The following is a 72,089-nucleotide window of genomic DNA, read 5'->3' as shown; positions in this document are numbered from 1 at the left end:
TTCTTCAGGTAAAGATCTTTAATAATTTAAATCCCTATAATGTAATGCTGATTATTTCTAATGATTTAGCAATAAGTCAACTAAATGATGTGCTATGAAAGACCTTTCTGAAGGAAAGATCCACTTAACCTGTATGGAATTTAGATATTTATCAATAATATCATAATTAGCATAATTCTGTTTGGATATTTAATATTGCTTTGATATTTTCACTTATCAATTTCTTTGAATAAACATGTTTTATATAAATATAGGACTTACGAGAAATATAGGACATAGAGAAAAAAGTTATAGGACTTATGGCCACATTAATTAATTAATTCCCAGGCAATTGTTTGCTTTATCTGTCAGATACCTTTTCTCTTTTGAAATGATATTACATTCCAAACAAATAATTGATCTGGATAGTGGTTAGGCTCTCATGTCATACCTATAATACAGCTTTGTATCACTACTGCAGATGAGATTCGCTCAGACTCCAAGTCAGGAAGTAATACATTGTAGAGTCTTGAAAAACAGGTAGATTCTGGGGAGAGAAGAATCAGTAATGATACTTTAGGCAAGATAATGAACAAAAGGAAAAGAAATAAGAAAAAATAATGTGTCTATATATATAAATATTTGCCCACTAGAGTGACAAACATATATATATACACACACATATGTATATACTAACATAGAAGATTATCGGTACTACTGATTTTATCACTCCTTGAAGATGAACTCGCTATGTAGATCTGAAGATAACCACAATTTTTTGCATTCTAATATATAATATTTCTCCAAGACTGTGAGAATTCCTATTTCTATTGGGAGAAACTTCACATTAGACTCTCGGTGTGTGGTTTGACCCTGTGGTCCTCTTAAGATGGTCATACACAAGTCCTGGTCAGCCTATCTTAAAGAACACCATGTTTGTTAACCACAGCCCAGACTAGGTGGTGATTGCCAAGACCATTTCAATTCTTTTTCACTGTCTTCTCATTAAGAGATGAAAATGTCTTAGAATTATAGTAAATAGTTTTGGCATATATTCTATGATGGGTAATGAATTTAGGTGTCTTAGAGGCTTGGCAAGTAATATAATGCAGAAGTAGTATAAAGCAGTGTTTGTCAAAATGTAATCCTGGGACCAGTATCAGTATCAACCAGGGAACTCTTAAGTAATACAAATTCTTGTACCCCACTTAGGACCTTGCAGATCAAAAACTTCAGATAGGCGAGCAGTATGTTTGTTTAACAAGCCCTACAGGTGATTCTGATTTATGCTCAAGTTCGAGAACAACTGCTGTAGAATAATGGGGAGTTATGGACTACAGTAAACTAGAAAGTCCTAAAGTTTTCAAAGCCAAGGTCAACCTACTGAGCTATCCAAACAAAACACAAACACTGCATACAAGGGAAAAATTTAACCCATGTCTGCAGATTTAAGGGGATTTTGACACCTTTCATTTTGGTTTGACAACACTTATAGAAAACACTTCTGTGGTTATCCATTTGCTGTCCGCAATTATGCCCTCTTAACAGCACAGTCTTGGAGTCAGTGGGACTTACTCATAAAATGAGAATGGTAGATGACGTGTGCATATTTCATAGAATGGAGTGATCTGTCTCCGTTGGTTTTCATATTGAATTGAAAAATCTATAAAGCTCATGAAAAGGCTTTCTGAACATCTAATCCAACCTGTTCATTTTATAGGTAAGAAAATAAAGTTGAGAGGCTGAGCAACATGCTGAAGATCAGAGAGTAAATAGATGTAGTAGTGGTTATATTGTAGTAGTGGTTATGAGGAAGAGGCAAATGCATGTACACTACATATTGAAAAAAACTATATTCTTTTTAAAATAAATCTGTATATTTATAAATTGTGAGTATATAACATGTAGAAACAAACATTTTCAGTAAGAATGCATCTATAAAATTATAACCAAGGCCACTGTGAAAATGATTCAGTATTCACTTCATGAAGGCATGGTATAAGAATTCTTTAAGTATTCCTGTTATAATTAATACATATAAATATTTGCAGCATGCAGCACAACAGTAACTTAATTTTATTTACTCTGATTCTTTTATCCATGATATAGGTTAGAGTGCCACATATACTAGGAGCTCCCTTCACTGAAAAATTTATAAGAGAAAGGTTTTTGTTTGCTAAATTCCTTCTGTTTCTTGCTTTCTAGAATTCTTGGTACACTGTCAGTACTCAATAAATATTTGTTGAATAGATGAAAGTGGAGATACGTTATTTAATTTTCCTCCCTACTCACATTGTATTTTTTTCTGAAATTATCCTCCCATAGCCCTGTATATACAGTGGAGCCTGTATTGCTACCCTTTTACCATGGCTGATGGGATGTATAACTGATAGGACCAGGATAAATTTGGCCGATTACTTCTTTGCCCTGGAAATATGGAATTGTGACATGGAGACTTGAATGTGTGTTAACATTTGAAGTGGTGGCATTAGGTTGTCTGTTTTCTGTGAATTTTTCAACAGGCAAGTAATGATTGTCCACCTTCTATCTCTTAGGTGACAAGAATACATATGTCAGTCAATAAAGCATGTTCTTATGCTTACATTTATTGGATGTATGGATTTTTTAAGTTATTACATAAATAATGTTAAGAAAAAAATTAGTGTCATGAAGAAAAAGCAAGGTGAGATGACAGCAGCATTATTTTAAGTAGGGTATTCAGGGACTGCTGCTCTGAGCGGGTACCATTTGATCAGAGATTTGGATGAAGTGATGAGCAAATCATGTGAATAGTTGTAGAGTAATAACAGTCCAGGCAGGGAAAACTGCAAGCACAAAAGCTCAAAACCTGAAGACCAGCTTGGCTGGAGTACAGAGAACAAGGGAGATGATGGTAAGAGATATGACAAAATATAGTCAGAAGTTAAATCCTTTGGGATTGGAGGGTCAACATAAGGACTACAGAATTTTTTCTAATGATACTGTTAAACCTTTGTAAGGGTTTTAAGAAAGGGAGTGATTTATATTGTCAAAGGGTCATTCTCAGACAAAAAATGGCAACAGGGAAACCAACCAAGGTGTCACATTGGTTGAGAAGAAGGTAGTAGTGTTGAATGTGCTGATGGTTAGATTTTATATTGTGAAAGTAAAGCTGAAAAGACTTGCTATTGGTTTGGAGATGAGATACTAGATAAAGAGCAGATTAACTGGGTGAATTCACTAGGCGAATGTGCTGCCATTTAAGTAAATGGAAACACGTGGGAAGAAGCAAGTTGGTTGGTGGTTAAAGTGGCAACGAAATCAAGAGTTTGGCTTTGGTCATGTTAAATTTAGGATGCCTATTAGACATGGGAGTGAATACTTCGAGTAAATGCCAGGAAGTCTGTCTAGAGTTGAGCAGAGTGATTGACAAAGCAGTTTTATTAGATTAATGAGGACAAGAAGATGTGTGAGGTGAACTCTAGAGTGAATAAGAAGCAAGGAAGCAACGACACAGGATATGGACAGCTGCCACAGTGAAGTTTTGAAAAAAGAATGGAGAAATAGGGTTCAAATTATAAAAGGATTATAGATCAAGAGAGTTTTTTTTTAACTGGGTATTTTAATATACTATTACTTGACTGTTGTGTATGACTATAAAATTGTCTAGTAGAGAATGGAAAAAAGATAAAAGAAGGAAGTTATAGTTATAGAACAGATGTCTTTGAGCAGTGTGTGGGGGAAGTGATCTAGTCCACTAATAAAGGAGTTGGCCACAGACTGGGAACAATTTATCCATTGTAATGAGAATGAAGTCAGAGTGTACGGGGACAGACAGAGATCATTGGTAGCTATGATGGGAAGGGGAATATGTAAGTGCTTTTCGGATTACTTCTGCTTTTCAGTGAATACAAGGTAAGTTGAGAGTGATATGTGGGAAAGGGTATTAGAGATCTGAGGAGAGAAGAGGTACAAAATTGACTTTTCAAAATATGAAATTGATTAAGAAAATACCTTGTGCATAAGAGAAGAGTGAGGGAGGAAGGCATCTGAAATCTAGAAAGAAGACCTAGTGACACAAGAGAGTGGAGGGGGTAACCTTGGTTCTAGTCCCACAAAAGGCTCAGTTATTTTTCTTGTCCTTGGATGTGTCTCTATTCCATAAATCATCCTTGTTCCCAGCCATCTGTTTGTTTTGTTTTGCTGATGGCAGTTTGAAAATACTTCAGTTAATTTTTAATTGCCATTGATTCTTGAGGAAGACACTGCATAAAGATAAGATATTGTGATACACTAATCAACCTGTATATGGTTCTGGTAGTTTCTTGAAAGCTTTTTGTCATTCAGTCAGCAACAATCATGGCATCATAAAAGCAGATGACTAGATTTAATTTTTAGCTTTACAATGACTATTTAAAGCCCCAAAGGACACAGAGAATGACGTTTATGCCAATAGAAAATAATTTTGAAGAACATGAGATCAGTCAGAGTCTGTTTTCACTGGCTCAGGAAGATGGAGACAGCTAGGTATACAGCACTTCCAGTCAGTGCTTTTATGAGTCAAGGCATTCATAAAAATTTATATTTATAGAGGCAGCTAACTGTGGGCATCCTCCACCATGCCACAGCTAGTTGACCCAAGGAATGAGAAGATCAAAATCTTATCACAGCTGTAACCCATTAACAGTACCAGTTTGCTCTGGCACACCCATCAGTGAGTTTTCTGGTAGAGGAAAGAGGAGGGCCCCTGCATCTGTATGGGTACCTGTGTGCTTGTACGGGTACCTGTGCACCTGTATGGTTACCTGTGCGCCGTACGGGTATCTGTGGGCCTGTACGGGTACCTGTCCATAAGGGAGTTCTAAAGAAATTGAATTACAGTTCTTCCACACTTATGTTCTGGCTTGAATATTTTCTTTTTAAGGTGAGAGAACATTTTATGAATTTATGGAGAGATGAGAGAATTTGGCTTCTTGCTCTTATTTCCCTCCTCTCCAACTGCTTCTGTTTTGGGATTGGACAACAGTTTTAACTTCCTCTCGGGATATTGTGTATTGACATGCACTATACTCTGCCACTGAAAGGAGAGAATTGAGGGTTGTAGATAATGTATGAAAGCAACCAGCCCACAGGCTTGGTATAATAGCTGCTTTATATATCTGTTGAATGAATTGAATGACTAAAACTTTAATGAGTGGTATAGCTTAAAATTCTTGAATCAGAGTTTTCTGAATCTTTGACTTGAACTCAATGGTTAAATTAAATCATAGAACTGTTAAGTATCCAAAAGCATGTTATTACCCTTAAAGTGGAAATTTCTGTTTCTTTCCTGCAATATTTTCTTTGGGCTGTAAAATAATTTCGGGTAAACATTATGAACACTGAAATGGTTAAGTGCACACTGGTGTGACTAGCACTGGAAATAAACCTCTTTTAAGGTCTGTGATCGATAACAAAAGAGTTAGATGGGATTCCCTAAATGACTCACAATGGGTGGCCAGAAGTAAATCATATCACTTGACTATATGGAATTCAAATAATAAATAAACATAATTGGGTCAATGCACTATTGGTTCCAACTTGGGGATGATAACTTGAAAGGATTATAATCTATTTAGTATACAAATTCCTCAGAGGAAGTAGGAGAAAAACATGATTAGCCAGTAAATAGGCAAAAAAACCTATGCTTATAATTTTGTATTGATTTCTCATGGTATGTAAATTAGAAAACCTAGCTGATTCTGTATGTGAGAAAGTTAAAAAACAAAATGAACTGGTGGAGTTTTGGAGGAATGAAATTATGATTCCCAGAAGTGTGAGACATGCAGCCAGGGTTCAGACACATACACTGGTGTATAGTTAGATGATTTCAGAGAGAAGAAACATGAGCATTTAGTTTTGTGGGTTTGAGCAGAAACTGAAATGGGATTAGAGAGGAATATTCAAGATTTTTGTATCTTGTTCTTAAAAATATATTCAATTTCTTGGGAATTTTGAATATGCTTTTTTGTCATATTTTTCCATTAATAAAATAAGATGAAGTTTACAGATATTTTTATATGCCATCCATCCAGGGAAACTGCAATAACTTAATTGTCTGTTTTGCTAAACTGAATAATCTATTGTAGCTTGTCTTGTGTTCTGTTAATTTGGTGTGAAGATGCAGGCAGCCTTCTGTTCTTTTGTTTACAGGGTCTCTTAGTTCTGTGGCTCCCCTGGCAGTAATTCTTTTCTTTTCTGAAAGGTAACAGAGGTACAAGTGTTAAACATTTATTTAATTTGTTTAGATTTATAAAACCATGCCCATTCTCTAGGTCTTTGGAGGCATGAACTAGATAAGAACATATGGTGTAATCTATTATTTTCTCAGCTCTAGTTATGTAGTAAGGCATTGTAAAATGTCAATAAGGAAATCTCAGATTGCTCTCCTTGGTGTAGTGATTTCTTGGATGTTCAGTTAAATTTAATAAAGGGACATTTATTTCTCTAAATAATCCACTAAGGCCATGGTTTTCAATCTTTAAAGACTAGTAGGAAACATTCAGAATTCCTTTCTACTACCAGAAGTCCAGCTAAGCTATTGGCCACTGTTAATAGGGCATATTATTGTTAAAATGTCTTAATTGTGGACTATAAGGACATTTACAATATATTCAGATTGCCAATAGTTATGCCATTTTTTCCAGCATAGTCTTAATTCCTAAATGAAGTTAAAAAAAATGTAGCAAATCAGAAAATGTACTTTTAAAGAGTATTGTTTTATCCATAGTAAGTTTATATTTCCATGTTTAATGTTGCCAGAACAGTTACAATTGTTTTAAATAGTGTAAAAATTACTGTATGAAGAGGATTATGCCAGGCCAAAGTTCCTGCGAACCAGAAGTGTTTTATGTTTTGTTTTGTTTATTGCCAGAAGTTAAATCCAAAAAACACAGCTGTAAGGTCTACCTAAATGGCTAACACAAGAGACAAAAGGCTGTTCCACTTATTTGGAGGATTCTATTTTGATCCTGTCAGTAAGTTGTTGAGAACAATTCTGAAACATTGGCTAAATTCTCTGTTTCTTTCTATATTACTTTTCTCCCAAGTTCTACTGGTGTTTGTATTTACATACATGCCCACATGCATGTACTTAAAGGTTATTCTCTGATGATAGGTTGGTTGAATAACTGCCTTTTCTCCCAGTTTACATCTTGGCTTTTATTAACATTTTTATCAGAAAGGCTTTGCTGAAGCCTTGTAGTGCTCATATGTTAGGAATTTGTACTTATTTTGGCTAGAAAAATTTAATACCATCAAGAATCTTGAATCAGCTAGGATTATATTATCCTTCCTCTGCTTCTTGGACAGGTCCAAGAAAATCTTTAAAGAGTTCTTCACATTTGGCAAAAACTCTACATAACATACACTGTTAACAGAGAGCTTGTCAAGAAATGTAATGTAATTTGGACAATTAGAGCATCAGCCCCTTGAAAATTGGCTTGCAGACATTTTTCTCATTTAACAACCAGCGATATTAACATTCAGGAAAGAACATATCAAAGAAAATATAAGGTAATTTATTTCAAAGAAACTGGAATGAGTATTTATTGTTTCTAGTGGTTCATCTGTTTTACATTTCTCATTAATGATTTTTAATCTATTATTTGGATAGAGACTTAATGAAATATTGAGATACACATGACATTTAATAATTAATTTTATGTAGGCTCAAAATAGTTTATATCTAAAGAGTTATTTGGCCAGTATGTCACAGCAAAGGGATAACTCTAGGCACGGATGCCTTCCTAAGGACTATCTCTATCTCAGAGAGAGGTAGTGTTTATCTCTCTAGATTCTTGTTTATCATCTCAAGCTGGCCATTGCATGGAGAACTAAAGCTGAGTAAATCAGTAGCAGAGCTAATCATCTTGAATCTGTTCTTACTCTTATTCCCCATCTTACAGAAATGCACTTTCCTTACCCCTCTGCCTTACCACCACCCTGAATCAGTGGCACATCTTTCTGTTCTACAGCTTTAGTATCACTCAGATATAGTGAGACATATCATATCTTTTAGATATGTATTTCAGATATAGTCACTATCCATATTTTCTCTACTTTAGTCTAAGTCTTTTTTCTCACTCCTAGATTTTGGCAACACATTCTAAGCTCCTTTTTTGGCCAATAATTTGCAGTCCTCCAATCCGTCAAAGTAACTTTATGAACTGTTACTGCGAACTTGATAAAATCTTAAAACCCTTCAGTGACTCCCTATTTCCTTCATTATGAAATCTAAACATCTCAGCAAGTCACTAGTGCTTTACCTTTGGCTAACTTCGCTACTATCATTAGTTAGTCTCAAGGCTCAGCAGAAGTCATAAGAACAGTAGTTTAAAGAATTATTATGACATTCTTTCACCTAATATGGAAGACAACCTTCACTGAACATCTAGAGTATCCATTTTGCTACTAGATAATAAACGGTATGATTCATGAATATCTTAGTCAAAATTTGAGGGTGAGATACTTTGCCTCATGGAATACCCCTGAGTAATTAAACAATACTTTGCTTAAAAGGGAATTTATTTATTTTAATTCTATAAAACAGAGCTTGCTAATAATTCTAGGAACTTTAACATTTTGGTGTTTCTTCATTTTATGGAATAGTTGCAAGAATAGGAAGGAATTTTGTATACCTGTTATGCGGTTTCCAACTGTTCACATTTTTCTCCATTTGCCTGATTGTTTGTCAGTTTCTCTTTTATGCTCTAGCACCACCTTCCCCCACACATACCATTTTTCTTAAACTTTTGAGAGTATACTGGAATATAGTCCTTCAATATTTCTAAATATTTCAGTGTGTATTTCCTTAAAAAAGGGTGTTTTCTTCCAAATCACATTATACTTTCAAAGTTAGTATTGAAACAAAACTGTCTAATCCATACACTATATTCAAATTTTCTTACTTGTCTCAGTAATGATGAAATCATAAAGTATGTACACTAATTTACAAGGCAGAAGTGGCCCCTTCAGCTTATTTGGCAGAGAAAAATGTTTGTGAGATTCATCTATCTTATTGTATAGTGTAAGTGGTTTTTCCCTCTTTGTTGCTGAGTAGTATTTCACTAATATATCCCAGTTGGTTCATTTTTATTTCATTGGTTCATGGTAGTGACTATTATTTCATTTTTAGCAATTATGAAAAAACCTGCTCTAAACATTCTTGTTTGTTTTTCTGAAGGCTGATGTTTTTATTTCTCTTGGGAAGTACTGGGGAGTAGAAATACAGACTTATGTTTAACTTTTTAAGAAACATCTAGCCTTTTGCAAGATTTTTGTACCATTTTATACACCTTTCAAGAGTTTACATGAGCTCCAGTGTCACTACCTCTTTGCCAGTATTTGTTGTGATCAGTTTCTTTACTACTCAGCATATTGGATGCTATGGATTAATAACACGCTGTGTTTTCCATGTGTATTTCCCTGGAGACCAATGAGCACCTTGTCGTGTGTTTACTGGTCATCCTATTTCTTCTGTGTTAAGTATCCAAGTTTTTTTTCACCACTTTTTATTGAGGTGATGTTGTGTTTTTTTTATTGCTGAGTTATAGGAGTTACTTATATATCATGAACATAAGCCTTTGCAGTTTTATTTCTTTTCTCCTGGTGAAAATTCTCCCAGTGAAAAATGTCTCTCAGCTGTGATTTGCCTGTCCATTTTTTTTCATGGTGTCTTTTGATGAGCATGAATTTTTAACCTTAATGAAGTGTGAGTTGGCATTTAAAACTTTTTTGACTCTGCTTTCTGGTCCAGTCTAAGAAATCAGTGTTTCACCCTAAACTATGAAGCTATTCTCTATTTTCCTCAAGGAGATTTACAGCTTTAGCTTTTACATTTAGGTTTATAATCTATCTCAAATGAGTTTTCTATATCATGTGACATAGTGGCTGAGGCTTACTTTTTTCCATATGAATATTCAGTTATCCCAGAACCATTTGCTGAAGAGACTTTGCTTTCCCAATTTAATTACTTTGGCACCTTTGTGGAAAATCAAGTGAAAGAGATTTCTGCTTCTGCCTAGTATATATAAAACTGGAAAGGGTGCCTTGTTCATTCTAACAACTATATATGGCTGGATAAACTATACAATCATAATTTCTTGAAACTACCAAAGAGCTGAAGAAGCAGGGCAGCTCAGTGACATAGCATACAAGGCAGAAGTGGCCCCTTCATGAAGTGATAGCACAGACAGAGGGGCTTGTGTGTTGTGTGGTGGGAAGAAGTAGTATTACCAGACAAGCTGAGAACAGCCAGCTAAAAATTTAACATATTGTTGGAGCCAAGCATGGGCTGGTAGGTCAGTCTGGGAAGTGTCCCCAGGAAGAGAGGCAGGGTGATGGTTCAGCATACCGAGTATTCCCCTGCCTGTTGTCTTCTGAAAATCATTGCTGTATGTCTTTTATAAAGTTTTATAGTTATTTTTGACCAGAGGACTAGTCTGACACCAGTCACACTCTGGTGTACAGGATATTGTTTTTAAGACATGTGCTCTTTATATGAAAGGCCATAGATATACAAACCAACAAACATACAATACAAACACAGAGGAACATTTTTTTTAAAAGGTATTGATAGAATAATTTCAATCATAATAAACCACATAAAATATAGACTCTGAATTTGTAAGGTTTGTCTTAAAAATTATTTCCTTTTTATACATTTAGCTTTGTTCTGTCTCTTTCTACTCTTTCCAGCCTTATGATCTTATTTTTTCTTTTTTCTTGATAAAGCATTTTAAATTAGATAGTAATAGCTCTCAAATTCCAATAGGGCTGGCCAGTCCAGGGCATTCCCTAGTTGTGTTGGCAATATCTGTATGAACAATATCAGTGAAAAAGTGTGTTGCAAAATTTATAGGCCCTTGTGTGGTACAGTGACTTACTGATGATGGTTTAGGATTATAGGTAGAGAATTACTTACACATTTGTTTATTATCCAATCAGTATACAAGAAATTTCTTCATAGTGTCCAAGAACCATCTTTTTGTTTGCTTGTTTTTTTATTTTCAATTGAGTGTCTCCTACCATACCATGATGAAAAAACTTAACAATGCTATTTCATCTCACCACACTATGACTCTTTGCAAACTATTTGTATTGGAACAATGTAGGTCTTTTTGCCTCTGTTGTTAGTTCCCTAATACCATTCATGTAATCCTGATTATATCAGTATTTATGATACATCACCATCTATTGTGCTGCCCATGAACCTGGCTTCCAGAAACTCTCTCAGACATGGTTCTTGTGTTCCATTGATGATGATGATACATGTCAATCTTTCAACCATGTGTTCTTCTGGATATTATAATTGCATTAACTACATTTCTGGAAGGTAATCATTTAGTGTTAGCTATACCTTTGCCTTCCATGTACTGCCTCCTGTGGTCAAGATAGGCAAGAGACCCATGGACAGAGCAAGAGTAGTGCCATTAGTTCAAGGAATATCCATCCCTGTTTGGCATAGCTTAAGATTGACCCAGGAGACTATAACGTTACCATATTGATAAGAAAAGAGAGGACCATTTAGAAAGATTGCTGTTGTGAACAAGAATCTCTATAAAGTTTTCTTGGAATATAGTACCTGACATATAGTACAAAGGCTGCTAAAAGTGTGGAGTAATCTCCCTGGTGTCAGCACCAAGGGCATATATGGTAAAAGTCAATGCCACTAACCCTCACTGTGTGCTGTAGAACAGGAGTGGCACTACAGTTGGAGCATGGGAAGAGCTGATACATAAGTCTACATGTGTGACTCAATCACAGGATTAGCAGTGGTCCATCAGCAGCCCAGAACCCTGTACTCACCTTATGTCTACTGTGAGAGAAAGTCACCCAAGTCCATGTGTCTTCACCATTATGGTAGCTCAGTTTTATGAGATCCTGCAGAAGAAATACCCTGCTGAGCAGCTGGAGCAAGTCTCTTGCTAGGCTGTCTTCCAGACCTAGACTTAACCATAGAGATCTGTGAAGTCTACTTAGGTTATGTGAATCCCAGAGCTCCTTGGGTTATCTGGTTGAGCTGTGCATTGGAAAGAGATTCAGAGAATGCTCCAAGCAGAGAAATGAGCAGTAGGCTTATGTGGGCCACAGTCTGGTTTAGGATGGTTTAGATGGCACTGCTTGTGCTGGACTGACCCGGGCAAAGGACAGCTTAGAAGTTTTGAGGAAGGCTTTTAGAGGCATGCATCCTCTGAAGTGCAGGGCCAAGAGCAGAAGCCATAACTTGTTCATGTCTAAAGGCAATACTGGGTCTGTCCCTGAGTTAAAATATCCAGGATATCCAAACTTTCTGAGTGGTTGAATGGAATAATTTTGTTAAATGGAGATAAACTAAGCTGAATTAATTAAGTAGGAATGGTAATTTTTGAGTATTCAATGTCACTATATTTAAGTACTCCAGTATATGGAATACACTAACTTAAGAATTAATTAAGGTATATATATACACATACAAATTTTCCCTTTTACTTGAAGCTTTGTTAGTTACTGACATCTTTTCCTAAAGGAAAGGGTAGAAAGAACACCATGGGATATTATGTGTGAAGAAATGTTTTTCTTACATAATAATCCCATGAAAGGTGTACAGAGTAAAGCACACATTTGTTTGTTTATCCTAAATAAATTCCCTTGAGACGGAAGGAATAACAAAAAGTGCTAGTATTTCTGAATTTGTGAAACAAATATGTGATTATACTATCTGTAAGCTCTATACTTTCAGAAGTGTTAGGGTTTGCAATCATTTGGAACTATTCATAACTCTTTACAATGTGCCCATATGTCTATATACACTAGCATAATTATTTTTAATGTTAATAGAGTAATTTTACAAAACTTCTTAACCCTTTATGTGGTGAGATTGCATAATGCAAAGAGCAAGAGGATTTCTCATAATTTTAAAATATGACTAAAATATAACATTTTTTCTCTTATAATTTATTTTTCAATTTTAGAAAGGTGAAGGAGTCTGAAATCTTTAGTTAACTTTTTTTTATTTTTTAAAAACAATTATATTTATATTACATATTTTTGTTACAAAGAATTATGATTAGTTCACCAATGAAAGTCTTTTCAAGCACAAAAAAATTCTATAGGATACATTTATTTAGGGCAAACGTTGGAATAGTAGTATGTGTCCATGCAGCAAAAAACTCTGAAATTTCTTAATGAAAAACTTTGTCATGTATTATTATTATTATTATTATTATTTTTTTTTTGAGAGGGCATCTCTCATATTTATTGATCAAATGGTTGTTAACAACAATAAAATTCAGTAGAAGGGGGTCAATGCTCAATGCACAATCATTAATCCATCTCAAGCCTAATTCTCGTCAGTCTCCAATCTTCTGAAGCATAACGAACAAGTTCTTACATGGTGAACGAATTCTTACATAGTGAATAAATTCTTACATGGTGAACAGTACAAGGGCATTTATCACAGAAACTTTCGGTTTTGATGACGCATTATGAACTATAAACAATCAGGTCAAATATGAATATTCGTTTGATTTTTATACTTGATTTATATGTTGATCCCACATTTCTCCCTTTATTATTATTATTATTTTTATTTTTAATAAAATGCTGAAGTGGTAGGTAGATGCAAGATAAAGGTAGAAAACATAGTTTAGTGTTGTAAGAGAGCAATTGTAGATGATCAGGTGTGTGCCTGTAGACTATGTGTTAATCCAAGCTAGACAAGGGCAATAAAACATCCACGGATGCAGAAGATTTCTCTCAAAGCAGGGTGGATGAGGTTCTGAGCCAAACCGCTGTTGATCCCCAATTTCTCACCTGATGGCCCCCCTGCGACTGTGCCTGTCTTAGGTTGTTCCTCCCTTGAGGAATCTTACCCGTCTCTGGCTAACCAGTCATCTTCTGGGGCCATACAGGGAAATGTAAAGTTGGTAAGTGAGAGAGAAGCCATATTGTTTGAAAAGGTTAGCTTTTTACTTCTTTGCAGATTTATGCCCTGTGGCTTCTATGCCCAGCACTTGTCTCGAGGTATCTTTACCACCTGGAGGAATTATGATACTCGGTAACTTCGATATGAGGCACAAATTCTATTTAAGGGTTGTAATTAGGAAGGAAGAAGAAAAGTTTTGAGGTAACATATGGAAGAAAACATGGGAGGATTGATTATTTCTTTGACATATCTTCTTGTAGAGTACCTTAAGTATGTATAGGTTTTAAACTACTAACTAATTTGTACACACATATTAACATAATAGGAATACGGTAACATAAACAAAGCAAATCTATAATTACCATCCATCTCCAGTGAAGCCAAGAAAACAATTTAGGCACCCTAGGCATTTGTGAAAATTTGTCTATGATATGATGGATATTGTCCAACTGTACTTGAACAGTCTGAGAAAAATCAGACAAATTAAAGCAGCCCATTTCTGGGATCTGTTCACATCCCATATGTTCTTTTAACTGTAGATAGTCTATAGTCATAAGATTTTGGAGTGCTACAACTTGCACCCCTCCCAACTCCTGGTTGAGTTCCAACAGCACAGATCCGGTCAAATTCGTTGTCTCACTGTATGCACATGCCAGCCTAGACATCTCCCTCCTCATTCCAATGGCAAGTCCAGGAAATGGTGGGGTGGACGCAGCCACAACCGCAGCATCGCCCGGATCCCTGTGGAGGCTTTTTGATGATCATCCCCTGGCACGAGTCCTCCAGAGAGTGCTGATGCCGGAAGCTCCTCCTCATATCGTATCTTAGTTCATTTTCTGGGTATCCAAGCTAGGCCTTGATCTTCTGCATAGAAACAAACAGACCCTTTGCCCACACTTTGACATGCCCTCTATACCACTGTGCAGAACTCATTGGAGGTCAGCACACAGGGACTGTTTTTTTTTTTTTTTTATTAAGAGAAAGGAATATTATCAGAAAAGAGTACCTCCATAGCTGATCATCTGACACCCTTTAAGTGATCAACATTAAGGATATTTAAAGCATGCGTTGATCTTTGATTTACCAATAGTTTTATCCTATCAAGGAGTAATCCCCCTTCTCTTTCCTTCTTTCTTTCTTTTTATTTTTTTAATCTTTAATCTACACTTACCTGAAGAATACTATGTTTACTATGCTCTCCCCTATATCAGGTCCCCCCTAACAACCACATTACGGTTATGGTCTATCAGCTTAGCAAAATGTTGTAGAATCCCTACTTGTCCTCTCTGTGTTGTGCAGCCCACCCTCCCCTTTCTCCCTCTCCCCCCATGCATGCTAATCTTAATACCCCATTCTTATCCCCCGCCCTTATCCCTCCCTGCCCACCCATCCTCCCCAGTTCCTTTCCCTATGGTACCTGTTAGTCCATTTTTGGGTTCTGTAATTCCGCTGCTGTTTTGTTCCTTCAGTTTTTCCTTTGTTCTTATACTCCTCAGATGAGTGAAATCATTTGATATTTCTCTTTCTCCGCTTGGCTTATTTCACTGAGCATAATACTCTCCAGCTCCATCCATGTTGCTGCAAATGGTAGGATTTTTCCACTTCTTATGGCTGAGTAGTATTCCATTGTGTATATGTACCACATCTTCTTTATCCATTCATCTACCGATGGACATTTAGGTTGCTTCCAATTCTTGGCTATTGTAAATAGTGCTGCGATAAACATAGGGGTGCATCTGTCTTTCTCAAACTTGATTGCTGTGTTCTTAGGGTAAATTCCTAGGAGTGGAATTCCTGGGTCAAATGGTAGGTCTATTTTGAGCATTTTGATGAACCTCCAAACTGCTTTCCACATGGTTGAACTAATTTACATTCCCACCAGCAGTGTAGGAGGGTTCCCCTTTCTCCACAGCCTCACCAACATTTGTTGTTGTTTGTCTTTTGGATGGCAGCTATCCTTACTGGTGTGAGGTGATACCTCATTGTAGTTTTAATTTGCATTTCTCTGATAATTAGCGATGTGGAGCATCTTTTCATGTGTCTCTTCGCCATCTGTATTTCTTTTTTAGAGAACTGTCTGTTCAGTTCCTCTGCCCATTTTTTAATTGGGTAATTTGTTTTTTGTTTGTTGAGGTGTGTGAGCTCTTTATATATTCTAGATGTCAAGCCTTTATCAGATCTGTCATTTTCAAATATATTCTCCCATACTGTAGGGTTCCTTTTTGTTCTATTGATGGTGTCTTTTGCTGTACAGAAGCTTTTCAGCTTAATGTAGTCACACTTGCTCATTTTTGCTGTTGTTTTCCTTGCCCGGGAGATATGTTCAAGAAGAGGTCACTCATGTTTATGTCTAAGAGGTTTTTGCCTATGTTTTTTTCCAAGAGTTTAATGGTTTCATGACTTACATTCTGGTCTTTGATCCATTTTGAGTTTACCGTTGTGTATGGGGTTAGACAAACGTCCAGTTTCATTCTCCTACATGAAGCTGTCCAGTTTTGCCAACACCATCTGTTGAAGAGACTGTCATTTTGCCATTGTATGTCCTTGGTTCCTTTATCAAATATTAATTGACCATATTTTTTTGGGTTAATGTCTGGAGTCTCTAATCTGTTCTACTGGTCTGTGGCTCTGTTCTTGTGCCAGTACCAAATTGTCTTGATTACTATGGCTTTGTAGTAGAGCTTGAAGTTGGGGAGTGAGATCCCCCCTACTTTCTTGTTCTTTTTCAGGATTGCTTTGGCTATTCAGGGTCTTTGGTGGTTCCATATGAATTTTTGAATTATTTGTTCCAATTCATTGAAGAATGTTGCTGGTAATTTGATAGGGATTGCATCAAATCTGTATATTGCTTTGGGCAGGATGGCCATTTTGACGATATTAATTCTTCCTAGCCATGAGCATGGGATGAGTTTCCATTTATTAATGTCCCCTTTAATTTCTCTTAAGAGTGACTTGTAGTTTTCAGAGTATAAGTCTTTCACTTCTTTGGTTAGGTTTATTCCTAGGTATTTTATTCTTTTTGATGCAATGGTGAATGGAATTGTTTTCCTGATTTCTCTTTCTATTGATTCATTTTTATTGTATAGGAAAGCTACAGATTTCTGTGTGTTAATTTTGTATCCTGCAACTTTGCTGTATTCCAATATCAGTTCTAGTAGTTTTGGAGTGGAGTCTTTAGGGTTTTTTATGTACAGTATCATATCATCTGCAAATAGTGACAGTTTAACTTCTTCTTTACCAATCTGGATTCCTTGTATTTCTTTGTTTTGACTGATTGCCATGGCTAGGACCTCCAGTACTATGTTAAATAACAGTGGGGAGAATGGGCATCCCTGTCTGGTCCCGATCTCAGAGGAAATGCTTTCCGCTTCTCGCTGTTCAGTATAATGCTGTCTGTGGGTTTATCATATATGGCCTTTATTATGTTGAGGTACTTGCCCTGTATTCCCATTTTGCTGAGAGTTTTTATCATGAATGGATGTTGAATTTTGTCAAATGCTTTTTCAGCATCTTTGGAGATGATCATGTGGTTTTTGTCTTTCTTTTTGTTGATGTGGTGGATGATGTTGATGGATTTTCGAATGTTGTACCATCCTTGCATCCCTGGGATGAATCCCACTTGGTCATGGTGTATGATCCTTTTGATATACTGTTGAAATCTGTTTGCTGATATTTTATTGAGTATTTGTGTATCTGAATTCATCAGGGATATTAGTCTGTAATTTTCTTTTTTGGTGGGGTCTTTGCCTGGTTTTGGTATTAGGGTTATGTTGGCTTCATAGAATGAGTTTGGTAGTATTCACTCTTCTTCTATTTTTTGGAACACTTTAAGGAGAATGGGTATTATGTCTTCTCTGTGTGTCTGATAAAATTCCAAGGTAAATCCGTCTGGCCCCAGGGTTTTGTTCTTGGATAGTTTTTTGATTACCGTTTCAATTTCTTTGCTCGTGATTGGTTTGTTTAACTTTTGTGTTTCTTCCTTGGTCAGTCTTGGGAGGTTGTATTTTTCTAGGAAGTTGTCCATTTCTTCTAGGTTTTCCAGCTTGTTGGCATATAGGTTTTCATAGTAGTCTTTAATAATTCTTTGTATTTCTGTGGAGTCTGTCATGATTTTTCCTTTCTCATTTCTGATTATGTTGATTTGTGTTGATTCTCTTTTTTTCTTAATAAGTTTGGCTAGAGGCTTATCTATTTTGTTTATTTTCTCAAAGAACCAGCTCTTGGTTTTGTTGATTTTTGCTATTGTTTTATTCTTCTCAATTTTGTTTATTTCTTCTATGATCTTTATTAGGTCCCTCCTTCTGCTGACTTTAGGCCTCATTTGTTCTTCTTTTTCCAGTTTCGATAATTGTGATGTTAGACTATTCATTTGGGATTGTTCTTCCTTGTTCAAGTGTGCCTGGATTGCTATATACTTTCCTCTTAAGACTGCTTTCGCTGTGTCCCACAGAAGTTGGGACTTAGTGTTGTTGTTGTCATTTGTTTCTATATATTCCTTGATCTCTATTTTGATTTGTTCATTGATCCATTGATTATTTAGTAGCATGTTGTTAAGCCTCCATGTGTTTGTGAGCCTTTTTGTTTTCTTTGTAGAATTTATTTGTACTTTTATACCTTTGTGGTCTGAAAAATTGGTTGGTAGAATTTCAGTATTTTGGAATTTACTGAGGCTCTTTTTGTGAGCTAGTTTGTGGTCTATTCTGGAGAATGTTCCATGTGCACTTGAGAAGAATGTATATCCTGTTGCTTTTGGATGTAGAGTTCTATAGATGTCTATTAGGTCCATCTGTTCTAGTGTGTTGTTCAGTGCCTGTGTGTCCTTACTTATTTTCTGCCCGGTGGATCTATCCTTTGGGGTGAGTGGTGTGTTGAAGTCTCCTACAATGAATGCATTGCAGTCTATTTCCCTCTTTAGTTCTGTTAGTATTTGCCTCACATATGCTGGTGCTCCTGTATTGGGTGCATATATATTTAGAATGGTTATATCCTCTTGTTGGACTGAGCCCTTTATCGTTATGTAGTATCCTTCTTTATCTCTTGTTACTTCCTTTGTTTTGAAGTCTATTTTGTCTGATATTAGTACTGCAACCCCTGCTTTCTTCTCACTGTTGTTTGCCTGAAATATATTTTCCCATCCCTTGGCTTTTAGTCTGTGCATGTCTTTGGGTTTAAGGTGAGTTTCTTGTAAGCAGCATATAGATGGGTCTTGCTTTTTTATCCATTCTATTACTCTGTGTCTTTTGATTGGTGCATTAAGTCCATTTACATTTAGTGTGACTATTGAGAGATATGTACTTATTGCCATTGCAGGCTTTAGAGTTGTGGTTACCAAAGGTTCAAGCTTAGCTCCTTTAGTATTTTACTGCCTAACTTAGCTCGCTTACTGAGCTGTTATATACACTATCTGGAAATTCTTTTCTTCTCTCCCTTCTTATTCCTCCTCCTCCATTCTTCATATGCTGTGTGTTTTGTTCTGTGCTCTTTTTAGGAGTGCTCCCATCTAGAGCAGTCCCTGTAGGATGCCCTGTAGAGGTGGTTTGTGGGAAGCAAAATCCCTCAGCTTTCGCTTGTCTGGGAATTGTTTAATCCCACCATCATATTTAAATGATAGTCGTGCTGGATACAGTATCCTTGGTTCAAGGCCCTTCTGTTTCATTGCATTAAGTATATCATGCCATTCTCTTCTGGCCTGTAGGGTTTCTGTCGAGAAGTCTGATGTTAGCCTGATGGGTTTTCCTTTATAGGTGATCTTTTTCTCTCTATCTGCCTTTAAAACTCTTTCCTTGTCCTTGATCCTTGCCATTTTAATTACTATGTACTTTGGTGTTGTCCTCCTTGGATCCTTTCTGTTGGGAGTTCTGTGTAATTCCATGGTCTTTTCGATTATTTCCTCCCCCAGTTTGGGGAAGTTTTCAGCAATTATTTCTTCAAAGAGACTTTCTATCCCTTTTCTTCTTTCTTCTTCTTCTGGTACCCCTATAATACGAATATTATTCCTTTTGGTTTGATCACATAGTTCTGTTAGTGTTGTTTCATTCCTGGAGATCCTTTTATCTCTCTCTATGTCAGCTTCTATATGTTCCTGTTCTCTGGCTTCTATTCCTTCAGTGGCCTCTTGCATCTTATCCATTCTGCTTATAAATCCTTCCAGGGATTGTTTCACTTCTGTGATCTCCTCCTAACATCTGTGATCTCCCTCCGGACTTCATCCCATTGCTCTTGCATTTTTCTCTGCATCTCATCCCATTGCTCTTGCATTTTTCTCTCCATCTCTGTCAGCATGTTCATGATTTTTATTTTGAATTCTTTTTCAGGAGGACTGGTTAGGTCTGTCTCCTTCTCAGGTGTTGTCTCTGTGATCTTTGTCTGCCTGTAGTTTTGCCTTTTCATGGTGATAGAGATAGTTTGCAGACCTGGTACGAGTGACCGCTGGAAGAGCTTCCCTTCTTGTTGGTTTGTGGCCTTCCTCTCCTGGGAGAATAGGGACCTCTAGTGGCTTATGCTTGACAGCTGTGCACAGAGAGGGCTTCTGCTACCTGCCCATTTGCAATGGAGTTTATGTCCGCTGTTGCTGTGGGCGTGGCCTGGCTGGGGCTGCTCCTCCAAAGTGGTGGAGCCCCGTTGGAGGGGGAGTGGCCGGGAGGCTATTTATCTCCATAAGGGGCCTCTGTGCTCCCTGTTGCCCAGGGGGTTAGAGTGCCCAGAGATCCCCAGAATCCCTGCCTCTGGTCTAAGTGTCCTCTCCTGCCCCTTTAAGACTTCCAAAAAGCACTCTCCAAACCAAAACAACAACAGCAACAATGAGAGAGGTAACAGAAAAAAAAAAGGAAAAAACACGCGATTTTTTTTTTTTCCTCAGGCGCCAGTCCCAGGCACCCACTCACTGTTCCTGCTGCCCTGCCTCCCTAGCACCAGGGTCCCTGTCCCTTCAAGGCTTCCAAAAAGCACCTGCCCACCCATCCCGCAGGGAAAAACACGTGATGTTCTTTGTCTTCAGGCGCCGGTCCCAGGCACCTGCTCACTGGTCCTGCTGCCCTGCGTCCCTAGCACCGGGGTCCCTGTCCCTTTAAGGCTTCCAAAAAGCACTCGCCAAAAAGACAAAAAAAAAGGGGAAAAACGCACGATTTCCTCCTGCCTCAGGTGCCAGTCTCAGGCACCCGCCCACCGGTCCCGCAGGGAAAAACATGTGATATTCTTTGTCTTCAGGTGCTGGTCCCAGGCACCCACTAACCAGTCCTGCTGCTCTGCCTCCCTACCACCAGGGTCCCTGTCCCTTTAAGGCTTCCAAAAAGCACTCGCCAAAAAGAGAAAAAAAGAGGGGAAAAGCACGTGATTTCCTCCGTCCTCAGGCACCGGTCTCAGGCACCCACCCACCGGTCCCATAGGGAAAAACGCGTGATAATCTTTGTCCTCAGGCGCCGGTCCCAGGCACCCCCTCACTGGTCCCGCCGACCTGCCTCCCTAACAACGGGGTCCCTGTCCCTTTAAGGCTTCCAAAAAGCACTCGCCAAAAAGAGAAAAAAAAAAAAAAAGTGGAAAAATGCGCAATTTCCTCCGTCCTCAGGCACTGGTCTCAGGCACACGCCCACCGGTCCTCTAGGGATAAACGCGTGATCTTTGTCCTCAGGCGCCGGTCCCAGGCACCCACTCACCGGTCCCACCGCCTTGCCTCCCTAGCAACGGGGTCCCTGTCCCTTTAAGGCTTCCAAAAAGCACTCGCCAAAAAAAAACACAAAAAACCGCTCCGGTTTCTTTCCACCTGCCGGGATCCGGGGGGAGGGGCGCTCGTGTCCTGCCGGGCCGGGGCTTGTATCTTACCCCCTTCGGAAGGCGCTGGGTTCTTGCATGTGTGAATGTGGTCTGGATGTTGACCTGTGTCCTCTGGTCTGTATTTTAGGAAGAGTTTTCTTTGTTATATTTTCATAGCTGCTTTTTTTGGGAGGAGATTTCCACTGCTCTACTCATGCCGCCATCCTGGCTCCACCTTTAGTTAACTTTTAAAATACAGTTTTTTTTGTGTTTGTCTTTAACATTGAAATAATCTGAAATCGTCTATAAGATGCCTAAACAAACTGGCAGAAGTGAAAAATTCAGCAAATCGTACTAAATACTCTTAACAGACCCAAACCAACAAAGTCAAACAAAAATACATCTAGGTACCAGTAGATATTTTAAGTAAGATAAACGGCTCCAAACCTTCTTTTAAGAGAATACATTGAGCAAAATTGGTGGTATAGTTGGCCATAGATTAAGATGAAATGAAATTTTCAAGGTGACTAACTCCTTAGTCTAAATGAATTTGATGCTTGTCAAAAGTTGTTAAGAAAATCTGACTCACTGTGGTGGTCTCTTGAAGCCTTAAAAACTGTTACAACAACTATGCCCAGTGCCGCTGAAATAGACAGTATAAATTTCTGCAGATAATGTAAGCAAATAATTTATGGTGATTATGAATTAGAAAGTACAAGAAAGTTTTCAAGCAAGGGAGCTGACCCACTAAATGATTACTGAGCTCAAGAAAGGAGCCACTCTCCTGGGTCTGTACACATTGGTTATGCATCTGTTTAACTGTTCATTAGGAAATTCATTTTTAAACATATTTTTATTTAAACTTTTTAAAACTTAAGTTCCCTAATAATGATATGGTAACCCAGAATAAGATGGTGTGTGTGTGTATATATATATATATATTAGGAAAAACTAAGAATTTGGGGGTGTTTAAGCCAGAGTTTCTCATCCTCAGTACTACTGACATTTAGGGCTGAATGTGGGGCCATTCTGTGCACTGTATCAAGATCAACAGCACCCCCAGCTTCTACTCACTAGATGCCAGTAGCACATGCATTTTCCCACAGAGATAATCAAAAATATCCTGAGGCATTCCCACATCTCCCTAAGAGGGCACAATGGTTCCCAGTTGAGAACTGATTCTATGAAGTAAAATTATACAGTATTTAAAATTTCCTTGTTGACAAGAAAAACCTGCAGATTTTTTCTGCTTCTCCAGAAAAACAACATTTTAATAGGTGGGAAGAGACACCGAATGATATAATTGTATCCATTTCATTGTTGATGTCTGTCTAGCACAGAAGCAAGAAACTTTAGACTGAATACATGCACAAATATATATTGTGTAATCCAACAAGTATGATCCTGCATACTGTAGTTGTTTGCTTCTTAATTGAATTTGAATTTGGTTGCTAGCATTTAAAGTTGCAATGATTTCACTGAAATAACTTGATTATGACTTCTGAAAAAAATCAACTTCTAGCAAAACTATGCCTCAGTTTCTAAAAGAATAATTTACTGGATGTTGCCCTTTTTAGATAGGATATATGCTCTTTATTTTATCACAACTGACTTATTCTTAAAAATAGATACTATGTTACCTATGTAGTCACTATAATCATATGAATTTGAAAGTCTAATAAGTAAATATATCGAACACTTAATCAAAAGCTCAATTAACTTTAAGGAATGAATTCTAAGTTCTAAAAATTAGGAAGGAAAACAGAAGCATTAGTGGAGTAGAGTACTTGGTGGGGTGAAAGAGGGAGGATGATTTATTATTTTCTTCAATGCAGTGGATCTGGGTATTAGCATATTAGCTTATTAGGAATTGTTTTGAGCTTTTCAGTAACTCTTTATTTTTTAACTTGTAGTAAGATAACCGAGATAATATGCAAGGATTATTGTCTGGGATGCAATCATAATATTGAAAAGATCTGGTGAATCAAGCTGTGGGCAAGCGTCACATTTTAGAGGGTGTTTATCTTTATCAATAAATAGAAATGGGGTCAATTCTTCCATGTTACTCAACAAATATGCATTTCTCTTAGAAACTTTAATAGTGGAAAGTTTATGGGATGAATGTATATTTTGTAATTAGTAATAAACAGTATTAACTGCTGCCAACAATAGGTTATCTACTTTTATTTATTTTGTTTTATATGCCAATTGTGGAAAAGTGTGCTTAAATAATATACTTTGTTTGTAGAAATGTTTTGAATGACCGTGGGTGTTTGTATGTATAGAGTAGTACAGAAAAGTTTAGAGTAGTAGCCTGGGTTATGAACTACAGTTTGGTTTAATTAGTTCAATTTTTTTATTAGTACTGTCTGGGAAAACTGCCTTCCACATCATAATAAATAGTAATAATTCATTGACTCAAATGGAGGCAAGGTAGTCCCAAATCAGCAGGAAAATAGTATTTAGAGGAATTTTGAAAAATTTGACTTTTTTATGGATCCAAGAATTAGAAAATAATTCTATATCTAGAAGTGGTTCTGGTGTAATTTTTTAAATAAATAGAAGTTCTTATCTATAAACTACATATTAATCCTCAGATATATTTCACTTTTTTATTTAGTGCATGCTATTCAGCTCCAATAAAGAAAGTCAAATCAGGTGCTTTTGGTAATAACTATAACACTGTTATTTGCATCTAGTTATGAAATTTAAGCAAATAAAAGATATATTGAAATTTTTCAAAATGTTACCTTCAAATGATTTGAAGGCAAAGGTAGTCATTCGTAGTTGGAAAATTGTTAACTCAATCACTGTAAGTGCATTCATTTTTAAAATAGAATACTGTGTGCTAGCCATTAGGATTTTTGCTTTACTTGTTTAAAAAATCAAACACAGACATTGGGAGTGATCCATGAAACTTCGAATGAGAAGAAGGAAATATTACAGTTCTTTTTTAGAGGTTAAGAGAGACATTATTTTACATGAAGAATTAATGATTTAAAAAAAATTAATGCATGCAGATTTTATTCATAACCAAGAAAAATAATATTATTGTTCAGATGACTTCTTTAATATTTATAATTTATAGTAGACTGAAATTTCCCTAATTAATTTTTGATTAGCATTTTTAGTTACCACAGACTTTGTACAAGGAAAGAAGACACACTATTCTAATCTGGTGTTCTTTCCTTTTTTGAAAAATATCTTAATATTACTTAGCAATGGGTTCTCCTTTGAAAAACAGAAACCTTCGTTTAGAGTAACTTAAATAAATGAGGTTTTTTTCCTATGTAAAATAGCTGGAAACTAGGCAGCAATTGGCCTTAGTTCAGTTGGTGGTTTCTTTAGATAGCGATAGATCACTGCTGTATTAAGGCATGAGAAAGAGGAAAATGTAGTGCCAGCCACATTTCTTCCTTTTTATTAAGAATATAAAGGCCTCTTTTGTCTTCCTCTTGTGTCTCATAAGCCAGAACTATGTCACATGGCATTCCCAGCTATAAAAGACACTTGGCAATTGAATATTTATATTTCCAGACTTTTATAGTTAGAATGAAACAAAGGTTGGGACGAAGTATTGGACACACTCTATGCCTAAATAATAATTTAATTTGATCATGGGATGATATATCATATCAGTGAATTGAAGAATCAACATTTTAAAGAAGCAGACTTTCCCCAATAGAGTCCAATAAAAATTCGAGTAGGTTTTTCTGGTGGAAATTGACAAGCTATTCCTAATGATTTGATGGAAAATCAGTCCATGAATAACCAAGGCATTCTTGGACAGGAACAAAGCTGGAGATTTATGTACCAAACTTCTTTATTTAACAATTGTAGTGTAGACTAAGGTATTAACAGGATAGACAAATGATACAGAATAGTTTTCAGAAAGCAACCATCCATATACGATCTCCTAAATTATTGTCAGGATAACCTGATAGTGCAGAAGGAGAAGGGTGGTCATTTTAACCCTTGGTGTTGATTTAGTTAAAAATCTGGATGGAAATAAAAATAAAGTGTTGTTTCTACTTTATACCACACATAGAAAATCAGTTCAAGATAGATTGTTGATTTAATATGAAAGCTAAAGCAATAAAGCTTTTGGAAACTTCTGGAACCTCTTTCTTGTGCATGTGTGCACTCTCTCTTTTGCTTTCTCGCTTTCTCTGTGTCTTTGGCCATTCTTTAAGTAGTACCTGAAAATTCAAGTCCCTAGCCAATTTGTTAGGAGGAACTAGATTTAGTTTCTTGGAAGTTGTGTAAATAATTGCTCATGAAACAAAAGTGAGTAGGTCTGAGAGAAACGAGTATAGAGGGTCTCTAAAGTCAATGTATTGATTTCATGTACAGAAGTTGCCTCCCACCTCCATGCTTTTTCTCCAATTTCATGTCCAGGGAATTATACAGAAAGAGATTTTGTAGTACTTGTGTATGTGGCTTCAAGTGGTGGAAAATGTCTGAAACTGGTCAGGTTGTTAAAGTCATCTAAGGTTTTATGATTGACTGCTTAATTCAAAATTTATGTTGAAAGAAACCTTTCTTATTTATTTTTGGTCACTGATTTTCATGGTCAGGATACAAATGTATAGGTTTTTCAGGCTCATGTTTTCCTAGGGATTTTCTTATGTCTAATGCCATTAATTTGTCCATGAAATAAACACTTTTTGTTTAAATGTACAAATAACTAAAGCTCTTTTGAAGAGGGATTCTGAAACAGGCAATTGACTTTAGTGCAGGATGGAAGGTGATGAGTGAGTGCTGTTATTGGCATGATAAAGGTACAATGCTGTGGGAATATAGGGACAGGGGAAATTCCTTCTAGCTGAGGGATCAGAGGTAATTTTGTGGAGAAACTGACATTTTACTAGAGATAGGTAAATAGAATTTGGAACCACAGAGATGTAGTATGAGCCACTCCTGGCAGTGGAAAAACCAGGAACAGAGTGATAGAAGCATGAAATAGATATATTCCTATCACCATGTAAATTTAAAATAATTTAGTGAACTCATTAGAACTGTTATGTCAGAAGCCCATAGATAATACTAACAAAATTGCAAAAGCAAAGGAGAGAGTTACTTTTTAATAAAGGGAAAGGATTTAAACTATCTACAACCAAACAGGATCTTAGAAGTTCTATGATTAAATTGTTCAAGAAAAATAAAGGTTCATACCACTCACAAAGTGTTAAAACATGAAAAATTATTTAGAAATCATTCTTTCACATCTTGCCTGTTAAGTATAATCTTCAATACAAAAATTCAGTATCTAATATATCACAATAAAAATTTCCTATATTCTTACACAGCACATGTACTTAAATTAATGTGACTATGTACTCTAGGTTCTCTAATAAGAAATCATCCAGTACAGCTCACAGCAAAAGTAGGTTGCATAGGATGAAAAGGCATTTCATATCGCCCAACACATCTCTTGCAATAACTGAATTTATTTTATATGAAGTAGGTCATTTTGTAGATATAAACTTTCTGTTGTGCACTATTCTCCCTTGACATTCATCTCATATTAGCTGCTTGTTGTAATATTTTTTCTCTAGTTCTCAGCAGTTTGTCTTCCATCTCAATTTGTAAAATCAAGGAGTTTTATCTCTATTGTATATTATAGATTGGTTACCTACTTAACCTATAATTGTCTCTCTTCAATATTCAAAGACATCAAAAGGAATTTTCGTTCCTACGTGTCATCCAGAACATACAAAATTACATTTATTTATAGCATTATATCAATTTCATTTTATGTGAAGCTTTATGAAATAGGTCAAATAGGAATGAAAAACAGCTTAGAAGTTGTATGAAGATAATATTAGGTTAGCAAAGGATAAATTGTACAGAATTGTCTGGACCTTATCTATCTCATTGCCAACTTTTTTTTTTATTTTAGGTTTTCCCATCATTGTAGATAAATAAAACAAGGATAGACGGATTCTGATATTGATATCTTATGCCCAGGCCAGAGAGATGCTGTTTATTAACATTATGTTATGTTGAAAAAGAGAGAGTTGGTGAGAGTTTATCTTAAAAGGGAGTGTCTACAATAGAATGAGATGCCATTTGGAATTTAAGATTTTGCACAGTCTTTTTAGTCCCTGACTTTTTTGAAGAAGTCATAAACAGGCCACAAATACAGTGTAATTAGGACATTGGAATTGGATGAGGCAGCAAGAAAGTAGAATTTGCCTATAGAAGAGTAAGGCTTATCAGAGCTCCTGAAATTGTTGCATTCTTGAAGAACTTTTTGTTTGCCTGTTTATTGATTGTCTTTGTTTTTTTGTGTAAGGTTCAATATACATACTGCTTAATCCTCTCTAAACTCTTGCCCAGAGCTGTAAGTATGCTCTCACTCTCAGGTTATGTCCTTGGATCCTCCCTTTCTCATCATCCTGAGATTTTTGTTTTCTTCTCTTTTGGGGCATCTTTGTAGCATCTCTACCACATTTGTGGTAGCTTTGATGTTCTGAACCTTCTCTTTACTTCCTCATTTCATTGACGTATATCCTTTAAGAGTTTCCTAAGAAAGGGCACAAGGGAATCTTGCAGTCTTTGAAAACATGAGAACTGCATTTTTGAGAATGTATATATTCTACCTTCACACTAGATTGAGAACATAATTCAGCCTCAAATTCTAAGCTGAAAGAGATTTTCTTTCAGTGATTAAGAGCATACGCCATTCTCTTGCTTCTAGCATGGCTGTTGAAGAATTCAGTGGCATTTCTTTCTTAAACTTAGCTGACAACATGCTTTGCTATGAATCTTTGTTTATCTTTTTTGCTCACCAAGTGATGAATTTTATAATCAGAAGATTCATATCCTTCAGATAGCCTCTAGAATCTTTTTGGAACTATTGTCTTGATAATATACTCCTTTTATTTTTTCTGTTTCCTCTTCTGAAACTAGTTATGCAGATACTGCATGTCCCGAACTGACTCATTTAACATTCTATTTGCCGTCTTTCTTTTTTCCCTAATTTCTCAAAGACTTCCCCAATGGCATCTCAGCTATATCTCTTAAATGTCATTTTTCTTCAATTACTACTTTTAAAATTAGTCATAGATAATGTATAAAATCTTGTCTTAATTTTTTCTTTTGGATATTTTCTTTTGACCATTCTTAAACCAAAAATAGGACAAAGTGTTAAAATTGTGATGTGTTCATACAGAGGAATACTATACAATAATGAAATAAGTAAACAAAGCCAAGACAGCTATCATCTAAAGATTTTGTGATTTAATAACCTGGACTTATCCCATAAATTTATTGTAGAAGATGTATTCATAGAAGAATCTATATTGTATCATTTCATGTGCATAAAGTTCAAGAAGGAACAAAAATTTAAACCATAGATTAGTTTGATAATTATTCATAAGTGTATAATATAAAAAAAAGAAAAGAAATCACAGGCACATGAGTGGTGGTAGGTGCTCTGAGGGAATATGATAGGAATGGGTACACAAAGAGCTTTAAGTTACTCTTTTTAGAAAAATTTTTATTAAGGTATTATTGATATACACTCTTATGAAGGTTTCACATGAAAAAACAATGTGGTTACTACATTTACCCGTATTATCAAGTCTCCACCCACACCCCAATGCAGTCACTGTCCATCAGTGCAGCAAGATGCCACAGATCCACTGTGTGCCTTCTCTGTGCTACACTGTTCTCCCTGTGATCCCCCACACCATGTGTACTAAACATAATACCCCTCAATCCCCTTCTCTCTTCCTCCCTACCCGCATTCCCACACCCCTCCCCTTTGGTCACCACTATTTCATTCTTGGACTCTCTGAGTCAGCTTTAAGTTACTCTTAACCTGGAGGTTAGTACTTGGAATTTCATCGTATTCTTACAAAATGAACAAAAATAGTTTAAACATTACTTTGTTTACATGTTTTTCTTCAAAATTAAATAAAACAGAGAAACTGAGGGGCTGATATTGTTGAATGTTTCATGTGTGAGAAGTAGATATAAAGGAGTGAGTCCAGGCTGTATAAAGGATCAAAAGGAAGGTGGATGAGAAGTAAACTTCCAGAAGGAATAAGCCACAAGTAGCGGAGGCTTTACATTTGTTGGTATGTGCAGTTAGGTAGAAAGCAAGAATACTGACCCCATCACCTGCTACAGGGTGAAAGGAAATAAATACCATTTGAAAATGCCACAGGAAAAGCTATGTCATCAGAGGTACATTTTGAAAGCTTCATCAGTCATATGACTGAGCAAAACACGAGGATAATATTTTGGGAGACCATAGATGGGCAGTACAGCCTTTGGTTCTAGAATGAGATGAACAGGGCTAGTCCTTAAAATCTGTGGCAGGACATTGCAACTGGCTTTAATGAGTTTAGCTCATGACCAACAGTGAAGCGCGTGTGTGGACTGCAGGGAAGGTGAACATGTCTTTCTCTTGTGGTCAGCTTTCTAGGAGTGACTGGTAGCCAAAGTGACCTCTCATTAGTTCTTTCTGTGGGGAAGGATGAGTTTGGAGCCAGTTTCAAAGCTGATGCATTTGGCCCTTTGACTTAAATATTTGTTCTTCATGGTCCCAATGGCTTAGAGATATTGGTGGGTTCCTGTTTCTGACACTGGTGTATCTCTCAGTATTTGTAGCCAATGCATATACAGTGACCTTAAATGATTTTTGTTGTCACAGTTCTGATAAAAGCTACTTGGATATCTCTAAGAGCACAATTGATTTGGACACTTTGTTGCCCTCTTATAGCTCTTTGTTTAGGAACAGAGGGAAGGATCCTCGATAAAAGTCTTTCCTCTACCTCTTCATTTGGCTAAATCCTATTCATCCTTTCAGATTCTAGTTTTTATACAACTTTATCTGGGAAACCTACCTTAGTCTTTCATGTCTGATTAAGATGTTTCTCTTAACTTCTTCACTGCTCTCTCCTTCTGTCAGAATACAAATCTCACTAAACTATCATTGCTGGCTCAGCTGAAATGTTGGTGTTAAGTCAATTTCCTCTAAAGAGTCATTGGGAAGACAGTGTAGCACAGAGAAGACAAGTAGTGATTCTGTGGCATCTTGCTATGCTGATGGACAGTGACTGTAGTGGGTGTGGCAGGGGATTTGATAATATGGGTGAATGTCGTAACCACAATGTTGCTCATTGTGAAACCTTAACAAGATTGTATATCAATGATACCTTAATAAAAAAAAAAAGAAATAATTCTGCATCAGGGGTATCTTTGAGTATGTTCTGAACCAGCCTTCTGGACAGGTGTTTAGGAGTGCTGTACCAATGGAATTACTTCCTTACCGATGATGGTTCCTTTTGGTCTGTTACACTCATGACTATTATTCGTCATGGGAGACTTTACTTGCTTACACAGGGTGAGTCAGACTTTGCTCTGAAGTCCTAGAAGCAGGAAATAGTCAAACTGAAGTCTGTCAAGAGAACACGACTGAGTCAGTAAGAGCAAAATGCCTGCGATGTTCTGTAGGAGGGAGAATAGGTAGCAAAGGCCACTTGCCTCATACCAGAAGAATTAGGGGTATCATATAAAAAACAAAAAAATGCATTTCAAATGCTGACAGGGGAAAGAAGTCCACTAAATGGCATATTTGTCTCAAGGGAAAAAAGTTACATGGAAGTAAGCTTTGTTCTGAAAAACTAAATGGAACAGTTTAAAAAGAGCCAGATTCACATTATTAATGGTCTTTTAGAAGGTGTATTAATTCCACTGCTGTGTTAAGTAGTGATTGATGTTTGTGTGAGGTATGCACAATATTAAATGGGAGTATTTAAAACTTTGATTCTTGGAAAGGTTTCTGTAATTGCCTCCTTGGCTGCTTGGATTTTGATTTTGGCCTAGATAAAGAATGAAGAGGAGACAGCATGATTATGTGGAGCTGGAGGAGCACCAATTAGCAAATGACAGGTAACCAAGTGGTCCCTTCAAGGAGACTGGTGACATGTTGGCTGTGTTTCTAAGTCAAAAAAGACTCCACCAACATATAATGAAAAGAGATTCTCTGTAAGCTAAGTGTAGTGGGTAGGAATGAAGTGCAAATATATGCATGGCCAAGAAGTTAGGGAGACAACAACAGAAAAATTTGGGAACAGATTATCTGATGAGTAATTACCTTGAAAGATAGATGATTAATAGCATCACTGTAGATTAAAGATATATGACAGCTTTTTAATGCATTTTGGATCTCATACTGGTGGGTAGGTTTGTTTCTTCTTAAGCCAGTGCTGTGCTGAAGTTGGCTTAGTACAGCTATATTCAAGATATTTAAATTAATGCCTATGGGCATAGACCAGAAAGACTGTTACCTGACCAATGAGAACAGAGGTCAGCCATCATGCTGGACTGCTGTGTCCCCACTCACAAGGTTTCCATTATTTATTATTAAAATATCAGAATTTTGTTCTTTGTTACTTTAAACAGGACAAAAGAGTGGTCCACATTTTTATTTTATATGTCAAAGGATTCATGTTATCATTTTTCAGTCTATTATTTGGAATTTGTGGCCACAGAATTATATGAAACTGCATTAAACCTCATGTACTATAGTGCTATATTAGGGCACTTCATATAATTGAAAACAAATTTTAAAGCATCTGAAAACACAGATAATCAGGCTGGAATTTTTATAACTTGATTGTTTTTCCAGGGTTTATTAGAAAGTTCACTAATCGACCACTTCAATAGCAAATGATTTACTAGTTTTTCTTTGTTTATTTAAATAAGTGCCAAGAGTCTTTAAGTAAGAAAATTTTTTTTATTGGGCTCAAAGTTTAGAAGAAAAGAATTTTCTGATTTTCAACTAATAAACCAATCTTATAATTTAAAAAACCAAAGCTGTTTTGCATGAAAACTTCCTATGTGATATTGTAACAGATTTTCTAATACTTAAAAATGTAATATTAATTAAAATTTTTTGTGAAGGAATGACTGGCATTTTTTTCTGGAAGAAACCTGTAAAATTAATATGATAATAGAACTGGAGTAATAAATTAGTGCAAGTCATTGTGTAGTACATGGTCATTCAGAGCAAGACTTTATATATCTGCTTTTAAAGATGCTTCATTCTGTGAATTTAAGCTTAGAATGTTGTGCCTGTATTGCTTGTCATAAATTTTGCTGAAATCTGAGTTATTTGATTATTTTTTTTACACTTAAATGTATTTTCATATTGAGGTACATACAATAAGATGCACAAATCTTAGTGTACAGCTTGATGCACTTTGACATGTGTATATACTCATGCAACCATCACCTAGGTCAAGATATTATTCATTTTTATTAATTTTTTCCCCTTCACCTATTTCACTCATCACCTTATCTGCCTCTGCTGTGGCAGTCACCAGTCTTTTCTCTGTGTCTGAGTCTGTTTCAGTTTTGTTCGTTCATTTGGTTTGTTTTTTAGATTCCAGTTAAAAGTGAAATCATCTGGTATGTGTCTTTCTCTATCTTCTATCTGACATATTTCATGTAGCATAATATCCTCTAGGTCCATCCATGCTGTGGCAAATGACAATATTTCATTTAAGTTATTTTAGTAAGCAAATAAAACATGATATTAATCTTTAAAACTTACAGCATCATGGAAAACATTGCTAAGAAATATATTATGGCAAATTACAAATGGGAATGGAGCTATTTTTTTTTTGTTTTTGTTTTTAAGGGATGATGTAGTTTTGTGGAAAACAATTTCATATCTTTGGGTCTCTGTTTCCAAGGCTAAGCTCTAAAATTGTGTGGATATATAAAGTAGCCATAACTACTGATTGATCATTGTAAAAGGTTGGTAAACAAGGATAGGAAAATGATTTTTGGCATTTGCAACATTTATGTAGGTTTGATTATTTTGCCACATCCTATAATTCATTAAGATTTCAAAGATCTTGTAACTGAGGTTTGAGCAAGCTACCGCTGGATGATGTATGTGTGCATAGGGTTAGATACAGCACAGAGAGCAGCCTTTTCCATCTTTAAGAGGTTAAGGTAAACCCATTCATTAAAATATAGCTCTGAGATTCACAATGTAGCTCTTAAAGCAGATTTCCTTATAGGGAAAGAATATAAGACACACATTTTATTTATTTGACATTTATACTTACCTTCTCTTATTTCTCTATATAAACAGTAATGAAAGCTAGTAGAAAATTCGTATTAAATTTCTGATTCTTTTCTAAGCCACAGTAAAGCTCCTACCTTGTTAAATACTTTTACTGTCTGTCTCAAAGCTTCAGGCAGTATGTTGAAGCTTGATAGTACTGTATCCTTATATTTAATTTTTATTTGCTTAATTTTTAGATTAAGGCCAGAAGCTGGGGGTATTATAATGAAATTAATACCATGAATTATATTTCCATGTGTGGCAGGTAATATTTAAGAATCACATTGACTTGGGCTAAAATCAATGTCAAATAGAAGTCTAACGGCTATTAGTTGCTCCATAAAGTCAGGTTTCCAAGAATAGTAATATATCTAAATTTCTAAACTAGGTTCTAACATTTTCTTTTTAATCTCTATCTAAAATCAAATCCTAACTTAATTCAAACCCTAATATTGTAGTGGTATGAAATAAAGTAGCAAGGAGATCCTGTGATCACTAGTTTAAATTGGGAATTATTGGAGTGTGACTTGGGAGCTTTTGGTGAGGAGGGAGCTGTTGGATAGGGTCTGTTCTTCCTGTGTGGGTCATGCAGAGAAGTCAGCCTTCCCTTTCCTTCCTGGGATGTTCTTCCACACTGTTAAAATTCTGCTTTACTCCCCCACTCCTCATTACTTTCAATGGGAATGTTTGGCTTCTATTATGTTTGGATGTAGGTGGCATTGTATTGATCCCCAAATGAGAGGAAATGGCTCTTGTTACTGTGACAGCTTCCTGCTTCTTTCAGTAAGAAGTCATCATTAAAAAGAGTACTTTGTGAAATAAGCCAGGCAGAGAAAGACAAATACCATATGATTTCACTTATTTGTGAAATCTTAAAACAAAACAAAATAAAATGAACAAAATAGCAGTAGACTGATAGACACTGAGAAATGACTAGTGATTACCATGGGGGAGGGGTTGGAGTGGGTGGATGGGGAAGGTGAGGGGGATAAAGGGGCACAAAAATTCTCAATCATAAATATAAATTGGAGAACAAGCATGGAGAATATAGCTAATGATTCTGCAACATTTTCCCATGTTGACAGCACTAGCGGGGTGAGGATTTATAAAATTCTTTGCTAGTGTTAGCCCTCTTTATTAACAACATTTTTATTGAAATAACATTTGTTCAAGCATTATTCAAATACATATTAAGAAGATAGATTCACCTTGACCAATTATGTGTATAGCCATTAAGAACAGTATAATTGAAATATCACTTACATCAATTTTGCTTGTTAATATGGAATTTATCTATATAGATGACTCAATTAACTTTAGAGGTTACTACCTCAAATATTTCTTAGGTGAAAAAAAAGGGATAATAAAGCTATAGGGATAATATATCATTTAGGATTTAGTCAGAAAAACAGAATGCATTTCATGCATGCTTGGTGTTAAGGGTTTTCATATAGGGAATTAGGAGTTTATACCTTTTGGAGAAGGAATCAAGTCACAGAACCACTACTGACTTTCTTAGCTATGGCTTTGCAGCTCATCCAGAAACCACTGCAATTATAGAGCATTTCTGGGAATTTTGCACCATTGCAATCTGTTGCAGTGATGTGGCAAAGCAGGATGCCAAAGTGTGCTCCTTCTCTGTCACCTCACAAATTTTGTGTGAGTGCCTATATTAGCAATTGCAATTCATAGTGTACAGAAAAGAGGATTCTCAGAAATGTATCTGCTTTGATGTTTCTTCTGTGATTGCAGAGTCCATATAAGGAGAGAGTAGTATTGTACAATTCATAACAGAGAATTCATCACAGCGGTGATTCTCTCATTTTGGTTGGTTTTTACTCCTCCACTTGGGAATGAAAAATGTAACAATGGAAGTGAGATGGGAAAGGAGCAAGCCAAGTGTGCACATCTAACCAGGACAGATTTCCTGTTATTTTAGGGGGTGTTTAAATCTTCTGCATCTCTTTTATGTATAGATTACCCCATTTCTCTTTTTTTTCTTAAATGTGTTTATTAAAGAAACCCAGTAGATTTTGACCTGTGTAGTTTCCCACAATCTGCATGGACTTATTGCATCCCCCTGGGATACCTTAACATGCTCCTCTGTCCTCTGTGCTGGAATAGAATCTAGAGACTTGATTTGACTTATGTTACATTTATTTCTCAAGACCACTTCATAGATATAATTTGTTCTTCTTTCAAGAGACATGAAATCTTTGTCTCCCTTTCTGTAATATAGTGGGCATAGAAGCTCAGTGTCTGTGACATTTGCTTCATTAAGGATATTTGTTGGAGTAGTTCTGATTGAAAGGGAAATACCCCTCATATAGGAAAGTCAGAATAATTATGAGGAACTGAAACACTGACTTCTTGTCTTCCTCCAAAGGAGACCTATACCTTTTTAAAAGTACAGTTTTATAAGCATGAATTTTTTAAAAACTATCTCAAAAGAGAAAATTGTGTACATTCATACACAAAATGCACATTTAAGATCAGATCAGAAAACCTATAAACGAAACTATTTCATTACTTCCTTGTTAACTATTATTAGTCCTTTACTTTTACACTTCAGATTTTAGTTCCATAATCACCAAAAAGTGATTGCTATAGCAAAGGCTAATGGATAGATATATTCCATTAAGTAGTTCAATTATATAGTTTCACAAGAGTGTTCCAAAGTCTTAATTTCATTAAAAAAATATTGTGTTTGAACTACTAAAATTGATGTTACCAATACAAAGAATTTTGAGTGTTAATTTTTCTATAGAATTTAATTTGGAGGAAAGTTCCAATGGAGAATTTATTGCAACCTATGGTGTGTACAGAGCAGTTTTTGTTACTCCATGACATTCAATAATCTCTATATCACCCTTTGACAAGGAATTGTGGAGAAAGTCAATGTGACTAAAAGTAAGGATTCTGTTTTCAGAAGAGCAGCACCAAGTGCAATTGTGAAAGGTTTATTTATTTATTTATTTATTTATTTATTTATTTTTTGTCTAGAAGTTTTTGGTGGCTATTGCATGTTTACATCCTAAAATCGTTCCTAACGGCTCTAAGAAAACAACCATGCCACATAGCAGATGCTGTAGCCTTATTTAATTGTTCGCCTCTCAATAACATAGGATGCAATAACGGAAAAAAAAAACCCAGAGGTAGATGAGATGACATCTCCTTATCTTTTGCTATCAGAGTAGCAGAGCTTAAAGAGGGCTTTGAAAAGAATGCTAGAACATGAGACTATCAAGCACACAGGATGATTAGCCTATGTCGTTTACTACCTGTCTCTTAAAAGTATACTGAAGTGTTTACAAGAGAGTTGAGTTTTACTAACTTCTTAAGAATTGTTTCCGTAAATCAAAGATTATTGTAACCTGTAAGAAGATGATACTTTTATCTACCAGTGAATCTTATTTATAGAGCAGAGAAATAGCACATTTAAGAACCTGTAAATTCAGATTTTCTTCAGATGTGATGAAGTTAACACTGAGCTATGATTAAATAATTATCACAATATGGATATGCTACTTTTCAGATATTTAGGTGCAATAATATATATTTTAAACATGTGACTGTTAGTACTATTTGGCCATAAAAGTACTTTACTTCAGAATAATTTTCATCCTAAATATGTGGTAGTCTCATACTTTCTGCTTTTTTTTCCCCTTGTGAACAAAAACACAAAACATGGATTAATTTATGTTTAAAAGCTTAACACCTTGACAGGTGCTAATAAGCTTTGCTCAATAAATGGTAGCCATGAGCTAAATGTAATTTGCTTTATATTTTTTGTAAACAAGAAAAGAAAGTATTGGTTTTAACTCAGCACCTGAGCATTTTCAGGCTGTGGATTGTTGTCTAGACAAGAGCTTTATGCTCTGGTGGAGCTGGTGTTTCAGGTAAGCCTCTCAAGAGAAGCATGCTTTCCAGAAGAGGGAGATTTATGGAAGTGCGCTGCAATATAAGATGTGTAAGTGCAACATAGGAAGCCCATCTGTGGGTGCCATTCATTTGAGTTAAACAGTTTTGTGCTATAAAAATGTTTACTGTCTTGTGAATGTAAAACAAGATACTCCTGAGTCAGCTGAAAATATCATGTCTGCACATCATAAACACAATTTGAAGTTACGGATAACAAGTCTCTAAAACTGGGTCAAGTTTCAGGGCATAGGAGTATAATTTTAAAACTTTATTTTTAGTAGGTAATGAATGTATTTTTTTCTAAGCTTGTATTTCAGTTTATTATATGGTTTGCTTAATAAAGTTCCAAATATCAGCTGTATCTTTCAAGGAGAAATAAGAGCACAAAATAAAAAAATAATGGAGATAACTGTTTACTTTGTATTATATTAATAATGGTATGTCTTCAAATAACTTATTTTCCTGTTAGGTTTAAGGTAATATAACTTACTTAAATTTAATTTGAATGTGACTTTTCAGGAATTCAACTAATATGTTAAGCAAAGTAATCAACGAATATGATACAGACATCGATTTAAATCAATTGAAAAAGTTTAAAAATGATTCATGCTAATGTATGATCAAACATGGAAGTTTTACATAATCAAATAATTAACTAACTCAATTATCAATAAATCAGACAGACTAGTTGTCAGACATAAAATTAGTCATTTACTAAACCAAAATTCCTTATTGAATTCTGTGAGCATAAATTATCTCAGAGTTTCCATATGAATTTTCTAATCCTAAATTGGTGCATAAGAATATTTTCTATCACCATGTTTATGATAATAATGATATAAAATACAGAGTAAAGTGATACATCAGGCTTGATTAAGAGCTTAGCCATAAAGATTATGAAACCAGGAAATATATGACTGCTTTATAATACACACATGTCTGATGTTTCTCAGCAGAAATTATGCCTGAGTTAAATACCATTTAAAAGTATTTCAGCAGAATAACAAATGAGTGACTGGAATCATAATTTATATTTTAGGAATAAAATAGTTACCCCATTGTATTGTATTGTTTCCCTGCAGTGCTTATCATAGAAAAAAAACTTGGGTTTTTGGCAATTCCTGTGTCTATTCTTCCCTGAAACAAAGATGCTATATTACTTAATGGATTTTGCTACATTGGCTAAACAAGCAAAGAATAATTTAGAATGGTGTCCACTCTGGTCACATATCAAGTTCTCAATAAGTGGTAGCCATGAGCAGTATCACTAAGTAATGTAATTTTTTTCTACACAAGTTATCGTGAGGAAGGGCAGCTCAGGATAAATAGCTCAGAAAAAAAAGGATAAAAAAATTATATGGAAAAATATATGTGGGCTGCTCTGAGAAACAGAGTACATGGAAGAATTGAAGTTATTTTCCAATATCTCAGCTTCACCTGACAAAACCATCTAACCTAGAAAGGAGACATTGGGGATGAAAGAGGGAGATGATTCATTGTTCGCTACCAACAGTCAAAATTGAAAATAGCAATTTTAGTCCCTTGTAATTTTGAATAGTATACCAGTATACTTTATTTTCCTCTCTGTGATAGATTCTCTACATGCACTGGAACTTGAACAATTCCATCAGAAAAACACTGGAAATAAACTGAGTAAATTGCATATTATTATTCCTATACTTACACTAATAGTTATTTATTGTGGATTTTCTTTTCTTTTCTTTTTTAGTCCATGACTCTAATCATCTATGATTTCTTTCTTTTTGACAAGAGGCCAAGGACAATTCGAAGCCACTATTTCCTTTGGATCAGTTACCATTAGTGACCTATAAATATAGTGAAATAAGTTACTCTTACCCTGAGGTAGCAAGGATTTTATAACTCAGATTCCTTCTCTCTGCCCTTCATCCTATCTCACCTGAGTGGAACGTAATGCCTCAGTACATTTTTGTGACAACTTATATAGCTTGATGGGTTAGTTTCCTCACTGGGTAATACTATTGCAATAATTCATACTTGATATTGTCCTACAAACGTCCTGGCCCTGGGCTCCACTACGCATACACTTTTTCACATGAGCTTCCAAGGCCAAAATCTACCTTCAGTATACATAAGCAATTTTCATAGAAAATTATGAACAAATATTCATTTGGGATAAAAGAGTATCTAGGCATCTATTTACCTGTTCAGGAAAAAAAAATGTTTTACTGTGATTACAGTGAAGTCACAAGTTATTAACTCATCAGTGCCAGCTGCCACATTGAAAAAAGTTTATTTTGTACTTGGATCATTTCCATTCAGATAAATAAATCAACAAACACATTTTGGTGCCTCCATCTTTTCAAGTGGGCATGCTACAGTAGTACTGACATTGCTTAGCAACCACAAAACAGTGAGCTAGCAAGATTAAAGAGTCCAATAAAATAAGCAGTTCTATTTGCATACTTAAAGTGAGAGGAATCATGCTTATTTGGTCAGCCTATAGTCCTATGAAATTTGCAGCACTCATTGTTAAAATTGTGGGCAGTTTTACAATAGTATCCTTAGTCATCATGTCCAGTTCTGTTGTAGCTCTAAGGAATACCATCTGCTGATTTCCTTCCTACATGTCATTTACTATATTACCTCCCAGTTTTTGTAAAGATTTCAGTGAGTGGGTCACTGTTAAAATAGTGTATAAGAAAGAGTCAAATAGATTTCCCAAGTATCTTTTTCAAGCATCCAACATTTTTATAGTTGTATGTAGGATATGATCTGCTTTTTTTCTTTTCATTTTTTTTGTTTGTTTCATGAATTCTGTCTCAATAGATTTAAGTGCAAGACAATGTATTTTAACAGACGCAATTGAAGTTTGTGTTTATATAAAATCAAGAAACAAAATATACCAGCTCATTTGAAGTAGCAAGTTCTCAATAAGTATGTTAATTTAATAGGTATATATTTAATTACTTTGATCAGAAAATTGTCCCTCATTTACATTAAGGAATTAACATTTGGGGCTTTATGAGAATAGAATCTAAATGCTATATATGGATTTGCTCTCTGGGTAGCTAATAAATTCACCCATTTATCCATTAAATGCTTATTGTATGCTATTATACACTGAGCTTGACCCTAGGGAAAAAAAATAGATCTTTGCCATCCCGAAACTCACAATATAGTATGAGTTCTAATTTCAGTGTGTCAAAAAAAATGTTAATGTGGAGGTACCCAACAGTTTGAAAATGTACAAAAGGTAATATCCCTTTCTGGAGGAATCTGGGTAGACCTCAGAGTGGACTTGTCATTTTTTCTGAATGTTGGACAGTCATTAAGGCAGAGAGAGAGGAAAGCGTATGTCATTAAGTGTGTTTGCATGTGCATAGATAACATGAGGTGAACTCAGAAGCAGGGACTTCAGGGAATAGCCAGTGTGACCCAGTGTGTCTTAAACTTAGATGGGGTCATGTAGACTAGGAAGACACATTTCTAGAAAGGTGAATTCAGTCCAGCTGGTCGTATAGAGAAATTTATTATGAAAAAGAAATTTTAAATAGAGTGAAATAATTAATACCAAGAATAGGTCTAAGGGCTTGACTTTTCTCAAAGCTTTTATCCAATGGTGAACTTTCCTGATAACTCTTATTTGTTCTTCATCAACTATACCAAATATGCTGAACACTTACACAAAATGATTCATATTTCGTACTAGTTCTGACGTTTAATTAGTAAAGAACTGCCCATAATGAACTGTCAACCTTAGTGTTGCCACAGCTGTTATCAGCTCCAACAAGGAGTTTTCCTAAAATCTGTTTATCTGCACATCTCATATTTCTGCCTTTACAAATTTCCCATTGCTGCTAGTTCAAGAAGTATGTAGCTAACAGCATATTAGAAACTTGGAAAGGTTAAAAATCTAATTACTTTGACATAAATTCCCTTAACTGATGCCAGAAAGCAACATGTTTGATTTTTGTTTGGGTTTGAGTCACGTCTCAGCAGGAAAGTAAAGCACAATCACATTGGGGAAAGTTGAGGTGAATGTAATGAAGGCCTGTTACAAAAGTATGGACAGATTATAGGGAAAACACAGGGATAATTTGGTATCCTGGGAATAGTGGAATAGGATACCTGCCAACCCCATGCCTGAAGTGGTGAGGAATGAGGGTAGCTATTTTGAGAATCTTTGGATAGAAACCCTAGTAAGGAGAGGACCACATCTCAGGAGGCACTGTGATCACCAGTCTGAAATGACTCACAGGACGGGGGGTCTGGAAATAAACCCAAATCACACTTTCCTCCCTCTTCTAATCTTATGCCAACCAGAGGCCAGTGTTAAGAAGTCTAGAATGTAGACCATTCGAGGATAAGCGACTCAGGGCACAGAATAAAGTGAGAAGGGTGGAGAGTATTTCCTGCGTGGCAAATGGAAGATGCTCACCCATTTGTTTTGTTTAGCTTCCATTCACTTAAATTGTCACCACAGTACCAAAATGGTAATCTAAGAAGGTTTGGGGGACATAGTGGTGATCTAACATGTTCCCCCATTAACTCCCAGAGAGCTGAACTTGAAGCACTCTGCTATTTTGAAATAGCTAAAGGTGTGTGGAAAAGGAAATGAGAACAAAAGTAGTGGTGTGGGACATAACTAGTATAACAGTTTTAGATTGGGGGTTTTATACTATGTGATCTTAACCTGCCATAGACATTCAATTTTCATATTTTTATAGTTATCAGGTTTTAATCAAAATAGAAACATTTATAATTCAAGTCACTGAAGGGATTAACATTCTTTTTTTAAATTAAGGTATCATTGATACACAGTCTTATAAAGATTTCACATGAGCAACATTGTGGTTATTACATTCACCCATATTATCAAGTCCCCCCCACACCCCATTGTAGTTACTGTCCATCAGCATAATAAGATCCTATAGAGTCACTACTTGTCTTCTCTGTGCTATACTGCCTTCCCTGGCCCCCCCCTATATTATATGTGCTAATCATAATGTCCCTTAATCCGCTTCTCCCTCCCTCCCCACCTGCCCTCTGCAACCCCTTCCCTTTAGTAACCACTAGTGCCTTCTTGGAGTATGTGAGTCTGCTACTGTTTTGTTCCCTCAGTTTTGCTTTGTTGTTATACTCCACAAGTGAGTGAAATCATTTGGCACTTGTCTTTTTCCACCTGGCTTATTTCACTGAGCATAATACCCTCTAGCTCTGTCCATGTTGTTGCAAATAGTAGGATTTGTTTTCTTCTTATGGCTGAACAATATGCCATTGTGTATATGTACCACATCTTCTTTATCCATTCAGCTACTGATGGACACCTAGGTTGCTTCCATATCTTGGCTATTGTAAATAGTGCTGCAAAGGGGATTAACATTTTTACATAAATAGAAATAAAAAAATTACTAGTCATTTTTTGATGGTTTTTTACTAAGACATATACAGTGATTTCTCTACATTCATATTTAAACATTAGAAATTTATCTAGCCTCTTTCGCAATCTGTTTAATTTGTCTGGTATGGTAAGTAACTAAACCTCTTTTATAATAACATTGCCAGAATCATTGGATGGATTGATTTTTTTCTTTGTCCTGTTATAATGTCTGTGATGATTACAAATATTGTAAATAGCACATTGTATATGTCACTGTCTTTTTGTATTGAACTTCTTTGGTATTTATTATTCCATTAGAATAACTTACAGTCACTCCTTCATAAAACCAGTTGTGCCATCCTTAATTAAATTCCAAATTTCACTAATCTTTAGTGAGAATTTGATTTAATGTAATTTGTCCTATGAAGCTCCTGGATACATTCTGTAGAAGAATAGATGGCCATTTCAAGGAAACAAAATAGTGAATATATCAGTTATTTTGACAGTTTGACAAAAAAAATCTGACATGCTGGTCTATATTTGTTCATAAAATTAGAGTCATGGATGCACAGAACATAATGCCAATGGAATAGGAACTTAGAAGGCGTTACCTAGTAATAGCTCTACTGGGGTGGGCAGCACACTTGAGAATCCTGGCTGCAGGTAATCCAGTCAGGCAGCTGATACAGTATCAGCTGACAGACTGCCAAGATGAGAGATTGCTTTCAGCCGGTACCCAACAAAGGAATGTGGAGACCCAGTCAGCAAGATAGGCAGCTAGCCAAGTTTGAAGGTATTTAAGAGTGAATACAAGGGACTGGACCAGAGACTGGGGTTATAGAGTAAGGCTCCCAGGGGGATCACATGAGGACTTAAGAAGAAAAGAAGGTCCTGAGCTCAGAAAGTTGTCTACTGGGAAGGTGCCTAAGGAAAGGGGTCAAACCTGTGGAAATACAGATGGGAAAATAGACTCTTGGATATTCCAACTTTCATATCACTGCCAATTTTGTCACACTCATTTCACTATTTATGTTATTAATCTTGCTTTAAAGGTTTTATCTATTTGTATCCACTCATCCAAATCTCATGTTTATAGTCCTCTCCCTATCACACCTCTTCCATAAAAATGACTTCACTATATTTTGATCTTACTTAATTGCAGAGTGTTTTACTTAGTCAAGAATGTTTTAAGAATCTTTATTGTGTTGTTACATATTACTTGTAAATTTTCCTATAATGAAATGTATTTTTCTCAACTACATTGTAAGCTACTCAAAGTCAGGGTCCCTGTCATTGGAATCTCCAGTATTATCAACAGCACTTAGAATAGCATTAGACTCATATAGTAAAGATTCCATGACAATCTGTCAAATTGCATAAATGTAATATTTGCCATTTATCATTGAAAAGCTAATCATCAAAAGATGTTTTCTAAGATTGTTAGATTAAAGATCATGTTATGTATTTTACTTACAGTAATTATATTTCCCACTTCTTGGTGTCAGGTACCACTGCCTCAATCAAGCTGGTCTGTCTGTGTCAGGATTTTCTTTAGAATTCTTTACAGGGACACTCAGGGATGGCACAAACACAACACTCTATAAATATTTGCACTGATTTTTGCTTTATGAAGTGGGTTTGGGTGCCTTAAAAGAACCACAGTGTAGGGAGCCATTTCATCTACCTACACAACCCCACTTGGAAAGTAAAATTTAATTTTTTAATTGTTATTTGACTGTCCAGTTTGACTATTTCATTTATTCCAATAAAGTTCTGAAGCAGAATCACTGAGCACTGAATCTGTATTCAGAATGACTTAGCTCTACCAAACTGAAAGTATGAAAAATCAAATAGAAAAGATCCATGTAAGACAGAAGGGTAGTCTGAAAGCTATTGACATGGCAAATCAAAAACAGGCAACTGCAAGCAACAGAGCAGAATAAAATAGATGACAAGAATACCATAAAACACTTCACTACTTGTCTGGTGACATTACCATTTATTCCTAGGGAATGAGAGAGCAGGTGGCTCAGAGGGTCCTCAGACAAATACATCAGGAAGCCAGAGAGTCAAGAAATGCCATAAATAGGAGTGCAGGCCATACACAGGTTATTTTAGCCTCACTCCTATACCATGCAAGCCCTTTTACCATCAACAGAAATTTTAAATTCGGTAGCAAAGATGAGAAATAGAATATTGGCATACTCCTAATGAGCTCTTCTAAAAAAAAGGAGGGCAGATTTAGGAAGAAAACAGGTGTTTCTATAGATGATTTCAGGTAATCCTGTTTCTCAGTTTGAATCTTGTATCTGAGGATTCAAACAATGAAATAAATGAAAATGGCATCTACTCCCTCATATATTTAATTTTTAAATTAGACTTTTTATTTTGAAATAATTATATGTTTAAATGCAATAGTGAAAAATAATACAGAGATCTCCTGTACTCTTTACATTTTGCAAAAATATAGTATCATATCACTACTAGGTCACTGACATTTATACAGTCCAGACAAAGAACATTCCATCACTTAGGAGTCTTTTTATCACCCATTTATAGCCAGATCTACTTCCCTTTTGTTCTCATCCCCACCTTAACCCCTGACAACAAATTTGTTTTCCATTTTGATAATTTTACCATTTCATCAATGTTCTTTAAATGGAATCATGTAGTATCTATGGCTTTTTCACTCTGTGTAATATCTGGCTATTCACCCAGGTTTTTGTGTGTATAAATAGTTCTATTATATGATATCAATGAACCATAGTTTGTTTAATCACTCTACTCATTTGAAGGATGTCTGTGTTGTTTCCATTTTGGGATTATTATGAATAAAGCACTGTAAACATTCGTGTACAGATTTTTTGTCTTTATTTTAATCCTCTATTTTTCTGGGATAAATCCTCAGGAATGTAATTGCTTGGTCATGTGGTAGTTACATGTTTAGTTTTTTAAGAAACTGCCAACTAGTTTTGGAGAGTGGCTCTACCATTTCACATTTTTAGTAGCAAAGTACTTGTAATGCTATTCTTTGACATCTTTGCTGGCATTTGGTTTTTTAGAGCAGTTTTAATATAAATATACATAAAAATTGAATAGGGAGTACACAGAGTTCCCATATGCCTACTTGCCCCACCCCGTTTCCTCTATTTTTAATACCTTGTATTAGCATCGTGTATTTGTTCCTAATTGAAGAGCCAATATTAATATATTGTTATTATTTGGAGTCTATATTTTCACTGTCCTGACAATCCCCTATGCTGCACCTATTGATCTCCCTCCCAACATGAAGTCCTAATAATCATTGATCTTTTTGCTGCCTCCATAATTTTTCCTTTTTCTGGAATGTCATATAGTTGGACTCATACAGTATGTAGCCTTTTAAAAATGGCTTCTTTCACTTAATTATATTCATTGATGTTTTCTCCATGTCTTTTTGTGGTTTGATAGCTCTTTTCTTTTTGTTGTTGAATAATATTCCACAATCTGGATGTACCACAGTTTGTTCATCCATTTACCTATTGGAGGACATCTTGGTTTACAAGTTGTGGCAATTTTGAATAAAGTTTCTCTAAACATTTGTGTATAGATTGTTGTGCAGAAATGTTTTCCACTCATTCAAGTAATACCAAGGAGAAAAATTGCTGGATCATATGTTTAGAGTATGTTTAGTTTCGTAAATTGTTTTCCAAAGTGGCTGTACCATTTTGCATTCCCATCAGCAATGAATGAGCATTCCTGTTCCTCCATATTCTCATCAACATTTGGTATTGTCAGTATTTTTATTTAGGCATTCTAATAGGAATGTAGTAGTATCTCATTGTATCTCAGGTAGTATCTTGTCGTTTTAAGTTATAGTCACCTAATGCCATAATGTTGGGTATGTTTTCATATGCTCATTTGCTATATGTATCTCTTCTTTGGTTGATGTCTGTTCAGATCTTTTGCTCATTTTTAATCGTTCTTATTTTTCCTTATATTTGAACTATAAGAGAGTTGTTTGTATGTTTTAGAAATTAGTACTTTATAAGATGTGGGTTTTGCAAAGAAGTCTGAGGCTTGTCTTTCCATTCTCTTAACTTTGTTTTTCACAGACCAGTGTTTCTAACTTTAATGAAGTACGGCTTATCAATTATTTATTTCATGGATTGTGTCTTGGTGTTATATCTAAAAAAAATCATAACCAAACCCAATGTCATCTAGGTTTTCTCCAATTTTGTCTCCTAGAATTCTTACAGTTTTGTATTTTTCATTGAGTTAATTTTTGTGAAGGGTATAAGGTTGGTATCTTGATTAACTTTTTTTTTCATGTCTTGATTACTATAGCTTTCTTTATCTTAAATCTTGGAAGTCATGTTGTGTCAGTCTGACTTTTTTTCTTTAATACCGTGTTGGCTATTCTGAGTGTTTTGCTTTCCATATATACTTTAGAATTAGTTTGTCAATATCCACAAAATTGCTAAACCTTCTGTTTTAGCTCATTTTCTCTGACACCATTCTGCCACCTTTTTAATGTAGAAGTTCCAACTTGTCAGTAGGGTTTTGTTGACTTCTCCAGTTTGGTCTCCTTGTTACTGCTATTTGTGGGTGAGGTGCTCCTCTTTTGGTCTCCACTGACACCACTGTGGTGTGTGGCCTTGATGTTGTGGGGTGATGGTGAAGGCCCTGGCTTTCAAATTAGCCTCCTCTGGCATCATCCTGGCAGGGGAGCTGAAAAGTTTATTACAGCCTCATAAATTTGGAAATCTAGACTCTCAGCCTTCACTGACATGGAAGAGGGAGGGGCCAAAATATTTTTCTGTGGTATTTGTCTGAAATAATAATTATTGTCTAAACATTAAAAAATTTTTTTTTATTAGGGTATGATTGATATACACTCTTGTCTAAACATTTTTTACCTTGGTAGGTTGACCCTTTCAACCAAGATTTTCTTGTGGGTTTTCTTTTCCCATGACAATGGAAGTTTTTGTGTTTCTGGTTACTTCAGCTATAAGTCTGGGCTATATGAGGCCAAAAGAAACCCAAGGATCTTTACCAGTATGTTGTTCCTGAGGTCCCTAGGTATTCTGCTTCTCTCAACTTTTCAGAATCTTCCTTTGTTTTTTAAGTCATGTTCAGGGATTTAGTCATACTTATTGCAGGAAAGGGAAATAAATACCTACTGTATTGTAAGCAGAAGTAATAGAAGTCTTTCCCCCTATATGTTTAAAATGCTAGGTGTTCATCAGTTGGGAGACAAAGATGAGCTAGGTGACAGAGGACACTGTCAGGTGTTTCAACTAAATTAATAAACAGTAGAATCTGTTGTAGAAATTGGAAAAGAGAACTGATATGACCAAGTAGTATTTTGTAGTTGTTTTTTTTTTTTTTTCTTGACTGCAGTATTTAGTCTATAGAATTAACTATAGAGAAACGAACGTACTGGGAGGCCTGGGGACAGTTAGGGAGCTGTTATGGTAACCAGCTTATGAGGCCTTAGATTAGGGAAGTAGAGGTGGTAAAAATGGAAAAGGGTGAATTCAAGTTTTATTTTATTATTAATGACATCAACAAACATTTATTGTATACCTGTTATGACCAAGATAATGATAGAGATAATGAACATAAAAAGATGAAGAAGATGTGGAGTCCTTTTTTCAAGGAGTTTTAAATTAGCAGAGAAAATATGTATGTAAGAATAATGGACAACTTGATGATAGGCCAAGACACTGAATTTTGAGGTGACAGGAAAAGTGATGTCATGGTGGAAAAAAAGGACAGTTATGGGAAAAGAGTAACTTTTAAGAGGAAGTCAGATTTTGGATATGTTAAATTTAATTTCATGTGAAATATCCAAGTAGAGAAACTCTGAAAGCAGCTATCTAATAAAAGACTAGAATTTAAGTTAGAGGCAATTATTAGAATTAAAATATAGTTTTAATATAATATTTTTCTGAAAAGCAAATTTTGTGGAAGCTCTTGGTCTTAGAATTTTAAAACAGAACAGATCTATATCATGATTTATTGGAACATTGAACAGAATCCATCATGGGGTATAAAGAACATGGATTTTGGAATCAGAATAAACTGCGTTTAGACCCCAAACATCTCACTTACTAGTGTTTCATCTTAGTGCCTAATTTCACCTGTCATATGGGAATCCAATACTGAGTAATTAGTATTATTATGCAGTTTTGATATAATAATGTATTAAAATGCATGACACATAGAAAGAACTTATAAATATTTGTTCTCTCTCCATTTATTGACCGTAAGTTTGTACTGGAAATAAATGCCACACTCAAAGTTTGTGCTGTGCCTTTACATTTTTTTTGATACTGTTCCTAGTTTTCTTGGCCATTAATTACAGTTTCAAACTTAAAGGCAAGGATAAAAAAATGTATCGACTGTTCATGGCTCATGAATGCTCATTACATGACACTTCCAAACTATATAATTTAACAGTATCAGTGTTAAATAGTTTAAAAATTAACTGAAAATAATCTACATAGTGTGTGGATATTTTTATCAGTTTTGTTCAATATTATGTCATATGATAAAATATTTGGCATATGACATGGCATATCACACAGCAAAATTTTTGTTAAGGCTGATGCTGGTTGGTAACTCAAAGAATTTTGTACGAGAGAGCAGAGAATTGGGCTGGTGACTTCAGGAGGAGGTGGGTTCAAGGAAGGCTTTTATGAAATGAAGGATATTTGCATTATCTTTAGTCATTCTTTCTAGTTTGATGTCATCTTCCCTTCAGTACAGTAAATAAGGTTTTTATCCTGTGGTAGACACTGTGCTCACCAAATATTCATGTTCTCAACCTATATTTCTCAACTTCTTTTGCAGTGTAATTGGATTTTGGCTAATGTGTGTGGAAGTTATGTAAACAATTTCCAGTCCAGGTCTTTAAAAATATACCATGCCGTCTCTCACTCTCTTCCTCTGCTGTGCCAACCTTAGCAAATACACCTTTATTGGGTTAAGCCAAGGATGTTTGAGGGTTTATTTATTACCACAGAATATCCTAACTGTCCTTTGCTAATACAACACAAACCCACTGATACACCTTTTATCAAAATCACAACTGCCCTCCACCTTGCTTCTGTCCTTGTCTTTCTTGATTTCTCAGTATTTAACACAGTCATCTACTCCCTCCTCCTTGATCCATTTCTCTCTTGACATACATGACACCATACTTCACTAGTATTTCTTCTCTCTTACTGGTATTCCCTATTCCCTCTCTCTTAGTTCTTTCCTTCTGTTGTGATAGACATGTAAGTGTTGAGTATCCCTATGCTTGGTATTCTGTTAGCTCTCCTTATATCATTATCCAGTCCCATGGCTTTAAAAAGCAGCTATATATCTGTGGCTTTCATATTTATATCTCTCATATCTCTTATTTGTACCTTTCTCTGAGCTCTAGACTGATATAGCCAACTTCTTGAAATCTCTACCTGGATGTCTAATAGTCATCTCAAAATTAATATTGATAAAGGAACTCTCTGATTGCTATCTCCAACACAGTCTGTTTCTTCTTAGTTTTTCCTATCTCAAGCAGTGGCTCCACCATGTATTTGTTTACTCAAAACAAAGACTTGGGGTCATCCAGTGAGTTCTTTTCTTGCCCACATTAACTCCCAGCCCAAGCGCAAGTCTCTGTGAGCTCCTATGCTTCTACTGTTATCAGTCTATGATAGGCATCATCATTTCTCACCTGGGTTGGTATGGTTCCTCCCAAATGTGCTCATTGTTTCTTTTGTGTTTTTTCTAATCTATTTTTCATTCTCTAGCAAGACTACTTTTTTTAAAAGTATAAATCAAGTCATTCCCATCATTTGCTTATGATTCTACAATTAAATCCCACTGGATTTAAAATCTAAATTCCTAATGATTTTCTAGTCTCTGACTATTTGCATCTTAGTTGCCTCTCCAGTTTCATCTCCAGTTCAGTCACTTAACCCTCTATACTCCAGCCATACACTCTTACTTTTTCTTAAATATACTTAACTGCCATTTTCTCTGCCTGAGCTGTTTCCATTCACCATCTTCCTATATTAGGTTTCTTGTGAGTACTCATGTTTTAGGCTCAGATATTATGTTCTGAGAAACTATTCTCTAACCTTTTCATTCTCCATTTCTTTTTTTATTTTTTTTAGAGCCTTCACAAAACTTATAACTACGTGAAATTATCTTGTTCACTTAGTTTTCAATACATTGATGTCATCTATTTCATTCTCTTTCCTCTCCAGGATCATGTAAGCTACAATGAGGGCAAACAATTTGCCTGCTTTTTTCACTGATGTACCCGTTTTTGGAGTAATGCTGGATATATACCTAGTACTCAATAAGTTGATGAATAAGTGAGTGAAAGATTGAATAAGTGAATAAAAATCATCATTCTTTGCAGAAAGGGCTTATTAACCTATATGGTTCTGTGGGTTATATTTGGAGACTTTAATTTTTTGAAACTTCTCTAAAATAATTGTTTCTTAAGCATAATTGCAATATTAAATCTTGCGGCAGGAATAGTTGATCAAGTTCTCAATAGCCATCTCTCATATGGGCAAAAAACAGTACTTTCTTTCTTTGTGTGTGTTCTTTAATTTTAGGGCTATGGTATCACAGGTTTTCTGACATTATAAATCTCAAGGAATCTTATCTCTTAGCTCCTGACCCAGCAGGGACACTTTGTCAATAGGCCTCAAAGGCAGATATTCTCTAAGAGCCCGTGAGACTTGTATTCTCCTCAGGAGACTAATTCCTGAATTGTGCATGAAAGTGTTAAATCACTCCAAACAAAAGGACACTGTTACCTGAAAGTCTCTATGCCCGCAATTAAACCTCTCTTTTTAAGACTTCTCTCTCTATGTGATTTTTATCCAGTATTTACTAACAGAACCAAACCAAACAAAACAAATGGTGTCTGGGAAATCAAAACAAATACAAATGGTTTTCCCATTTTCAAAAAAATAGATATTTAACATTTTGCCATTTCTTTATAGAAGGACCTTTTTTACTCTGAAAATGAAATTCTCAGTAAAAGATGAAAAAGCTTAATAGAAATTGGAAAAAAAGTAAAACATTTTCTGGAATGAGTGACTTTATTCCTTTTGTACATAATGGTTTTAGAAGAATTTATATATTCCACCCCTCTGGACAGAGAGTGTAGTACTGTGACTCATACATATATATATATATATATATATATATATATATATATATATATATATATATATATATATATATTTTTTTTTTTTCATCTGTCTCTAACAAATGACTTTGTTGTTTGATGACCTTTGCTGAGAGCCTTTGATAATAAAGCTGAGAACTAAGACATCACCAGACAGCAGTGCACAGATGGGCTTCAGCTGAATCTTCAGAAAAATAATATCTTTATCCTCCAGCTATTTTCCCATAAATCCAACTACCTTTCTGTTTCACAAAAAAACTTTTTAATGCACTGCTTCTTTTGGCCATGATAAAAATTGCCCTCCAAATAATTGTGTAAATAAAAAGCATAAAGTGGAAGTAACTAAAATCTCATAAGAAGGGCAGTACTTTGTCCAGATCAAACATGCTCATTTTTGAGGGTCACTTTAAGTTTCTGGAGAGGTTCTTTAAACTGTACTGCCTTAGGTCTGAAAATGAATTAGTGGCTGCGTTGAGTCACCTCAGGAAATTAAGTTTCTGTGTTTGTACTATCTCTGGGATTTGAGCAATAGGTTTCATTTTAGTTAAAAGGAAACTGCTATCTGAAATAAGGTTCTCCCTACTATTTTTTTCCTACAGCTATTTTAGGTAATCAAATGTAACTAATAAATGAGAAAGAAAATAAAACTACCTCAGTTGCTCAGGGGCTGCAAAGAAATTAGAGGAATTCTTGGAATATTATTTAGTGGGATTGAAAAAAATGTTCGAACCCTGTCCACTCTCAATTTTGTATATGTATGGGTATACCTCTATCATATACATTAATCCAGTCTCTTCAAATGGCAGAATAGCCAGTGATTTCTGATTGAATTTAGAAGTTCTAGGTAAGACCCTCCTGCCTTTTTCTAAATTCTCTCTACCTACTATACCCTGAGTTCTGACACCTGTTTAGCATGTGGCAGGGCTTTTCATTCTGCTTTTGGGCATCAGCATTAGGATGTAAAACCATACTGATTTAGGTTAGAAAAGGTATAGTCTCTATTAACATTAAAAGAGATCCAAGGGGTAATGAATTTCACATATATTTACTGACAACTATATGATAGATGTGTTAATATTTATTATCTCCCTTAAGATGTAAAAATAACCCTGTGAATTATATAGTATTATCTTACTATGCTCTGAGTATATTAAGGTGAGAAGTGAAGTAACTTTTCTAAGACCACAGAGTGTCAGAATTGGTGGAGCAAGAAATCAGAGCTGGGTCTTTCTAACTACAGTGGCAATAGGCTCAGGCCCTTTGCCTGTTAAGCATGGTTAGAAAATCTGGAATAGCTACTGGAGAGGAAAGAAAAGTTGCTTGAATTAAAGGTAAGCTTGGTCTGCTTCATAATATCAAGTAAGTGCTTATATGCACTGTGTTTATATTTATATTCTCTAGGCAAATGGTGGAGGTATTTTAGAGTCTCACAAGCGGTGGGTATGTGTTCTATTGACAGATAAACTTTATGAACTGTAATTCATCCCTTTGATTTTAGTGTAACTTAATTATATAAAAGGTGTAATACATACTTTGACTTTTTACTTACAGAAGGGTTTAGTTCATGTATTTAAGCATTTTAAGTGCTTGATTTTTGGGGGCACCAATGGCCACCGTTACACATATATTTGCATATATTTAAAAATTTATTTAATAATGTGTTTATATATACATATGTATATTTCTACTCTTTAAACAATCAAAATAGAATGGTGAGACATGTTTCTCCACTGGCATATGTATCTCTGATATTATAGACCAGCTTATACCTCTTTGCTCTATGCTTTCATGCTCGTATATTCTCTTTGTGATTTTCATCACACTTGTTATTACTTGTTTAAAATCTGCCCTTTTTGCAAAAATATAATTTCCATGAAAAATGTCATACTATTTTGTTTATTGTCATTTCATCAGCCCCTACCAAAAAAAGTAGTATATAGTAAGAGTTTGGGGGGTATTTAATGAATTCAGTCAAAATGGAAATTCAGTATTCCTTTTGTAAAAGGCATTTGTCCCTGAGATGAGCACCACAGTAAACTATGTTATACTAAAACGATATATTTTCAAGAAGTATCCTAGAAGCCAGTGTTGAATAAGAATGTTATGTATAATGGTATAAAGATGCTTCAAAAAGTAATCTTCTGAATTTTGCTTAGAACTGTCTCACATTTGTAATATTATCCATTTTCTTGGAAAATATTTTTGGTAGGCATTCTGTTAGTGCTGTGGATGAAGCTAAGTAAGATAGACTAATTAAGGGAATTAAATCTTAAGGAGATCAGGACGCCTTTATGAAAATGTTTATTACTTAGACCAGAGATCATAAGTTTTTGCATATGTACTTCCAAGGAGTATTTTGAAAAAAGTATGGGTCTCTTTATAGATTTTAAAATCAGTATAAGAAAATTTCATTCTATGTTTTGAATGGAACTGGAGGTCATTATGCTCAGTGAAATAAGCCAGGTAGAGAAAGACAAATGCCAAATGATTTCCCTCATTTGTGGAATATAACAATGAAGCAAAACTGAAGGAACAAAATGGCAGCAGACTCAGAGACTCCAAGAATGAACTAGTGGTTACCAAAGGGGAGGGTGTGGGAGAGTGGGTGGGGAGGGAGGGAGAAGGGGATTGAGGGGCATTATGTTTAGTACACATGGTATGGAGGATCACAGGAAGAACAGTGTAGCACAGAGAAGGCACACAGTGGATCTGTGGCATCTTGCTGCACTAATGGACAGTGACAGTGACTGCATTGGGGTATGGGTGGGGACTTCATAATATGGGTAAATGTAGTAACCACATTGTTTTTTCATGTGAAACCTTCATAAGAGTATATATCAATCATACCTTTAAAAAATTTAAAAAAAGAAAGAAAAAGAAAATTTCATTCTATGTTTAACAAGAGGTAAAAAGTGTGATTTTTGGCGTACTTTAAATTTTGTAATTTTCAAAATAAAAAATATTACAATAATGTTTAACATTTAGATTTTGGTAGAATCTAAATACCATAGCACTTTAATATCCAGAGCTAGTCACTTAATAATTATATTAGAAGCTTCAGAAATCATAGAACTTTAGGAATATTGCAATACTCAGAAATTTTATATAATATCTTGTATTCTTTAACCTTATTTAGGTTCATTTGCCTAGAGAATTTTATCCTAAAATAATATATTTGTAGACTTATACTTCTTTTACTAATTAAGTACTGAATTACTTCATTTTTTCTCTGTAAGAAAGTTATGTTTATAAATTAAACACTTATTTTTATTTTCCATGATTCCAAGAGTCTAAAAGTTAAACATTTTCTCCTGAAATGAGCTATATTTATAAATGTCCATCAGCATAGTAAGATGCTATAGAGTCACTACTTGTCTTCTTTGTGCTATACTGCCTTCCCCATGACCCCCCTAATCATATGTGTGCTAATCATAATGTCCCTTAATCTCTTTCTCCCTCCTTCCCCAACCCCTTCCCTTTGGTAACCTCTAGTCCCTTCTTGGAGTCTGTGAGTCTGCTACTGTTTTGTTCCCTCAGTTTTGCTTTGCTGTTATACTCCACAAATGAGTGAAATAATTTGGCACTTGTCTTCCTCCACATGGCTTATTTCATTGAGCACAATACCCTCTAGCTCCATCCATGTTGTTGCAAATGGTAGGATTTGTTTTCTTCTTATGGCTGAATAATATTCCATTGTGTATATGTACATCTTCTTTATCCATTCATCTACTGATAGACACTTAGGTTGCTTCCATTGTAATTGTGGCTATTTTAAATAGTGCTGAGATAAACAGAGGGGTACATATGTCTTTTTAAATCTGGAATCTTGTTTTCTTTGGTTAAATTCCTAAGAGTGGGATTCCTGGGTCAAATGGTATTTACATTTTTAGTCTTTTTGAGGAACCTCCATACTGCTTTCCACAATGGTTGAACTAATCTACATTCCCACCAACAGTGTAAGAGGGTTCCCCTTTCTCTGTATCCTCACCAGCATTTGTTTTTCCTCATCTTTTGGATGTTGGCCATCCTAACTGGTGTGAGGTGATATCTCATTGTGGTTTTAATTTGCTTTTCTCTTATAATTACCAATGTGGAGCATCTTTTCATGTGCCTGTTAGCCATCTGAATTTTTTCTTTGGAGAAGTATCTGTTCATATCTTCCTCCCATTTTGTAATTGGGTTATTTCCTTTTTGTGTGTTGAGGCATGTAAGTTGTTCATATATTTTAGATGTTAACTCCTTATCAGATGTGTTGTTCATGAATATATTCTCCCATACTGTAGGATGTCTTTTGTTCTACTGAAGGTGTCCTCTGTTGTATAGAAGCTTTTTAGTTTGATGTAATCCCACTTGTTCATTTGTACTTTTGTTTCCCTTGTCCAAGGAGATGTATTTAGGAAAAATTTGCTCATGTTTATATTCAAGAGATTTGCCTGTGTGTTCTTCTAAGTGTTTTATGGTTTCATGACTTACATTCAGGTCTTTGATCCATTTTGAGTTTACTTTTGTATATGGAGTTAAACAATAATCCAGGTCCATTCTCCTAAATGTACTGTCCAGTTTTGCCAACACCAGTGATTGAAGAGGCTGTCATTCCTCCATTGTATATCCATGGTTCCTTTATCATTTATTAATTGGCCATGTATGTGTGGGCTTACGTCTAGGTTTTCTATTCTGTTCCATTGATCTGTGGGTCTGTTCTTGTGCTGGTACCAAATTGTTTTGATAACTGTGGTTTTGTAGTAGAGGTTGAAATTGGGGAGTGTAATCACCCCAGTTTTATTCTTCCTTCTCAAGATTGCTTTGGCTATTCAAGGTCCTTTGTGGTTCCATATGAGTTTTAGAAGTGTTTGTTCTAGTTCACTTAAGAATGCCATTGTTCCTCAAAATGCTCAAAATAAACTTACCATTTGACCCAGGAATTCCACTTCTAGGAATTTACCCTAAGGATGCAGCACTCCAGTTCTAAAAGACAGATGCACCCCTATGTTTACCGCAGCACTATTTACAATAGCCAAGATATGGAAGCAACCTAAGTGTCCATCAGTAGATGAATGGATAAAGAAGATGTGGTACATATACACAATGGAATATTATTCAGCCATAAGAAGAAAACAAATCCTACCATTTGCAACAACATGGATGGAGCTAGAGGGTATTATGCTCAGTGAAATAAGCCAAGCGGAGAAAGACAAATACCAAATGATTTCACTCATCTGTGGAGTATAAGAACAAAAGAAAAACTGAAGGAACAAAATAGTATCAGAATTACGGAACCCAAGAATGGACTAACAGTTACCAAAGGGAAAGAGACTGGGGAGAATGGGAGGGTAGGGAGGGATAAGGGTTGGGAAGAAGAAAGGGGGTATTATGATTAGCATGTATAATGTGGGGAGTGGGGGAAAGGGGAGGGATTTGCAACACAGAGAAGACAAGTAGTGATTCTACAGCATCTTACTATGCTGATGGACAGTGACTGTAATGGGGTTTGTGGGGGGGACGTGGGGTAGGGGAGAGCCTAGTAAACATAATGTTCTTCATGTAATTGTAGATTAATGATAACAAAATGAAAAAAAACTAGTTAAAAAAGAAAAAAAAAGAATGCCATTGGTATTTTGATAAGGATTACATTGAATCTGTAGATTGCTTTAGGCAGGATTGCCATTTTGACAATATTAATTATTCCTGTCCATGAACATGGGATGTATTACCATTTATTGGTATCTTCTTTAATTTCTCTTATGAGTATCTTATAGTCTTATAGTTTTCAGGGTAAAGGTCTTTCTCCTCCTTGGTTTCATTTATTGCTAGGTATTTTATCCTTTCTGATGCAATCATGAATGGAATTATTTTCCTTATTTTTCTTTATGCTAGTTCATCATTAGTATATAGGAATACTACAGATTTCTGTGTATTAATTTTGTATACTGCAACTTTGCTGAATTCACTTATTAGTCCTCGTAGTTTTGGGGTATCTTCATTAAGTTTTTATATGTATAATATTATGTCATCTTCAAACAGTGACAATTTAACTTCTTCCTTAATGATCTGGATGCTTTTCATTTCCTTGTGTTGTCTGATTGCATGGCTAGGACCTCCAGAACTATGTTGAATAAAGGTGGGGAAAGTCAGCATCCTTGTCTCATTCCCGATCTTAGAGGAAAATTTTTCAGTTTTCACTGTTAAGTATGATGTTGGCTGCGGGTTTGTCATATATGGCCGTTATTCTGTTGAGGTACTTGCCCTTGATACCCGTTTTGTTGAGAGTTTATATCATGAATTGCAGTTGAATTTTGTCAAATGCTTTTTCAGCATCTATGGAGATGATCATGTGATTTTTGTCCTTCATTTTGTTGATGTGGTGTATGATGTTGACGGATTTTCGAATATTGTACCATTCTTTGCATCCCCGGAATAAATCCCACTTGGTTATGATGGATCATCTTTTTTATGTATTTCTGATTTAGGTTTGCTAATATTTTGTTGAGTATTTTTGCATGTATGTTCATTAGGAATATTGGTCTGTAGTTTTCTTTTTTTCAGTGGTATCTTTGCCTAGTTTTGGTATTAGAGTGATGCTGGCCTCATAGAATTAGTTTGGAAGTATTTCCTTCTGCTTTAGAAATTCTGTCCTTGTCCTTGATCTTTGCTATTTTAATTATTGTATGTCTTGGTGTTTTCTTCCTTGGGTCCCTTGTGCTGGGAGATCTGTGCACTTCCCTGACCTGTGAGACTTTTTCCATCCCCAGATTGGGGAAGTTTTCAGCAATTATTTCCTCAAAGATACTCTTTATCCCTTTTTTTCTGTCTTCTTCTGGTATGCCTATAATGTGAATATTGATCCATTTGGATTAGTCACACAGTTCTCTTAAAAGTCTTTTATTACTAGAGATCTTTTTTCTCTCTGTGCCTCAGCTTCTTTGTACTCATGTTCTCATAATTTCTGTTTCATTTACTGTCTCCTTTACCTCCTCTAATCTGCATTGTATGTTTCATTTCAGATACTATATTTTTCAACAATTCTATTTCTTTCTTGAAGTCCTCCCTGAGGTCTTGAATATTTTTCTGTACCTCCATGAGCAAGTTTATGGTTTTTATTTTCAAATTATCAGGAATTTTGGTGATTTTAGTTTCACTTAGTCATCTTTCTGGTGTTTGAGTGATTGTGTTTTGTAGAAGATTCTTTTGTTATTTCATATTTCTTATGATGACTATGGAATAATAATCTTGTATAGTGGTGCCCTCTAGTGCCCAGAATTCTACTGTGTGGAGGTGCCCATCACCTGCAGCAATGATGAGGATTGAAGTCATTTGGAGACAGTGTCTATAAGGCAGAAAGAGCTCTTTTGTGTGTCCTGGCTGCAGTGCCTATCTCCATTGCCAAGGCCATTTGGCCAAGCATGAAGGGAGGGGCCTCTGTGCTACACCCCTGTAGCTGCCACAAGTGGGGTCATCCTCTCGCTGGCTTTGCATGATGGTGGTGGCAACAGATGAGCAGACCAGTGTTTGCTGGAAGGAAGGAGAGGCAGACTGCATATCGCGGGTCCCCGGCACTAGGTTGCCTGCCAGGGTGATGGAGTGCCTGAAGATCCTGGAATTTCCCAACCTGCTGGTCTGAATGTGCCAGGATGATTTTGTCCACCTGTCCTTTCTCCTGAGCAGCAAGCTCTGTGTAATCTTTTGCCATTTAACACCCCTCTTGCTATTGGGAAGTCTTTCACAATGTCTGCCTTTCCTTTGTTGCCAATAGGCCAGTTGTGGGTACCTGTTCTTTACAAGCAGCTGGAACTCAGTCTGTCTGAGTATCCTGCCTGTCTTTGCTTTTCAATCCATCTAATCTCCAGAGCACTATTTAATATGGGTTTGTGCTCTTAGAGCAGATCTCTAGGGGTGGTTGTTTAGCAGTTCTGGGCTTTTACTCCCTCCATGCCCTGTTTCTTTTCTTCCTGTCTGTGAGATGGGGTGGGCAGACAGTTTGGGTCCCACTGAATCGTGGCTTTATCACTTTACCTTCTTCTGTGAGGTCTTCTCTTTTCCCCTGATGTAGGCCATCTGTTGCAGTGTTGTTTTGGGTTGCTCTTTCAGGATTAGTTGTATTTGCTGTATTTTAGTGTTTAATGTAGTTTTAGGAGCAGGTTTCTGCCTCCCTTCTCATGCTGCTCTCTTTTTTTGCCTTGTGCTGTCTTTAAATTTTTTAAATTAATTACTTTGAAACCTTGGAATTGCTGATAAGAGTTCTTCCAATTTATGTAAAATATCCATCATAAATCCTGATGGGAAAAGCCTATCCTCATTGTCAAATGAATGAGTCATATTAGTACTACTTATTATAAGAAAAAAATCTGACTATGTGTTTCAATTCAGATATATATGTTAATATTTTGCCTAGTAATAACCATCTTGCTTCTGAATTCTGTCTCTGGGAGGTATAGATGGATAAGGCCCAAACTTTGTCTTGAATAGGTTGTACCCCAGACAATATAAGAGTTCAATGCCCTTAATATTTTTTTACCAATGCTCCTTTTGTTTTTCATACACAGGATTCTCCCTCAGGAGAAATGCATGTAAAAAGTTAAAAAGGGAAAATTAAATGACATACTGATTTTGATGTTTTTCAGGCTGATCAATTTTAGAAAAGAGAACATTTACTTTGAAATTTGAATGTTAATTATCCTTAAACTGTTGTAACCTTTTATTCCTTATAGACTTTTCATGTAATCTCTTTACACACTTCTCATTTAAGTGATTTGCATAAAGTTACAGTTCATAAGTGAACGAGTTCATATTAGAACACAAGTCTAACCCAAAAGTTAAAGAAGTTAGGTATTCTACTATATGTTCTGTTTGTTATATCACAGAAGTAAATGAATAGGTATTTGTTGAAAAATTTTAGATATAAGATTAAGAGATAATTTCCTTCCCTTTTTCCCTCCCTTCCTCCTTCTCTTTTTCTCCCTCCCTCTCCCCTCTTTCTGTATTTTTTTTTTTTGTGAAGTGGGAGAAGGAGTTGTAGAAGAGGTGTTAAAAGTAGAAATAGCATGGAACCTAAATTCAAGGTCTTTTTAAGGCATATTAGTTCTAGGAAATAGCATCTGAATTTAAATCACTTAAAATTGTCCACACCTGGGTATAAGTCTTCATGCATTTCCAGGTTAAGCATGACCTAGATAGAATATCATTGACCTAGTAGAAGAAATAATGCCCGAGACAAAGTAAGATGTCAGCTAAACTCTTTTTTCTTTGGTCTTGGAAGACAGATTTGGTTCTAAGAGTAGCCTGTGATCACTTTGGAGAGACTTTTTCTGAGAAACAGTGGGTACATTTTGATAGAGCAAAGGTATTCGTTTCAAGGTAGTTGGCTGGTGGTTACTTTACCATCAGGCCTTGATGGGGACTATCAGGGTGCAGAGTCTGATAAAGGAAGGATTAAGTGGAATCCACAGTCTGGGGCCTTGGAAACCAATTCAGATGTACTGAAATAGAAAGTTTTATGTCATAACCTACTATATAGTATGTACATATAACACTAGGTACCAAATTTTACAGCCCACCCAATGCCCAGTGAAGTCTCTCTTACTTACATTTTAATTGTGTTTAATTGTATGCATAAGAAATGAATGAAAATGCACCTAAAGAAAAGTAGGAATTCAAAACTTCATCTTTATTAACTTAAAAAATGTATTTTTATCTACTTTCTGCTCTTAAAATGTTCTCCCCTCTCCCCACTTGATGCTCATAGTATTATTTTCATGGCTGACTAGTCTGCTAAAGTTAAAGAATAACTACACTATGTTAAGTGCACACTTCCTTGCTTAATGTTGTTTGGCTTGTAAATTCAAGTACTGAATAAAGAAATTATGCCTTCATAATTCTTAGTATGTGACTGGACCAAGATGATCGTCCTGCCTTCTCATTACATAAAACCTTCTGCAAAAGTAGCAGATAGAGATACTATTCATGTGTCATTTATTGGTCATATCACATAACCATGATTTTCCAAAGTCGGCCCTTTCCTGAATCCCATGCAAATTAAAAAGAAAGATAACAGAGAACTTTTCTTATTTGCATTTATATGCTTTGACATTGATGCAGTTTTGATAAATGTCTAAAATGAAAAGATAGGAGTAGTGATCTCATAAAAAGCCTAGGCTTAAGTGTCCATCAGTAGATGAATGGATAAAGAAGATGTGGTACATATACACAATGGAATATTACTCAGCCATAAGAAAAAAACAGATCCTACCATTCACAACAACATGGATGGAGCTAGAGAGTATTATGCTCAGTGAAATAAGCCAGGCGGAGAAAGACAAGTACCAAATGATTTCACTCATATGTGGAGTATAAGAACAAAGGAAAACTGAAGAAACAAGACAGCAGCAAAATCACAGAACCCAAGAATGGATTAACAGTTACAAAAGGGAAAGGGACTGGAGAGGATGGGTGGGAAGGGAGGGATAAAGGTGGGGAAAAAGAAAGAGGGCATTACGATTAGCATGTATAGTGCGTGGAGGGCACAGGAAGGGCTGTGCAACACAGAGAAGACAAGTAGTGATTTTACAGCATTTTAATATGCTGATGGACAGTGACTGTGAAGGGGTATGTGGGGGGACTTGGTGAAGGGGGGAGCCTAGTAAACATAATGTTTTCATGTAATTGTAGATTAATGATACCAAAATAAAAAAAAAGAAAGCACAATTATACAAGAGTCAAAAACAGGTACTATGAAAAAAAGAAAAAAGCCTAAGCTTATGCCCATGGACTACGTTACTTGGCCTGTGCCTCTTATTTTATTTATAGATTTCTGAGCAGAGTGGTACAAGAATGTTTTCTATTTCAGGGCTTGGAGCTTGAGCTTCTGGTAAGGAAGCTAACAAAAGAATCCATTAGAACGTGATTCTCAGTTTCACTTATTCACAATTAAAAGTAAGTTGGATAAAGGATTATAAAAACATCCTATAATCAGATCAGTGACCGCAGTGAGACCCAGTCATTAAAACTTTTGCGTTAAGCCTGTAAGCCTCTGTTCCTCTGATTAGGCAATTTACTCTATTCCACTCTTCTGTCTGCCAAAACATTCAGTTGAAAAATGCTTACTTATTCTCTAGATTCTTAAAATGTTGTTTTGAAGAAAAGGGAAATGAAGTTTCTTATTTAGCCATACATCATTATGCAATCAGAAAACACGAGGGATTTATGGATAATATTATAAAGAGGCAAAGGCAACAGATTTCACTTGGATAGGCAGAAGAGCGCCGACCCCCGCTGAGTCCTAAAACAGCCTGAGGTACAAGCCTTTGCTCCTCCGTGTGTGTGGATCATGGTGATTACTTACACCATTTAGCAACATGGTGAGGGGACAAGCTGGGTCTGCATTTTCACTAATTATTGCTGAAGGTCACAAAGTTACTGTGCCATGCCTCAGTTTCCACATCTCTGTGGTATGGATAATCTTTCCATTAACTTATAAGTTTGTTTTGATGAAGTACTTATAGGTGTTTTTAAATGATTTATATAAATTAAAAGATGCTATCCAACTCTAATTCTGACTCTGTTTTTAATTCAGATCTAGTTATGTTGAAGGGTTATTAAATATGGTCAGCATGTATCCATTGTATTTCTTCTTTAAGGATGTACCAATCAAAGAATTGCAGGGCAACACATAGTGAAATCATTGAGGTACCTCTATTCATGTCGTTGATGAAAATTCCAAGAAATTATATGAATCTTACTCCCATTAAGGATAATTTGAGACATCAGAAAATACTTCATTTTTCTCTTCTAATTTCTAAGCCAATGTAGGATGTCACAAATAGAAACACCAAAATATTATGGGCTGTAGAATCTCAGCTGTGTATCCTTCTCATCTGATTTATATGAACTTTATCTAGGGTAACTGACCAAAACCTTGTTTATAGGTTGATCCCTAGTATAATAGTTTACCCCATATTTTTCTTAGTAATGCAGGTACAATTTACATCATACCGTTAATCTGAGTATGTGCTAAGCCTTGTTCTTTAGAGGTATCTCAGTGCCAATGAAGAGTAAGTAGTAATGAAGGAGATGAGGTCAGCTTACAGAATATACAAAACAGAAATAATGAGCTGGAGGGTAGGTATACAGTTGAGAGATATGACAGATATATCACTATGTGATACATGATTTATTTTCCTCAGACTAAGGGCATTCTGAACTGGTTTATATAAGCCTTAACCCTTCTTGCAAAGGTGTCTGTAAAAATAAATGTTTTTGTGACATCATTTGTGATAATTCTATAAATCAAGAAAATATCTTCTACAGCAGAAATGTCATATCTGATTCTGAACTGTCTAATGGAGCTTGTTTTCCATGCCTTTTAAATAAAAGAATTTGCTTCTCTCTCACCTGGCTTGGGAGACTATGAATACAACATTACATTGTGAAAACTTATACAATTATTATTAGTTACTGTATTATTTTAAAAAATATAATACATTATTTACTGTTTTATAACTGGTTTCCTCAAGTGAAATTTTAACATGAAATAAAATGCAAACATATACTGTATTTTAAAACATATTGTATTATAATGGACATTCTAAGAGTGTAATTTCTTTGGTTTTAACATTTATAAATTGGCTTGCTTGCCAGTTGCTTCAGAAAAGCAATAAGGGACAGTGGGAAATCAGAAGACACAGGTATATCCTTAATGGTTTTTCTGATGCACTCTAGGATGTTGAGTAAAAAATAACATGTCCTTCCAGTACCATATTTTCTGTCTTTAAGGAGGAAAATGCAGTTGTATATTTTTTTTATACATTACATATACTTGGAAGAAATGATTAAAATGTGCATATAGAAACCAAAGTTACTCCCCTTATTAATCATCTTTATCTTTCTCTAATACTAATAAATTTCACCTTTAACATACCCCTTAACATACACTCAAATAGATGTTGGTGAGAAGAAAATTCTGAAAGAAGTCAAAGAAGAGTATAAAATAAATGGATGTGTTGATATGGCAGCATTAAAATATATATAGATATATAGGCAGAAGAAAAAACAGCATTTCGGGTAAGATATATCAACAATGGTATGGATTTAAGGCCCCTGTTTAAAAAAAATATAAAAACAGGACAAGGCTAATAAAAATTTAAAAACACATACTCAGGAGTGGATGGAAAAGATGACAGAATAGGGAGGCGGTGTGGAAACCTCCCTCCATGTACATGCCAAGGAAGCAGCTACAGCAAGTACCACTAACCCTGAAAATGACCTGAAGACTACGGAACAGATCATCTATACACGGTGAAGAAAAGAGAACCACACTGAGAAGAGTGAAGAGGTGGAGCTGATTGATCAGGACCCAGTCTCTTCCCACATCTCAGCCCACAGGCAGGAGGGAGAGGCATAGAGTGGGGAGGGGATAAGTGCTCAGAAATTCTGCATACCTAGCACTTGAGATCTGCTCTAGGAAAAGTTGTCCATGGAACATGAATTCACATTGCATTGGGTTTTGGTGATTAATGGGGCTGGACACAAGAGAGAGTTGGAGCACTCTGGGAGGCTGAGACTCCTCTTGCTTGTGGGGGACAGGCATGCTCCATCAGTCCTGCTGGGACCCAACACAGAGGCAGAAATTGGAAAGATTTCCCAATAGCAGGATGTGGGCCAGAGGGCAGGCACTGGAGGGAGCTCTCTCTGGGGTAGAAAGGTGAGATAACAGCACTTCTTCCCAAGCCCAACTGGTCTGGCTCTCAGGAGCCAGCTCCAAATGCTCCATCCCCCACACTGGTGGCTCAGCCCCATGTCACACTCCCCTGCATACTTGCAAGCCCTGCCCTGTTTGACTAGCATCTCAGCCAGCCTTGCAGTTCCACAGTTCCACCCTGGCTTCCCAACAGGTAAAGGACATCCCCTCCTACAACCATTCCCACAGAAGTGCCACTGCTCACTCACAAAGAGTACATAAAGAGTTTTCAGTCTCTGCAGTGGTCAACCACTGCCAGCAGTTAGGCAGACAGGTTGCCCTGCCCACAGACCACAAACAGCAACTGAAGCTCCACCATAAAGGAGAACAAAGCACTGTGAGCAAAGAGTCTCAAGCTTCTGGACACCACAGGATGCCCACTTCATAAAACCATTACTTTCCAGACCAGGAGGCATAGCTGATATATCTAATACAAAGGAAGAAACACAAAAATCCAGACAAAATGAGGCAGAGGATATGTTACAAACAAAAGAATGAGATAAGGCACCAGAAAGGACTAAATGAAGTGGAGACCACTAATCTTCTTGATAAAGATTTCAAAGTAACAGTAAAAAAATGCTCACGGAACTGGGGAAAAGAATTGATGATCTCAGTGAGAACTTCAACAAAGAGATAGGAAATTTTTGACAAAGAGCCACTCACAACTGAAGAATACAATAACTGAAATGAAAAATACAACAGAGGAAATGAATAGTAGATTACTGAAAGTAGAAGAAAGCATCAATGAGATGGAAAATAGAGAACAGGAAAATAACCAACCTGAAGAGCAGAGAGAAAAATGAATTCCAAAAAATGAGAAGATGCTTAGACAGTTGTCTGATGACTCCAAATGAAACAATATTTGTATAATAGGAGTCCCAGAAGGAGAAGAAAGAGACAAAGGAGTAGACAATGTCTTTGAATAAATAATAGCTGAAAACTTCCACAATCTGGGAAAGGAAAGACACAAGTCCTGGAAGCACAGAGAACCCCTAACAAAAGGAGCCCACCAAAAGATAACACCAAGACATATAGTAATTAAAATGTCAAAGATTAAAGATACAGAGAGAATCTTAAAAGCAGAAAGAGAGATTCAGTTACTTATAAGGGAAACTCCATAAGTCTATCTGCAGATTGGCTAAGATCGGCTATCATTTGCTTGTTATTGAAGCTTCATTAATGGATACTTTTTTTCCGTTTTAGTAAGAAATGCTGTTCCTTCTAACTTATTAACTCTTCTTTAGTAAATCTTGAAATACAAGCATTATGTAAGAGTTTATGTAGGCAGTCTGTTGAGTAAGCACTGCAAGACAATGGAAACCAAATGAAGAAAGTTTCAGTAAGTTTCAAAAAGGGTAGTTGTAAAACCTCAAAGTGACAGAAATGCTGTATTTGGTTATTTACTTTGGACAGGGAAGAGAGTGGTTTTTGGGAGTGCAGTGGATTCTCATTTATTGAGACCCACCAATTTTCAAAAATCCAATAAATAATGGTAGAATGAGAGAATAAAATATAGAATAATCAGCAGTACCATATGTTGAAGAGTATATAAATAGAAATATCCATGGGACTTTTTATTGAGATGATCCTTAGCCTTCCAATAAATATATGTTGAAATTAGTGAACTACTGACATCACAGTGAGTAGGATTGTGAGAGTGGAGAGCTGATCACATAAGATTGAGGAATGATCAGGAGTTAAAGAGAAACATGCATAGTAGACTAAAATCATCTAATGGGTCAACCAATAAAATATAGTCTCAATAGACACTTGTTAGATTTATGTATAAATACCCAGTTCCAATTGCATTATCACTGTGACACTTTTTTAAAGTCTCTTGGCAGAACAGATTTTTTTCCTTTGACCCATCTGATAATTGCTTATTGCTACTTAGCCTTATTTGCATTCTGCCTTACAATGTGTTATTTACTTTCTTATCAATTATAGATTAATTCTTTTGCATGTGTAATATATTCAATTAACACTGTAGTAAAGATCTGAGGAAACAAATTTAATTAAATTTCATATCTACTAAAATTTCTACTTATATCTGTAGAGATTCTCTTAAACTAAATGAAATATCTCATTCTTCTAACTATCTGTTATGCACACTGAAGTTCAATAACAATTGGTGACTGTATAGTAAGAGCCTATGAAAGAGGGTACACTAGTTGCCTACTAACTGTCTATTTTTCTCCTTCCTCATTAACTACATCTCTGTATTATTTGGGATAGCAGTGTACCCAGTAAATAAAACTACAACTTTCTCTTCTATAAATAGGGTTTGAATAAGATAATAAGTAAAAGTCTGATGGGGGTTCCAGTTATAGCAAAATTTGGGGGATGTAATGGGCAACATAGTGACTAAAGTTAATAATACTATATTGTATATTTGAACGTTGCTAGAAGAGTAGGTCTTAAAAGGTCTAATCACAAAAAAAATAAATAATAACTTTGTGAGGCAATGGATGTGTTAACTGAACATTATGGTAATCTTTTCACAATACATACATATATCAAATCAGTATGTTGTACACCTAAAACTAATACCTTGTTGTATGTCAGTTAAGTCTGAATAAAGCTGGAAAGAAAGTCTGATGAAACATCTAAGGAAGCTCATTTTGTTCTTCCTTTTGCTTGGGCTGTGGATGTGATGGTTGGAACTTCAAAGCCATATTGTAACTGAAGTAAACTTGAGGATAGAAGGCGACCACAAGGGATGGAGGATTATTTTATGTGAAAGAAAAATAAACACTATCATGTTTAATCCTGTGTTGAAGGGTCTCTTTTACTATCAGTTGAATGTAATTCCTAGATAATATGCCTATCATATATTTAAAGATCTTCTAAATCAGTTGTTTTTCAGTTAAATTTTCCTTAGAATGATTATTTGCATTTCGTTAAAGCTTAATTACCTCATTTACTGGCAATAAGCATTTCTTGAACTGTTCTCAGGACCTATCCATATCTCTCATTTTGAGTACTGCTATGTAGGACATAAAAATATCAGGAGTCTCTAATATAGGAATAAATGAGCAAAACTAAGAGTTTTTTAATGGTACAGATATAGTTATGGTATCTGGGAACACAGGAAACTGTGTAATCCTTAAAGACTGAGAGAAAAACAAATACAACATTTTTTTAAGGTAATGGCATCAAAAGTAACTATGCTGTTTCACTAAATATATACTGAGTCTTGGAGACTGAATGAAAGCAATATGAGTTTGGCTCATGGTTACAAATTCCATATAATTTCTTTTTATTTGAGGAGACCAGAATTAAAACCAGATGTTCCTAAATATCTCTCCTCACAGAGCATTAAGAAAGATTTTTGCGTGTGGAGATTTTGTTGTTGAAGTTAGTTATTCTTCTATATGGAGAAATAATAAAACTGGATCCTGATAATATGTAATTCAGATTTTTTTCATTAATTCAGACTAGCCAGCTCATGGATTAGTTGGTAAAGATGCTTTATAAAGTAATCAATTTTACATGACGTATGAGAGAGAAAATAAAATGTAGAGGAGGGAAATAAAAAATTTTATACACTTGAGATAATACATATAAATTCAGAAGCAACAGTTTTATCAGTGGTAATGTAATGCCTATTCAAAATTAGATTTGCTTCTTTAGGTTCAAACTACTTTTATAGGGTCATTGAGGAGTCAATGAAATCTGCTAATGATTTTCATGTTTTTAACAAGAATGACATGGTCCTATTTCTATTAGTGGTCATGCTTTTGGATTTGTATATTACATATATTTTAATATCCCATTTGATGTAAGTCACTTTTGCTTCATTCTTTGAAATGGCAGGCAGTTCTCAGAATAATCCTTCTGAACCTCCCTCAGCAAGTAAATTTTCTGAGAACTTTTTTTGTTCTCTGGTGAGCAGTTTTGGTGATTTCATCATTCCCATGGAAATATCATTTACTCTCCTGAAATTGTGCATTTAACATCTTTGGAAGGGAATAGACTGTATAAAATGAGAGTTATGGATGACAACTAGGAAAAGCTGAATGGTTCAATGCTGCCTGCATACTGTAGGGAGGGGGCCTCATAGATAGCTAATGTAAGTCAACACACAAGCATGCCTCATTTTATTGTGCTTTTCTTTATTGAGCTTCTCAGATACTGCCTTTTTTTTTTTGCAAATTGAAGATTTATGGCAAGTCTGTGTTGAACAAGTCTATTGGTACCTTTTTTTCCAAAAGCATTTGCTCACTTCATGTCTGTTTGTCACATTTTGGTAATTCTCATGGTATTTCAAACTTTTTCATTATTATTGTTTGTTATGGTGATCTGTGATCAGCAATCGTTGATGTTAGTTTTGTAATTGTTTTGGGCTGCCATGAACCATGGCCATATAAGATAGTGAACTTAATAAATGTGTGTGTTTTGGCTCCTCCACTGACTAGCTATTTCCCATTTCTCTCCCTCTCCTTGGGACTTCCTATTTCCTGAAACACAGCAATAATTAAATTAGGCTAGTTGATAACTTCACAGTGGCTTCTGTGTGTTCATATCAAAGGAAGAGTTGCACATCTCTCACTTTAAATCCAAAGCTAGAACTGATTAAACTAAGTGAGGTAGATATGCCAAATCCAGGACAAGTTGAAAGCTTAAGCCTCTTGCAACAAACAGTTAGCCAAGTGTGAGTGCAAAGGAAAAGTTCTTGAAGGAAATCCAGAGTTCCATTCCAGTAAACACATGAATGATAAGAAAGAGAAGCAGCCTTACTGCTGATATAGAGAACATTTTAGTGTCTGAGTAGAAGATCGAATGAGCTACAACATTCTCTTAAGCCAAAGCCTAATCCAGAATAGAGCCTACCTCTTTTCAATTCTGTGAAGGCTGAGAAAGGTGAGGAGGATGCAGAAGAAAAGTTTGAAGCTAGCAGAGGTTGGTTCATGGGGTTTAAGGAAGGAAGCCATCTCCATAACAGGAAAGTACAAGGTGAAGCAACAAATGCTGTTGTAGAAGCTGCATCAAATCATCTAGGAAATCTAGCTGAAATAATTAATGAAGGTGGTTACACGAAACAACAGACTTTCAGTGTAGATGAAAAAGCCTTCTATTGGAAGGGGAAACCACTAAGACTTTCAGAGCTAGAGAGAAGTCAATGCCTGGCTTTAAAGCTTCAAAGGACAGACTGACTCTCTTGGTACGCACTAATGCAGCTAGTAACAAAGTTAAATCCAATGCTCATTAACTATTCCAAAAACCTTAAGGCCCCTAAGAATTATGCTAAATCTACCCTGCCTGTGCTCTATAAATGAAACAACAAAGCCTATATGACAACACATCTATTTACAGCATGATTTACTGAGTATTTTATGCCCACTGGTGAGACCTACAACTTAGAAAAAAGAGTCCTTTCAAAATATGACTGCTCACTGACAATGCACCTGGTCACCCAAGAGCTCTGCTGGAGATATATGATATTAATGTAGTTTCCATGCCTGTTAACAAATCTTCAGGTCTGAAGTCCAGGATCAAGAGTCATACCAACTTTCAAGTCTTATTATTTAGGCAATGCATTTCAAAATATTATAGCTGTCAAAGATAGTGATTCCTCTGCTGGACCTGCACAAAGTAAATTGAAAACCTCTGGAAAGGATTCACCATTCTAGATGTCCTTGAGAACATTTGTGATTAAACAGAATAGGTCAGAATGTCCTCATTAACATTAACAGTTTGGAACACATTTGTTCCAGTCATCATGGATGTATTTGATGGCTCAAAGCTTCAGTGGAAGAAGGAACTGCAGATGTGGTGGAAATAGTAGGAGAACTAGAATTAGAAGTGGAGCCTGAAGATGTGACTGCTGTGATCTCGTGATAAAACTTAAATGAATGGGGTGTTGCTACATACTGATGAGCAAAGAAAGTGCTTTCTTGAAATGGCATCTACTTTGGTGAAGATGCTGTGAGGATTGTTGAAATGACAAAGAGTGAGGAGAGTATTACAGAAACTTAGTTAATGAAGCAGTAGCAGGGTTTGAGAGGATTGACTCCGGTTTTAAAATATGTTCTACTATGAGTAAAATGCTATCAGTGTCACATGCTACAGAGAAATCATTTGAGAAAGGAAGAGTCCACCAACACAGCACATTTCATTGTCTAATTTTAAGAATTGCCACAGGCACTC

This window comes from Manis javanica, chromosome 6 (assembly GCF_040802235.1).
Source record: "Manis javanica isolate MJ-LG chromosome 6, MJ_LKY, whole genome shotgun sequence".
Lineage (NCBI taxonomy): Eukaryota > Metazoa > Chordata > Mammalia > Pholidota > Manidae > Manis > Manis javanica.
The sequence above is the reverse complement of the archived record's forward strand: the minus strand, read 5'-3'. Positions refer to the sequence as shown.